Raw genomic sequence first — 72089 nt, 5'->3', positions numbered from 1 at the left:
GTACTTAATAAATATTTGGCAACTAAATAAAATTCACCTACCAAGTCAATTATCTAAATTGTCATTAGACCATATTCTCTTTTCAGAACTAATAATAATAATAATTTGAGTATTGAGCGCAAAGAAAGAATAGCATCAATCTACCTGTGATAGATATCATTTGCTGATCCTCAGCGCCGTCCTCACCCTTCAAAGATCTCCCAAAGAAAGCCAAGAGCCACATTTCCCAGACCTCTTCATCAACCGGGAGGTGGAGAAGGCGAGAAAAAGAAGGAGTATTTACCACTGCAGGTGGGTGTATGGGTATCAGTAGGCAAGTAGCAGATGAAGACTACTTTTAGCAGTCATTGGATTTTTTCCTGTTACCAAATTCAGTGTTCTATACCTTTAGGATCATTAATGGAAGCCCCAGAGTCTTCCTGGAGTCCTCCTGAAAATAACCCACACTCATACTGCAGGCAACTGAGGTCACTGGTGATGATTTCCCTGTTCTACCATTATTTTTCCATTTCCTGAAAGTTCTTTTCCTGACACTCACATCCTCAGGGGCTCGGAAAGCCTCTAGTTATCCATTTAAATGTATTTTCTGTATCACATTAATCTAGAATGACCACTGAATGATACACTGTTCTATCCCACACTTTTTCCTTATAAACCATGTGATCAAGATGGATGAAGCACAAAGAGGCAAAAAAGAAGGCAGCAGAGATCAATATTTGTTGATTAGTCTTTGAAATTCATGCGTATTTCCTGGTACCGGGATCCTTAGAGAAGGATCAGATGAACATTTGTCAGAAAACACTGAAATAAAGTATTGTTTTAGTGGTCACTTCTAAAATCACTTTTAATGCTACCATATTGTAATTCAATGAATCATCAGCTAGCAACTAAGGAGTGGGTGTTCTTAACCATCCTGGAATTATTATTACATTATATAAATGTCATAGAATGATGGTGGCAATCATACTGATAGCTTGCATTAGTACTTAAATTTTTTCAAGGTAAAAAGTCCACATAATCTCTTCATAAAACATTCACCATAGAGGCATTATTCTATAATTTTGTCTGCCCTTCCAATTATTTTCAAATGAGATAAAATTGTCAGTTAGCAGGGGCACCTGGGTGACTCAGTCAGTTGAGCCTCCGACTCTTGATTGCAGCTCAGGTCCTAACCTCAGGGTGGTAAAAATTGAGTCCCACATCAGGCTCTGTGCTGGGCCTGGGGCATGCTTGAGACTCTTTCTCTTCCTCTCCCTCTGCCCCACTCCTGCTCACATGCACACAAGCTCTCTGTCTCTTAAAAAAAATTATCAGTAAATAGATATAAAACACACAGGAATATTTCCTATATGCAAGGTCCTACACTATGCATGTAGCTTGGGACATACCAAAGAGCATAATTTACATGTTCCCTATTTCACAGAAAACCTCAGAGTCATTATTAATCCCTTCATTCAATAGATCAGCCTATAGCTGCAGGTTCTAACTCCAAAATACACCTAAAATCGACTCCTTTTCATCTACCTTACAGTCACACTGGGTAAGTTAGCATCATCTCTCACAGACTTGCCTCCTTACCACAGCTTCTATACTCCTCACTCCGGCATCAACAACCCAGTTCACACTCAGCACACACAGTATGGTTTTAAAATGGAGATCAGATCATGTCAATTGCCTGTTATACAACTTTCAGGGCTTCTTCTTTCTTTTATGATGAAACCCAAATGCGTCTGTCCAGCCTAGTCTTGCACAATAAAGCTTCGGCATAATTCCCAAGCTTCAGCTGGTACTCACCACACACCTTTCCTCGCCATGCTCAGCTACCCTGCCCTTCCGTCTTTACCTTCCTTCTCTGCTCTAGCATCTTGCATTTGATGGTCTTTCACCCTGGTAAACTCTTCCCTAGTCCTTTTTTTTTTTTTACTTTTTATTTTGAAGAAATTTCAAATTTATATAAAAGTATCCGGATAGTATTAAGAGCTCCCATATACCTTTTTTTTTTTTTTTTTTTTTTTTTTTTCAGATTAGGACACTTGCTTTCATAAGCACGGTAAAATCATTACAATCAGGAAATTACCATTGATTAAAACTGATTAGATATTCCCATCTAATTCACAAACCGCATTTGAATTTTACTGATTGTCCTAATAATATGCTATAAAGGCCTAAGATCCAATCTAGAATTTTATGATATACTTAATGGACATGTCTCATTAACCTTTTAAAATCTGGAACAGTTCCTGGGGCTCCCTCATATTTCATGTCTTTGACAGGTCTAATGAATACAGGCCAGTTACTTTGTAGAATGTTTCATATTGATTTGTGTTCTCCTTAATACATTGTATTAGAAAGTACACCAAGGCTAATTGTATTCCTGGTGATGCTGACTTTTACTGTTTAAGATAGTCCCAGATTTCTTCACTATAGAGTTCATTACTTAATATATCTATTAAAAATAACTTCAAAGTATTTTGTTGAAAAATACTTTGAGATTCTGAAAATATTCTGTTCTTCATTAATGTTCGCATCTATTTATGATTTTATATGAATTACTTGCATGATGGTTGCCAAATGCTGATGTTTCAATTCCAGCATTCCTTTTGCACATATTGGTTGGAATTCTACTGAAAGAACTTGCTGTCTCTTCAGTTTAACATATAATTATATACTTCTGTATATATGCATTTTGAATTTCTGTTTTACCCAAAATGTTGACAATTGTTACTGTTGTTATTTAGATGCTCGAATTCTCCCCTAGTTGGTCACTGGAAGCCTCTTCAAAGTTGTTGCTTTATCCTTTTGACCCATTGATATCATTCTCAGAGCACTTCCTTTCTCCTAGACCAATGAGTTTTCCTGAGCTCATCTTGCTTTTTCCCTGTCCAATCCCTGGAGTCAGCCACTTCTTCAAGAACCTCTGGTTCCTTTTAGTGGAGAATAGTATTTATAAACCAAGGTCTGGGTGCTAGTTGTGCTCCTTTCAATTGGGACATCATTACCCATTGGCTGGCCAGTGGATAGAATTGGGAAATACATATGCACACACACACACACACACACACACACACACCTAAAGCTATTTCTACACCTCCTTATCTACCATTTATTGTTAAAAGTCATTTCACACTGTTACCTACAATTCTACCCTCCCCTTTCTATGTTGGTAACTCCATTTTTAACATCTTGGAATTTTATTCCCATTATCCTCAATTTATTTGCTTATTTTCTCCACACCACCCCCCCCCCCCCCCCCCCCGTATTGTATCTACAAATCTTTCAGCACTCTTGGCAAAAGCTCACTACTGATGGAGGGGGAAAAGGGAGGGGGAATGGGAAAGGAAGAAAGGAGGAGGAAACCTCACTATGTCTTTTAACCATTTCAGTCTCATTCTTAGGTCTTAGCTCAAATGCAACCACCCTTTACACTGGATTCTTTTCACACAGGGACACACAGGTCATAAGTAAAAATATAAAAAGATTGCTTATCTAGTTTTTATAATCTCCTATTTTAAAAAAAAAAGTGTCAAACGTTTAGTGCTTTATTCTTGCAAACTGGTTGAAGTCTCGGGCTCCTTGAGACCTGATTCTGCAAATTACTAGCATTGTGATTTGGGCAACAGGTTTTAATCTTTATAAAAAGACGATCATAGTATTAAGATGGCTAACTGAAAGAGAAGCAGTGAAGAATAAATGAGATCAGAACCATAAAATTCTGCCATGAGCTTTACCTGGCATGTAACAAGCACTTAGCTAAAAAATGTTACCTGTTGCTGTTGAAATATATTTTGGGTAGTATTATTGATATCAGGTTCAATTCATGTCAATATTAACATTAACACTCCTCAGATTTATATTCTTCAAGAATGTGTGTATCCCCCAAATCATACCTTAAACAACTACCATTAAACTGTCTGTACATTTTTAAAGAAACATTACAAATCTACATCAATGGAAAATATTATATACTTGTCAGCATATTATACAAAATAATGTGAATAAATTTATTTTGGTAAACTATCTATTACAAAGAGGTACTATTTATTTTCAAAGATGATTCCGGCATTCTACACACTAATACACACATACACACAATAAATATCTAAACAATTATGGAAACTTATGTAATATTATTTAACTACTTATATTTTAATTTAAAGTGTTTTAAAAATATTTTCTTAATGTCCAGAAATGTTATTGGAATATCAATATATTATGTCAATTTTCTTGATGGTTGCCTTCATTTAAGAAGACAAGATTTTTAATGATTATTTGTATTTTGTTTTTAAGAATCAATTATGTTGGTCTTGTAATTTTATAAAGGTTTATTTCAGCATAGAAATAAAAGCATTTTTCTTTAAATTTATAAGGTAATAGAGATGTAAAACATAAAACTTCAAGCCTTAGAAAACAAGATCTGTTACATAAACATACACTTTCTAAAGCCCTGTCAATTTACTTGGACATAATGGGAATGAAAATATTTGAAAACCTTCTATTGATATGGAAATGTGCTACTGCCCTCTTATGGAACATACTTGAATGACAGTCAGTGATTTTACACCTCTCTTGAAGTAAAGGAATAAAAAAATGTTTTTAAAATATGATTCAATTCATTATACTCAATTCTGTCCATTTAGCATTTTCTTTTGTTAATTTCCTGACCACAACACAACACTTTTAAAAAACTTATTTGTATATACCTTTTTCCCTTGAGCTAATCAGTATAAAATTTCTACAGATTTCCTTCTCACATGGTAACCTTGAATTTGTATCAAAATTATAATAGTATATTTAATGGAAAACTGAAATATAATATTTGACCATTAAGTTTTGAGGGTGGCTGAAAATACTCATTTTAATGTTTAAATACTGGCTGGTTAACATGTCTAGTTAATCCAGATGGAAAAGCTAGATAAAATAAGAAAATTATGAAAATATTAATTATCATTATATAATGTACTGTTTGATATGCATTGATCTAGGTGCATAGCATTCTACATATATTAACTCACTGTATTCTCACATCAACCTTATGAGTTAGGTGCTGTTATCATCCATAACTTACAGGTGAAGAAAAGGAGGCAAGGAGATGTGAATTATTCAAGGTCACTTGGATACTAAGTAGCAGATCTGGCATTTAAACCCAGGCAACTTGATTCCCTGTGTTGAATTCCAAAACTCTTCTGGTTCTCTATGATCAAGGTAATTTATTTTTTATTTTATTTTATTTTATTGTATATAATTTATTGTCAAATTGGCTTACATGCAACACCCAGTGTTCATCCCAAGTGCCTTCCTCAATGCCCATCACCCACTTTCCTCTCTCCCCCATCCCCCATCAACCCTCAGTTTATTGTCTGTATTTAAGAGTCTCTTATGGTTTGCCTCTCTCCCTCTCTGTTTGTAACTATTTTTTTCCCATTCCTTTCCCCCATGTTCTTCCATTCAGTTTCTCAAATTCCACATATGAGTGAAAACATATGACATCTGTCTTTGACTGACTTATTTCACTTAGCATATTACCCTCCAATTCCATCCACATTGCTGCAATGGCATGATTTTATTCTTTCTCATTGCCACGTAGTATTCCATTGTGTATATAAACCACAATTTCTTTATCCATTCATCAGTTGATGGACACTTAGGCTCTTTCCATAATTTGGCTATTGTTAAAAGCGCTGCTATAAACATAAGGGTACAAATGCCCCTATGCATCAGCACTCCTGTATCCCTTGGGTAAATTCCTAGCAGTGCTATTTTTTTTTTAACGTTTATTTACTTTTGAGACAGAGAGAGAGACAGAGTATGAACGGGGGAGGGTCAGAGAGAAAGGGAGACACAGAATCTGAAACAGGCTCCAGGCTCTGAGCTGTCAGCACAGAGCCCAACGCGGGGCTTGAACTCATGGACCACGAGATCATGACTGAGCCTAAGTCGGACACTCAACCGACTGAGCCACCCAGGTGCCCCAGGTAGTTCTATTTTCAATTTTTTGAGGAACCTCCACACTGTTTCCCAGAGTGGCTGCACCAGTTTGCATTCCTACCAACAGTTCAAGAGGGTTCCTATTTCTGTACATCCTCTCCAGCATCTATAGTGCCCTGATTTGTTCACTTTAGCCCCTCTGACCCATGTGAGATGGGTCTTTGACCCATCAGAGTGGCTTTGACTTGTATTTCCATGAGGATGAGTGACATTGAGCATTGCTTAATGTGTCTGTTGGCCACCTGGATGTCTTCTTTGGAAAAAGTGTCTATTCATGTCTTCTGCCCATTTTTTCACTGCATTATTTGTCTTTCAGGTGTGGAGTTTGATGAGTTCTTTATAGATTTTTGGATACTAGCCCTTTGTCTGATATGTCATTTGCAAATATCTTTTCCCATTCTGTAGGTTGCCTTTTAGTTTTGTTGATTGTTTCCATTGCAGTGCAGAAGCTTTTTATCTAGATGAGGTCCCAATAGTTCATTTTTGCTTTTAATTCCCTTGCCTTTTGATACTATCAAGGTAATTTATATAAAGATCTGATATATTTATCAATGATCCTGAAAAGAACCTAGAAATTGTCAGCTCATCTCTATATAGATAATTTTCATAAGTTTAAAAAAATTGAATAGGTAGACTAGTTGATTCTATTTAATAAGAGTGTGGGCATTCAGATATATGTTTATTCTCTTCTGATGCTTCTTCCTCCTTCATTACCTCCTCCTCTCCTATTCCTGTTTCATTAAAAAAAAAAGTTGCAGGTCTATTCTGTGCCAAGAATACATAACTTCAGGAAATATAATTCTGAATAATATAAAACATCTAACCTTTGGGAATTTATAAACTAATGTGGGAAACAGAGGACTTGAATATAATGTGATGAGTGTTGTTCCAAAGGTAAGTAGAACATATAAATAGGGCAAACAAATCCACAAAGGAAACTACCTTCTAAACTGAGAACTGAAAGATGTGTTGATTCTAGCCAAAGACAAAAGGAGGAATGGGGAAGAATGGAGAACAGTCTGAATCCGTAAAACAATATGTACAAAGAAATGGGTTAGAAGGAATTTAGAACATTCAAATAGCAATAATATATGGCTGGGGTGTAAAATATGCTAGGAAAAATATGAGCCAGGGGTAAGGCAGAAACTTATGAAGAACCAGGTCTACCATCTTAAGTAGTTTCTAATTTATCCAAAGGAAATGCAGAGCCTTAGAAGGATTTTTAAGAGAAGGATCAGATCAGGATTACACTTTTACATGCTCTTGTTATCTGCATTTTTTTCCAGAAATATGAAGGAAATAGTGAAGTCTATTCTTTTATTGTTACTCATAGCAGTATCAGATTTATATTTCATCAGGAAAACTGGACATAAATGAACACAGCCTCAACCTTCTCTGCTGTCAGTTGAACGTGTCTCGCAAAAAGAAATGTTGAAGTACTAACCCCTGCTCCTGATGAATGTGACCTTATTTGGAAATAGGGTTGTTGAAGACCAAATCAAGATGAAGTCTTACTGAATCAGGATGGGCCCTAATCTAAAAGCACTGGTGTCCTTATAAGAATAGAAGATATACAGACACATGAAGGGAGAACATCATGTGATGAAGAAAGTAGAGATTGCACTGATACATCTTCAAGTTAAGGAGCACCAAGCATTGCTCAAAACCACCACAACTAAGAAAAAGGCGTGGGGTAGACTTTCCTCTAGAACTTTCAGAGTTGAAGTTTCCACAACTTCGAGAGAATATGTTTCTGTTTTTTAAGCCACCCAATGTGGTACTTTGTTTTGGCAGCCATAGAAAATGAATACACACTCTCTCTTAGTTCTGCCTTTATATTGACTTCATATACAGAATTTGCCAAGGGATAGTCAGTTAGTTGACTTATGTGAAAAGGCCATCATTATATTTTGCAAGGCATTTTTATATAGTATTTTCCCCTCTCTGAATTTTCAATGTGACTATCTATTTAGGTGAATGCTATTATCTAATCACTCAAAAGTTTTTATAAGTTAAGTCTAGTGTCTTCTCATTTGCCTGCCAAGACAATAGTGTATGAAGAAATATTCCTTGGCCATGTGATTCCCAAGACTTTATACAGAGACAGATGAGGTATTGTGCATGGATGTGGTTGTAAGCCGGCAGCCTGTTAGCACAGTCTGGCCTTCAGATATGTGTTATTCCCTTAGCACACGTGAATCTTCGTTACTTTCCTTTTTAAAAATCATTTTGAATGATTTAGACATGTAATCCAGTCCCTAACATTCCCTCCTGCTCTGTAGATTATCAAATATGTTTAACTTGAAGTGTCTGAGTTTATCACTATCCAGCATCCACCTTGCTTCCCGTAGATGTACCTGTCATCCAGCTATATTATGCCAATAGAAGGCAAGGAGGGTTGTCACCGATCTGGTTTTTAAGCCAATACAACAAACCATTGCTATTCCCATAGGAAGGGGATCTTGGTATCTCCATTCACAAAGCTCTGATCCCTCAGACCTTATTCTCTCTTCTGACTCTTAGCTCCCATTTCTTCCTTGGGGCTCTGACTCTTGACTTTTAGGCCACATCTTTAATCTTCAACCCTGCACTCATTGGTTGGATATTATAACTTATTCTGTATCTCTAATTTGACTATAATTTACATGTGGCATGGGCTTGGGAAATGTATTTGTAATGTAACAGAATAGAAGTATGTAATGCCTTGGCCATTTCCAAATAAAGAAGCCTAATGTGTCTTGGCATCTCAAGACTAGTATTACACATAGGAAAAATAGGAAAATTTAATATATGGTTTGATTTTTAGGGATTCTGAAAAGCCTCAAGCTTGCAAAGGATAATCTTCAGCCTTTGATGAATGCCTAAATATAATGATCATTTCATATGGGCCAGCAACTGTGCTGAATATTGTATCTCATTATCTTCTTTAATTTTCAAAATAGCTCTCTGTGGTAGACACTATTATCAATCCCACTTTACAGATAAGGAAACTGAGGTGTAGATTGGCTTGGTAAGTTGTCCAGAGTTACATCATAGTAAGCGGTAGAGCTTGTAATAAGAAAAAAAAAATCCGACTCCAGAACCATAGTGTTATTGTATATGTGTGTAGTTTGCATATAGCCTCTTGTAAACTTGGAATTCATTTCTTTAATGAAATGTCGTCCAACTTAAAAACAAAAAAAAAAAAGTGAAGCTGCTTTAGTTGAATAAAAGAGGGGAGGTAGAGTTGAGTAGAAGCCCTATCCATTGCCTCCCTAGGCACTAGGGGCTCTACAGATTAAAGGTGGAACTGATTTGGGGCACCTGGGTGGCTCAGTTGATTAAGTGTCCAACTTCGGCTCAGGTCATGATCTTGCAATTTGTGGGTTCCAGCCCTGCGTCGGGCTCTGTGCTGACAGTTCAGAGCCTGGAACCTGCTTCAGACTCTGTGCCTCCCTCTCTCTCTACCCCTCCCCCACTCGTGTTCTGTCTCTCTGTCTCTCAAAGATAAATAAAATGTTAAAAAAAATAAAATAAAAATAAAGGTGGAACTGATTTAAGACTGTACTTGCTAGCAAACAGTCGGTGCCTATCAGAGTGGAGCTAAAACCTAAAATTTTTCTAGTTACTTATTCCCTGACTGATGGATAAGAGTTAAGGAAAAGAGGAGAGGAAAGAGCAGAGAACACTACCCTGGAAGTGGGCAAAGTAGGAGGAAAAAGCTGAGGGAAATTTGGTTAGCTTTGAGCTTAGGACTACCCAGCTAAACTATACAGATAAACCCAACGATGGTTTGACTTACGAGGGTTCAACTTTATGATGGTGCAAAACCATATGCATTCAGTAGAAACCATATTTCTCCTTTTGAGTTTTTTCCAAGCTGGCAATATGTAGTATGATACTCTCTCTTGAGATGCTGGGCAGTGGCTGTGTGCCACAGCTCCCCATCAGCCATGTGATCATCAGGGTAAACTAATCAACACATGACCACTCTGTGCCCCTACAACCATGCTCTTTCTCCTGTTCTGTACAGTATTCAATAAACCACATGAGATATTCCAGTTTATTATAAAATGGACTTTGTTAGGTGATTTTGCCCAACTGTAGGCTAATGGAAGTGTTCTGAACAGCTTAAGATGGGCTAGGCTGAGCTATGATGTTCAGTAGGTTAGATGTATTGAATGTACTTTCGACATATTTTCAACTTACAATGGGTTTATCAGGATGTAACCCCTTCATAAGTCAATGAATATCTGTAAATACCCATTTGAAGTGGTGTTCATAAAGTCTAGGGATGCGATAGGTAAGTTCTCTATACTTAGCTGCCCAGGTCTCAATATTAGAGCTCTTACGTGGAATGTTTACACTTCACTGTTTCAAATATTTGGACGGTAATTTTCAGTAGCTGAGTCTCCAGCCTTTCAAATCCCTATTACCTAAAACATATTGTGCTTCTTAAAATGTGAGTAACTTGTGGAGCTACTTTTCCAGAATTTCCATAGGTTATGCTAAGCAATGACCCTGATCTCAGTTAGTTCCTATGTGCTTTTTAAGATGCGGCTGCTGTTAGGGCTACATTCCTAGTATTCCCTTTGTGTGAAACCAGCTGGACAAATCTGAAACCTGGACAGCAGAAGCCTCTGAGTTAGCCCTGAGAGTTAATCAATAAAAGCAGACAAAGCTGCCATGCCTGGCTGATCAGTGAAAGGTATCACGGCATGGGAAAGGAAAGCCAAGTCCCACAGTCTGTTCATCCATCTAGTGCGCACCAGGAAGCTCTTCAGCCGGAAACATCTCCCTATTTTCTCTGAACGGACCAGAGCCAATGTCTTTCTTTAATGATATCACATCGGCAATCGTTTTTTTTTTCCCCCTATTAAAAGACAAAGACTCATTCATAGATAAATTGCTTTCCCCTCTGATGACTGGAACAATGATGTAAAGACAGAGATTCAGAATTCATTTCAGACTATTGTCAAATAATAATCAGCATTATTTTTATTCGGAAATGGGACTGTTTAATGCCAAAAATATTTTCTCCCTATTATAAGAGCTTCCTTTATGCCCTTGACATTACCTGAAATTATTTGATTATAGTAAAGAAATACTTGTGTCTTAATCATAAACAGCTATTAAATTCCTATGAGACAAGCTACTTATGAAATTCTGGGTACTTTTTCATTTAATCATCGCAAAATCAAGACAAATTCTCTGGACTAGTGCTTGTCAGCACTGTATGCATTATGAAGTTTACTTTTGTAATAAGAATACCAAAAAAAAAAAAAAATGATGCCTCTGTCACTCCTATTCCAGAGGTATTTTGCTTACTCTGCCTAAAATAGAGAACCAGTTTTAAAAGCCTTATTTGAAAAACTCTGAAATGCAAAAGCTTAAAACTTTGAAAAATTCAAGTTTAGGGTACGGACCTAAAATAAAAAGAAGGTAAAAATGTGTGTGCTGTTTTGCTATTGTAATTCATCTGTAAAATTCAAGAGGAAGGCAGCTTAATCTATTGTTTGGGTTGGGATTTGTTTGAGTATAAATATTTTATGAAGAGGTGGGAAAAAACTAAAAATGAAAGAGTTTTGGATGGGAAAATGCTATTTTTAATGGATATGAGTCATGACTACAAGTTAAAAAGTGAAAATAAAATAGATAAGAAATTCCATATCATGATAAAGGGTGCATTATATCAATAATTAGATTTATTCTATTGAATCTAAGTCTCAGAATGAGTTTATCAGTGACCTCACTTGGACAAGGAAATGGGGAGAAGACATACGTATTTAGAACGGCTGGTTGGATATTTGTCTGGTTGTCTACACTAATACTGCGTTACTTCATACGGTAACCCAGAAGAAAAGGATTGAGATGTTTAAATCTCATATGATTTTTTATAAAAGGCTGAATTGAATGATTCTACCCAAAATTGTATTTAAAAAGTACATAATGAAGAAACTTTTATTTGATTAGCTAAGCAGAGAGATTGGGCCATCCGGTTCCCTCTTGCTCGGAGGGGGTATCTTCCTTGTTTAATTCTGCCAGATATTGACTTAACTGACCCTGAATGTTCTCGGATTGATCCTTTTAATAATTATTCAAATTGCAGCAAAGCTTTAACATGAAGGGGGGAGGGGAAACATAATCTTGATAAGAGAGATACTACGCTAGGGAAAATGAATATAAGCCAGGCACCTGCATCTATGAATTCTGTTGACCTGGTCAACAATGTGGGTGAGTGCCAGTGATGAGCAGATCAAATGAATGCCACCTTGCTACCACGCTTGAAAACTTTAAGCTTTACTCAATCTTTTCAGATTGGTCCTGCTTTTTTGCTTTTTATAAGCATCCCTTTAAATAACAGTAAAATTGGGGTGCCTATGTAGCTCGGTCGGTAAAGCACATGACTTGGGCTCAGGTCATGATATCTTGGTTTGGTTCAGGAGTTTGAGTCCCACTTTGGGCTCTGCACTGACAGCACACAGATACTGCTTCAGACCTCTGTCTCCCTCTCTCTCCGCCTGTCCCCTACTTGCTCTCTCACTCTGTCTCAAAATAATAAACATTAAAAAAAAAAGAAAGAACAGTAAAATGATGTTTTTGCCACTCTTTTAATGGATTTTTCTTAAGAAAATTGTATTTTCAGAAACATTAATGCCACTCTTCTCTAAAAACCTTTATCTTCCTTACTGTGCAACTGAATATAGCCTGAAAAGGCAAATAGGGGGAAAGAAAAGCAGCAGGGATACCACCATTAATTCATCTATGCGGCATGGTTCTTTATAGGTACATGGTACCTCACGTGGCACTACCTGGGTACCACAGGACATGTTTTTGCCCAGTCATATAAATCAGGTGTTTTGATTGTGTTATTTATTATTGGTGGTTGCAGTGGTGGTATGTGTGTGTGTATTCTTTTTAAACGTTTATTTATTTTTGAGACAGAGAGAGGCAGAGCATGAACAGGGGAGGGGCAGAGAGAGAGGGAGACACAGAATCCGAAACAGGCTCCAGGCTCTGAGCTGTCAGCACAGAGCCCGACGCGGGGCTCGGACTCACGGACCGTGAGATCATGACCTGAGCCGAAGTCGGACGCTTAACCAACAAAGCCACCCAGGCACCCCTGTGTGTGTGTATTCTAATGGGAGTGCTAGGAGTGACTGGTGTGTTAAAGAAATAGCAGAGCCCAAAGGGCACTGAATTTAGGACAAGATAATGTCCCAGGCTTTTTTCTCCTTTAAAGAAAACCTCCACATGATAGGCATCCTTTAGGCAATGTTTCAGATGGGGACATATGTCCAGTAACTAGACACAATGAGCCAATTTGGGAGTCAGTCATTTGAGGCAAAACAACATATGAAACCTTTTACTTCAGTGGTAGTTATAAAGGTAAAGTATGCTATACTCAGTAATGACTAGCTTATGGAAAGTTTTATCTTTAATATTTCCAATAGTTTTCTAGAGTTTTACATTTTTTTTTCTTTTTATCAAAACTTTATGGCCCCAAAAATTTATAAGTAAAATTTAGGGGAAAAATCCATAAAATTGATATAATCAGTATTGATTTTATTCATATTCAATTGACATAGATATCGATCATTTCTGGGGAGTGTTCAGGCAACAGTGACTGGAATAAACTCAAAAGGAGAAAGATATTTTACTTTTCAAATTATTTTTCAAATTATGAATTCAACTTCTATCCACCTAAATTATTTTTCTCCCCAGTTATCACAGCTATAGCATCTTCATTTTTATTCTGTTTGAGTGAAGACAATTAGAATTCACATTTACTTGTCCTTCTTCTCATCTTCTTCATATCCACGGTTCCTAACCAAGAATGCACACTGGAATAAGTTTAAAAACGAAAACCAAAAAAAGTCATTGTCCTGCATCCAATCCCGAAAGAATTCACATTCAGTAGGTTGGAAATAATGTCTTTAGTAACTGTAAGGCATAATTACAGTTAAGAAGCACTACATCTTACTCTTAAACTTTCTGGGATCACTTGCCCATTTGAAGATTCTATAATGTATCTTCCTCTTTTAAAAAATGCACATAGACATAACCACATGGAAATGCAAATATACTTTCAGAAAATTACATCCCAAGACTTTGTCGCATCAAACTATTAGACTCCCTCCTTATGATTCCAACACCTAACAGTGAGTACATCTTCTCCCCTTCTTTTTGCCCCACATTGAACGTTCTATTAGCCTTATTGTTCCACTCCCCAGCCTCCTTTCCATTTAAAACTAGACAACCTTGACTATGTTACATCCGAGTACAATTCAGGCCAGAGCTTACAGACATAGTGAAAGTGATACGAAAACAAGTAAACCTCAAATTTTAGAGCACAGAGAAGGATAACTCATACACACTACCGCTTATTGATTAAATACCGTGCTGTCCGGGAAAGCGTGGGAAAGGGGTCCCCCAGACAAACAGGAGAAAATAGGATCAAGATAAACAGTTCACATTAATTAGGGTAGTGCCTTGGCTTAGTACTAAAAACAAATTAGATGCTTGAAGAGATGCTCAAGAAAAAGTGGGCAAATGAGTAAATGAACGAACAGCTGAAGAACTGACGGAATAAAAGCAGCAGAAATGAGAGAAGACCTTGCTCTCTTCACTGTCTAGTTGCCTCATTTGCTAAGTGGGGGCATTAGAAACAGTTCAGATTCTCTTCCGTTCTACAGTATTCCTGCATTCTTCACATTACTGGGTGAATAGAAGAGATCTATTCGCCAGCGGAAGGCAGGAATCCAAACTGTAGATAAATGGCCTATGGCAAGAGGGGGAGGAGCAAAGGGGGATGGTGCTATTTGACAATCTATAGTCACGACAAAGTAAAGGCCAGCAGGTAAAGTAAGTATTTGGTACAAATTCTTTAATATTGGGGAAGCTTATAAAAACTATTGCTTCAACATAAAAATAAACAAAATTTATTACTTCAGCTTCTGAAATAATCAGTCAGATCTATGTGCTTTCACATGAAACACTGTCCAGAATAAATTATTCACTGAAATAAGATCCAGAAAACAGAACACAGAATGCTGTTATTTATGCTCTACATAGAAACTGGTAATGGTGGTGCCTTGAAGAATGGAATCGGGTGACTAGGAGAACTGTTGGAAAGGAAATTTACACTAAACTGGTATCAATTTTGAGTTCTTTATAATGTGCATACATTGCCTATCTATAAAATGTTCCTAAATTTTAAAGTGATACAAAATATAATATTTACGAAAATGTAAAAACAAAACCAAAAGTTTTGGTCACCGGCGGAATTGTATTTTAAATGCTACGACGTAGTCTGATAACATAGTCTATAGCAGACCAAAAATATTTCGCCACAAATAATAGATATGGTATGTGCCCTACCTCTCCTATTTTGCTGTTGTATTCATCGTTATTTTATAAATGCGACTAATCTAGTGGTAGGACAGCTATAAATAAAAGCCTTTTAGTGAGATGGTACTCAGTGGAGGTCTGCTTCATCGAAATTCATATATGCAACAGTCTCATTAAAAAAAGTCACAATTAGGGGCGCCTGGGTGGCTCAGTATGTTGAGTGTCTGACTTCGGATCAGGTCATGATCTCACAGTCCGTGAGTTCGAGCCCCGCGTCGGGCTCTGTGCTGACAGCTCAGAGCCTGGAGCCTGTTTCAGATTCTGTGTCTCCCTCTCTCTGCCCCTTCCCCACTCATGCTCTGTCTCTGTCTCTCAAAGATGAATAAACGTTAAAAAAAATTTTTTTTTAAGTCACAATTTCTTACACTTCAGACACAATACTGACCCTGCAAGTGGTCAAGTGTACACATGGTTTCCTAGGAGACTACTTTTTCAAGAATTGTGAGACTGCATCAGAACACCGTTTAACCATAGCATTCTATTTCTCCCTAGTCTCTAAAGTGGTGGTAGCTGTATTAATCAATTTATTAATCCCTCTTGGAATGTGATGATTACTTATTATGAAATGCCTAAATCCTGACTGAAATGCAAGATAATCCAGTATAGGTGATACAAGAAAAATCAATGTGGAAAACAAACATCATTTTTAACTTCATTTATTTGTAGCTTAAAATGTAATGCCATACAATCTTAACAATCACTTAAAAAAGGATTTATATTTGCATAAAACAGAAGCAAAACAGAAAGATATGAAATAAAATGCCATCTTGCTTCAAGTTTTCAAATCAGTACTTAGAGTACTAATATACATATATACATTGCAAGTATATATAAATATACTATGAGTAATCTTGAAACCACAATAAATATCAAGTAGGTTTTTAGGCACACGGCATAGGAAAATGCAGAATCTGCATAATTCTTGAGAGCGCTGAGTGACTCATTCTTAGATCACTTTCACACATATATTTTACACAAAATATACAGCCATCGAGCACATGATCCCCAGTCACCTCTGAATCTAAACTGTCATCCAGCATTAGTGCCTTCTTATTCTTTGATACTATTGCTCTATACAGCTATTACATAAGAAAATATTTGCAGTCTTCTTCAGTTAATTGTCTAAGAAGGTATCAATGCTACCAAAATAAGTACAGCCTATCTACACAATATGTTCATGGAAATGTGCTTAGAGGCACCAACTTACAGAAATGTTTTTGTAATACTGGGATTTACCCTGAAGGCAAACTTATACATTTTAAATTATACCATTTTTGAATTGCCAATACTATTAAACCAGAAATCATTACAAACTGAGGTAACACCTGTTTTTTTTTTTTTTTTGAGATAGAAATGCTTGAAAAAACACCAAAAGTATTTTTAAAAATTCTGACACACATGGACCTCAGTCACTATAAGCTTTATCTGTAACTCTTTCTGCGCAAATGTAAACCAAAGAATCTGAAGGAATGCTCTAGTTGAATTTACATGTACTTAGGATTAAAGATCACAGCCAAGGAACACCTGAGATCGCCCTCTGATAAGTGAAGCCCAATGCTTCTCTTAGTAGAGCCCATGTTCATTCATACAAATGAACCAAATAGAACCCGCTGACATTTTCCCCCTGGCTACAAATCGGATTCTGGCATATCCGGCATATCTGCCATTAAGTACCCTATTCCATATCGTCCATTGGGAGCAGTATCCAGAGTTGGTGATCCACTCTGTTTTCGATAAATATTTTTACCAAAATTTGGAGATGACATCTCGCTGGGTATCTTTCCATGAATGAGGCTTGCATCATCTCCCTCTAAGTTTACAGGCTCTTTCAGGACCCTTCCTCTCTTATAGGTCACAGATGCTAAATTGCCAGAGCTATTGTCTATCAGGTTGCAGCGACGAATGACGAAGACAGCTGGGACAGGGAGTATTGCCAGGACCATCAGCAAGATACAGACAACCATTCCCCAGGTTGGATAGCTCAGAAATTCTTCAGATGCCTGTGAAAGTCAAAAAACCCATTATTGGTTATCTTGCTCTAAAAGTATGTGGAAGAAAAAAAAAAAAACCTGTATTTATCTTGGGTTTGTAAGCAAAGAGTCTTCGGATGTGCTTTGACCAACAAAAGTGACATCAATCAACTTTCAAGGCTAGGCATTACAAGCCTTGCAGTTTCTGCCTCTGTTTCTTAGAATGCTGTCCTCAGTCAATAATGCTAGGAAGAAGGCAAGAATGAAAGATTACATGGACAGAGACCAACCCTACAAGTTTAATCAACTGTATGAGTTAGCTCAGGAAAAACCTAAAGAAGAATTGCCCAGCTCAACTGCAGAACCCTGAGAAATAATAAATCAGCATTGCTCTTGGTCATTAAGTTTGGGGATAGTTACATGTTACATGTGCCATCTGTCTTTCTAAAAACTGAAAATCTAAATTTTGTGGGTTTTTTTTTCTTTTCAAAAGTTTATTTATTTATTTTGAGAGAGAGAAAGCATGAGCAGAGGAGGGGCAGACAGAGAAGGAGAGAGAGAAGCCCAATCAGGCTCCACGCTCACCGTGGAACCCAACACGGGGCTGGATCTCACAACCGTGAGACTATGACATAAGCTGAAATCAAGAGTCAGACACTTAACCGACCAAGCCACCCAGGCACCCCTAAAAATCTAAATTTTGGCCCCAAGATTTTTGTAAGAGTTAACAGACTTGTTTATGCCCCAGTCATGAATTTAATTGTTACTATATAATTACTGACAATAGAAGAGTTAAAGGTCAGAAATATCTCTGAAAAATAAGGATTTTGGTTTTATAACAGCTAATATGTACCTTTATTATTATGTAGCTAATTTGCACCTTGAAAACAGAAATTGAAATAGTCTTTGCTAATATAAAGCAATTATAACAAAACTTTCCTTCAGTATTTACTTAAATTATGTGTACACGGCCACTGCATATTCTCTTATTATATAGTATCTGGGATATGATTTAATAAATTTATGTAGGAAAAAATATTCCTGGTGGTTTAGGCAGTATGTTTTCTAGAGTCAAAGGCCCCATAATTATTGGTTCATCTGTGGTGTCATAAACACAGTTACTTTAATGAGGACCAAATCAGTGTTTCTCATGTATTAAAAAAACAAACAAACTACAATGTACAGCAAAATCATACATGTTTGGGGTCAAACAAAATATAAATCTCAAGATCCCTGCATAAAAACAACACCATTTATTAAACAGCAAAATATACTGTGAAGAAAGCAAAAGATAAAAACCCCTAAAATAATATTTTATGTATATTTTTCATAGCTTCCTTATTTTGTATTTTACCTTATCTTCAATCCATGCATTATAGCCAGGAGGACTTAATCCCATATTCACAACACTAGCTATTAGCAGTGATAATAGCATTAGAGGAGAAATATATTTCCACATATAGTAGTAATATCTGTTGGGAGCAAAGCCCAGCATATCTTTCAGGTCTTCCATAAACCTAAATAAAAAGAAAGTATTTAATTATGCCTCAGGTAATTATTTCTATGCCTTAAAAATGTGCATTATCAATAGTTTGACAGAGGTTTAATCGATGATACCCTGTGACATTTTATACTGAATCAAAATATCATATTGGAAGATTACTTACAAATTAAGAACATTTATAAAGTAAAATGGAACCAGTTAAGTACTGTGATTTTCATTTAGCAAAAGCCTTCTTAAACCAATTACTGAAAAGTCTCCTACTGGTGACTTTCTACTCTATAAATACAATATTTGCAATACATTAAAAATTCCTAGTCTCTTTTTTTACTTAGCAATAATAAATTAATATAATTCAATATTCAGTCAGTCTTTATATAATCTAAACTTTCACTTCTTTTCATAGTCTGTTTGTTTGAATTGAAAGAAGGTCCACACACTGTGACTGACTGATGTATTTCTCAAGTCCATTTTTCATCTCTAGGTTCCTCCTACTTCTCTTTTTTGTTTCTTCCAATCTATTTGTTAAATCAACTAGGCACTTTATCTCATAGTACTCCTACAGTCTGGATTTTTCTGATCACATCCCCAAGTGTTGCTTCACAACTACATTTGATCCTCCTGTTTCCTGTAAATTAGCACTTAGACCTAGTAATGATCAGGCTTATGTTGTTTTAAGTAAGGTTGTTGTGGTATCACTTACATGAAATGAAGTTCACCCTTTTAGGTAAATGATGTTACCATTGTCAAAGCATATAATCATTACATACTAGTCCATATCCCCTAGTATTTATCTAGAGATATTTACTGCCCACCCACCAGTCCTTGTAGCAATGTTTCTGCAGACTTTTTGATTTTGTAAAGATAGTTCTCTATTAGATTCTTCAAAGAGAGATCATAGTAGCTATATTCCCCAATTTCTTGTAAGTTCACAACTGTCTGTGGTCACTACATTTGAATGTGAGTTTTGCAGGATTTAAAATCTTTGGCTTATGTTTTCTTTCCTTGAGAACTGTAAATATTTCTTAACTATATAATATTGTTACAAAAAAGTTTGTTGATTTTTCTCTTATACATAATTTTGATTGTTTTGTTTATTTGTTTGTTTTAAAGGAGAAAGTGTGAACACAGTCCCCTATTACTACAAATTGTGCAGTTGAGTTTCCCACGTTTGGGGAAATCACAGCGGTCAGCGCATCCAGAGTGCACTAAGCCTCTCCCTGGAAAAACGACCTTCATGATCATGGTATCTCCCCACCCAGGTTAAGTATGATCATTTTGTTTCTTTATTGTTTTTGCCTGGATAGCCCTTTATTTTTTTCCCTTCTTTCTATCTTTGTGGGTTTTTTTTTTTTTTTTCTTTTGTCTTGAAGTAATAGCCTAGACTACGTCCTAGTGTTGGCTATTATGGGCATTTTTCCAAGTATATCATGTGCCTTTTCAACATTCAAGTTGTCGCTTATTTCAGGCAAGTTTCTTGAATTACAGAGTTTGATACGTTCCAGCCACTGCATTTAGAGGACTTCATTGTACACATGTTGAGTCATCTTTGTATAACTCCTGTCTCTATTCCTTCGCTTTGCTCCTTTGTTATTTCTTCTTGTTTAAAAAAATAAACATTTACTCCTTTCTGGCTTCTAATTCTTGTGGAACTAGTCACTGTGCTTATTGTTTTTGTGTTCATTTTAATTTGATCATCACTTTGGAAGTGTTTTTTTATTGTTATTATTCACAATTATTTCCTGAGTTCTATCACCTTGTTTTCAAATCTCCCTTTTCTCTAATTGCCATATTCTTTATTTTTAAAATATTTTGTAGCTTCTATCACTTAAAACAATTTATTTCAACTCATTTTGAAATATGGTTAGTTTTCCATCTATTTTGCTTGTGTGTTTTTGTTGTCTGCAGGGATTTATTCTCCTCCTTTCCTCTTTAAAAAAAAAAAAAAAGTATTTTTTCCTAAGATTTTACACCACAATCAAGTGAAGTGAATTTTCCTGCGTTTTCATACACGAAGATATACACTAAAAGATGGCAGAGCATTTTTTTTTCGGCATTTTTTTCGGCACGATAGAAAAAGAATTTCTATCGTGAGGTTATTGTTAGCCTCATAGGCAATGCGTGCAGAGCACACTGCCTCACATACAGTAGGAATTTCGTAGATACAAGTTTAATAACTACTATTAATAGGAGTATCATTTCTCCTTCTGTTGTTAACCATTATTATTTAGGGACACTACTAAAACGAGATATTTTGTACTATGCCTATTGTAAATGACATACTGTGTAAATGGAAATCTACATTATGATCTTAATTGATCCACAGATCAGTCCAATAATAATATCAAATGCCAACACAATGCAAGTTAGGAGTTGAGGGTAGCTTGGTAGAGATACCTAGTTTTGAAATTAAGGTCTAAATTAAAGTCCTGGCTCTATAACCAACATACTGTGTTCTCCTGTATAAATAAGGCCAATTTTCCATTTGTAATATGGATATTAGTTACTACAGGGTATTTTTATGAGGATTCAGATTTTAATGCATGTTAGACAGCTATTACTACTATCGCTATATAGTACATGACTACTAAAAGTCCCTCCCCATGCTTGCCTGGAGCTTTTGACAATAATAAAAATATTTTCCAACCTTTGTCACAAAACTCCTTCAATACTGATAATATCCTCAACGTTGTTTGAGAGAACTCTGGTCTTCATGCAACACACTCATTCTTACTTTACATATACTTCCAATAACCTAATGATCTTAGTGCCTTAGTCCATATATGTTAACTAGAGGCAACAACTTTAAAAAATATCGTACAAAGCCTCTAGTAACCCTTTTCTTCTGCAATTACTCTAATGCCTCATTTCACGCCAAGTATATATACTTTTGGCATTAAGCAGGTATATAATTTAGAGGTAATTAGGAAGTAATTAGGAAGATAGGATTTAAAGTTAAGCAGAAATAGCTATGAATCCCAGATGTGCTTCTGTCCAGGTGTGTGATGAGTTAGTCACTTGGCGTCTCATAAGCCTGAGAAATGTGAAATGTGGACAACAATAATAACTTCAAACAACTTAAAGTTGTTGGTTCTTGGACCATAGCCATTACTCATTAATCTTGGAGGTTACTATTTGATAACTAGAATTAAATCAAAGCTCCGGAATCCTAGACTATATTACTATCTACACAATTCTATCTAATCACCTAATAGGGGAATATACTGTATTCAAGGGATTGAATGAAAAAAGAGCCTGCAAAAGATCTGATGTTGTTGCAAAGCATTTTCCCCTCTAATCATTCCCCTCCTCTTCTAAATGAAATGGGTATTGACAATTGGTCTTTCCAAAATAGAGATGAAAAATGAATGCATAGATACTTACTTATCTATGCCATAAACAAAGGATACAGCAATATTCTCCAAAATGACTACAATTAGCAGAGGCAGTGTAGCAGAATAATCATCAAACATTGTAACGAAGTAATTTCCAGAACGTTGCACAAATATCAGGCCAATACAAAATGCCAGAAGACAACAGATAACTGTACAAAAGAAATAGATGAAAAAAATTAAGCTTTTATTCACGGGCATCTTTTAAACTTAATTATGAATTACCATGTTCAAACAGTTTTGTTTTCACTTTTATAACTTGTCAATCATATAAACAGGCAACACCTTTCTTGATACTATGGAATATAATACATTGGGAGTTAGTTAGCTGGAGCTACGCCCAGATTTAATAGGAATCCATGGTAAGACTCAATTCATTGCCCTGACTCTGCAGAAATTTACTTACAAGCACAAATAAAAAAGACAGAAAAACTGAGAAGATTTTAAAAGCATAAATCTCTGTAATATACTTCTCTTTATTAATAACAAAGTGACCTTTTCAGGGCTCCTGGGTAGCTCAGTCGGTTAAGCGCCCTGCTTCAGTTCAGGTCATGATCTCAGGGTTCATGAGTTTGAGCCCCGTGTCAGGCTCTGTGCTGACAGCTCAGAGCTTGGAGCCTGCTTCAGATACAGTGTCTCCTTCTCTCTCTGCTCCTCCCCCACTCATGCTCTGTCTCTCTCTGTCTCTCAAAAATAAATGTTAAAAAAAATTATATATAAAAAAATAACACAGTGACCTTTTCAGGCAGCAAATGTTCATAGGTCTTTTCTGCTTTTAATAATGTTTTATAGTTTTGGAAGCTCTGTGGAAGTCTTAAATTAATAATGAGACTAATATAGCTCATAATAAGATTGTGATAACATATATTTTTATATTTGACTGAAATACAGTTATTTTTAAAGCATAACTGAAGAAATCCGATCAGATCTTGCCTGAGCACCAACCCAAATCTCTATCTTGATATTGCATGAATAGATAAGTTGAGAATACAATTATGACAGGGTTGGGCAATCTCATTATCCAAGTAACAGAGAAAAACCTTCAAAAAGGAGTTTCTGGAGTAGTATCTAAGAAAGAGGCAAAAACTTCTGAGCACCTACAGTTAATATAAAAACTTAGAGAGGGGTGCCTGGGTGGCTCAGTCGGTTAAGCATCTGACTCTGGATTTCGGCTCAGGTCATGATCTCACGGTTTGCAAGTTTGAGCCCCGAACTGGACTCCATGCTGGCAGTGTGGAGCCTGCTTGGGATTCTCTCTCCCTTTCTCTGTCTCTCCCCAGTTTGCTCTCTCTCTCTCTCTCTCTCTGTCTTAAGTAAACAATAAAAAAAAAAAAAACTTTATAAAATTTAAAAAAAAAACTTAGATTTCTGTAATCTATATAATATTCCCATATTTTCATTAGACTATTCTCTCACACACTCAGCAAAGGACCTGTCAAAAATAAAAGATGACTATGTTCTACTTCTCAACCACCTTTTAGCAGAAGTGAGTGCAAATAATTGAGCAGGTAATGGCAGTTTGGGAGGGGAGAAAACAGACATCCTTGGGTTCAATCAGATGAGGGTTTTCTAACAATCCCAGTAAGTATGAATTTCCAATTTAACTTCCAATTTAACTTCCATCGCTTTACTGATAGTCCCATCATATATTTAGATGACTTTTGTTGCTTCCTTATTCTTACAGCATGTTAAATCACTGTTACGCTATCTATCAGTATATTACCTGGTGTAAGTCTTATCTACCCAAACTTGGTTTTAGTTATCAGTACTATTATTTTTGGAGACAAGGCTCTCCTATATCTCTGTATCTCTTTTCTAATTTCTCTTATATCCTTTACATTCTTCAAATGCAAGGATGATGCAGTACATAACTGGTATTTAATAACTGCTTGCAGACTGGACTTATGAATAACTATAAATATTGATAAACTGTTTTATTATCTTTCTTACTTAGAAGTATTAACTACTAGTAGGCTATAAGGGCTATTTTATATGAGAACTGAATTTAGATTTATCAATTTCAACTATGCATTTTTTGGAACAGGAATATCAGATATGAACCTTTAAAAACATTTGTCTTGTTGGGGCACCTGGGTGGCTCAGTCAATTAAGCGTCCGACTTCGGTTCAGGTCATGATTTCACAGTTCGTGAGTTCGAGTCCCACATGGAGATTTTTGCTAACAGCTCAGCGCCTGGAGCCTGGTTCAGATTCTGTGTCTCCCCCTCTCTCTGCCCCTCCTCTGCTTGCACTCTCTCTCTCTCTCTCTCTCTCTCAAAAATAATAAGCATTAAAAAAAGAATATTTGTCTTCTTTACAAAGTTATGCATAAACATTCTATGACTTTATTCTAATACCAGTAATTCATGGTAGTGACATTACTATTAATAAAGAGTGATATAATAAGTAATCATTAACAATCAATTCAACCTATGTTAAATCTATAATTTGCATAGTATATAAATACATAAATAACAAATAATAATATACATATTAATAGATAGGAATGAATAAAAAACTTTCCTAAAATGGCCTGTATCAGTTCAATGAAAAGTCAAATGCATAAAAACTCACCAGTAAGAATTTCTTTCCTCACTTTGAAAGTGTCCACAACAGGTGTGATGATCCCTTCAATGGTTCCAAACATGCTGCCAAGCCCTAGATTGACGAGCATGAGGAAGAACATCACTGACCAGAAGGGAGATGCAGGGAAATGTGTCATTGCTTCCGTAAAGGCAATAAAAGCTAAACCAGTCCCCTGAACAGCCTGTAAAATATATGTAAAATAGTGACATTAGTACCAAATAATATTAAGAGATAGCCATATATATATATATATATATATATATATATATATATATCAGTTACAAAGAGGAGGGAAACACTGAATAATGTTTGGAAATACTGGAAATAAATAGGCTGATATCGTGTTGTTGTCTCCTAAGTAACTGTGTCTCCAACCAAACTTAAAGTCAATTGTGTTATCTCATAAAAACAATATACCAGGATTAAAAAAAAAAAAATAACGTTTAAAAGTAAGTTGGTAATTAAATCTTTCTTTACAGAATTTAAGATTTTTATATAAATGATGGCTCCATCCATAATTTCCTGCACATGATTCTTTATGCTTAGTCTCATGTATGGTTAACTGTCTTATGGCAAAGGATTAGTAGCCAAGCTCTCTGTTATATTTTCCTTTTTGGCAATACAGGGAAAAGGCAACAACCAATACAATGATATTTATTAATGTTCACCTATTTCGTGTTTATTAAAATAAACGACAGTGGCTGAAGAAAAGGACTTAATCAGGACTTGTTAAACATAAATACTAAAATGGCCAAGTATTGGGGCGCCTGGGTGGCGCAGTCGGTTAAGCGTCCGACTTCATCCAGGTCACGATCTCGCGGTCAGTGAGTTCGAGCCCCGCGTCGGGCTCTGGGCTGATGGCTCAGAGCCTGGAGCCTGTTTCCGATTCTGTGTCTCCCTCTCTCTCTGCCCCTCCCCCATTCATGCTCTGTCTCTCTCTGTCCCAAAAATGAATAAACGTTGGAAAAAAAAAAAAAATTAAAAAAAAAAAATAAATAAAATAAAAAAAATAAATAAAATAAAATGGCCAAGTATTCATGTGTCAAAGCAATTATGCAATATATAAATGATAGTCAAAATTCAAATTTTGTATTAAAATATTATACCAGGAAAAGTATCAGACTAATTTCATTTTCTATGATGAAAGTTTATATTTTATTTTAAATTATTATGGCTTAATCAATGGGATTGCTTTTTAAAGTAAAGCAATCCTTCATGATTTAAGAAAGTATGTTCTTTTGATTTCTCTCTTGTTTTTTCCCACTTTATTTGTCTTCTTTCTTAAATTCCACATGTTAACTGGTAGTAAAATAAAAACTTAAACAAAAAAATAAGAAAATATCATCTCTGAAATGAAAAATGTCAGTTTTGAAACAGCATAATCTTCCACAGGCATTTTAAAGGTCATTTTCCTAAAAGACATTTTGTGGATAATGCATTAATTAAATGATTGATGACTATCGTATTGCTTAAATATAACCTACTAACTTTATTTAGCTCATCCTCAATTTGACAGGAATTGAGATGAAGAGCAGGAAACTCTTCTTCTTTCACTTTTTGAATGATGTCATAAACTAAATGATAATCTTCTGCAGTAACAGCTGACAGGTTGATATGATGAGGAATAATATCCTGACTAATGTTGCCCATTCTCAAAAATTTTACGATCATTTTCGAATTTCTGGAAAACAGAAAAAACGTATTAATGAACATTTATGGGCTTGGGAGGTTATACTTTTCATATGCTTATGCCATCAAAAGCTAAAGGAAATGAATATCCATACTCTGCGATGCATTTCTCATTTATGACATTTGCTTTGAAGCCCAGAACTGCAAACACCACCAGTGTTGCCAGGACAGATGTAAAAAAATTAATGAAGGACACCAGGACAGCATCGAAGTGGCAATTGTTGTCTCTTTTGTTGTAGCTTGAAAAGGCGATGACGCCACCAAACCCCAGCCCTAAGGCAAAGAACACCTGGGTGGCAGCTTCTCTCCAGACCTTGGGCTCCAGCATCATTTCAAGCTGTTTAAAATTAAACATAACAGAAGTCAGCTGCAAAATAGTATTTAAGAATGCTCTACATGGAATCAGTTCTACTATTTAAATATATCATAATGATACTTATGATATATTTAAAGTTATTTAAACTGGGGTGATAATCTGTTCGTAAGTAGAAATAATAAATTTTTCACTTAGTAACGAAACAAGAAATATGAAGAAAGACTACACACAAACATGTAGATGGAAATTTTACTTACGTGGAGGTTTTCTACCTATAAGGGAATTTTTAAATATCTTTAAGACAAATAAATCAAAAGGACTATTTCAAATTAACTATCTTCAATCATTTCTTACTTATGCCTTTGTTTTCTTTCCAAAGCAAAATAACTTATCAATAAAATCTAATTACTTAACTAATACCCTACGTTTTGTGTTTTCTGGTGGAAGTCTAATAGTCAAAGCAGATAATAAGCAGATTATGAGCTTGGTTAGAGCTGTTTGTACTTTGCATGTTCATATATGTATTGTTGATTCATTTCAACAGTTGCCTGAAAATGGAAGAAGTGTAACTATATCATCTCTAAGACACTTTCATATCCAAAGTTTTAAAGTTCTAAACCTGTGCTGAATATATACTTCAAGTAACTCAGCTTCACTTCTTAGGCAATTATAACTGTATATAACAATCAAACCTTTCAAATGGAACAATTAATATTACCCATATCTGACACAGATGTTAATAAAGTTAAGTTTGATTTCAGTAACAATAGTGTTTAAATTGGTATTGTATCTCTTTTTACCATTGCAGTGAAATTGCTCTCATTGGGAGCAATGTCAAACATGGCTAAGAACATGAGTTCCAGTTTCAGATCCTGATTCTGCCATTTCATTATCTAAAAACAGTGCAATCTACCGTAAGTGGCTGCTCTCTCTGAGTTTCAGCTTCCTCAACTGCAGACGGGGTAGCAAGGCATATACCACTCTGTCACATTCCTGACCTACCACACTCTAAGTGCTCAATCATTTTGGACAACTATGGACTGTACTGGTAGGCACACTGATAAGCACTTTATATGGATTATCTCATTTAATCTTCAGAACAATTCATGAAATTTGTTGCTACTATTATCTGAATGATAGAAAGATTAAGGAATCTGCCTGAGGTTACACAGCAGTTCTGGAGCAGAGCTGAAATACGAACTCAAGTAGATTCCAAAATGCCTATTTTCTCAAATATTAGGATTTATTGTTCAATTAATTTTAGTGATTACTATTGAAATATAATGTAAATATAATATTCTAATGAAACATAATCATGATCATAGGTATAATTTATGAAGACTTAACTAAAATATTCATATTGCTTATTGATTGTTGCTACATTACTATTCTATCATGAATACTGATCTAAAACACACTTAACAATCTATCTCTACTCTTCCCACTAGATGGCAGGCAATACCTATTTACTAAAGATATTATTCAGCTTACTTGTGTCCTTTACTTTCTCCCTTGGACAAACAATGTAAACTAAATAGTAATTGACAACTTATCATTATCAGAGTAACTATCACACCCACATCTATCCACAGTCAATGGAAAATGAACTGAAGAAAGAACTAACTATATTTTAATAGTGATTCCCCAGTCCTGGTTTAAAATGTTAATAATGCTACAGTTTTAAATATGGAGGCATGTAAAAGTGTCCTATCAAAGTATTTGCACTCTAAGATATTTATTTAAATCAAATATTCAGAATTATGTCACAAGCAATAGCCAACTTATAAAAAGTGATATTCCAGAAGTTTACACCAAAGTTTGTTGTTTTAAACTCAAAAAGCTTTCTTTTTTTTAACATTACACTATAAATGTTTTTAGATATTAAGTATGGCCCATTTGAAGCCGATTTAAATTATAATACAGCTGAAATCTATAAATCTTCAGTAGTTACTCACTGAGGAGTTCCAAAAACTCTAAATGCTAACCAGGACTTTTGAATTAGTCAAGAAAATCAGATATCAATGGCAGCATTTTTGCTACTAGAGAATGAATTCCAGGTTCCAGCTTGGGAACCTGATACCCAAAGAACACAGCCTCTTTTACATAGTATCAAGGCAGCTGCTAGGACTGACAAAGAATTCCAGGGAAGCTAATTTCTGCCCAAATCCCACAGCATGATGCTGGCTGCACATTCACCATTCAGATAACTTCCAATTTCTGAACTAATTTTGAAACGGTATTTTTGTAACTCAGTGTCTGCCAATAAAAGTGTTAGCAAACTAATAGTGAGGTATAACTTCATTACTAAAATTATGTACATCTCAAAACTTGTTTTTGTTTCCTGCCAAATCAATATATTTAATCCACAAGGATTCATTAAACAGATTCAAACGGCCCAGCATTGGGTTCAGCTCTAACATGAATAAAAGAACATAAGTTCTGAGCCATTTATGGAGCCTAATGAGAATTCTTCTGAAATGTATATTCAGAAAACTTCCCAAACTTGCCACTATAAGTATTATTCTAGGAAGTACAAAACCTCAAAACAAGAACACTGATTTTCTTGAGACAGGATTTACAGCACAGAAACATCCTCAGCCCCCATTCATGGATTTTAGGTAATCTGTCAATCTTCTAGATATTAAGCAAATCATTATGTTCCTTATGTTTTTCTGGTAAGAAGATCTTATTATCGGTTTTTTTCAAAGCAGTCAATTCCAAAAGGTTAAAAACCACAGACTTAGAGAAGGAAGAAGAGTAAAGATGGAAAAGTCCTAAAATGTCTCAGTGTAAAAAACTGGAAGTTAATTTACTATAAAAGAGGAATTTTTGAAGTTCACATAGCGAGTCTTACTCTAGAACTAAAATGGGACATATAAAATTGGAAATAGATGGATATAATTATAGATATATAAAAGCCCTGTTTTTTTCTAGGCTGGTTAACATAACAGCTATAATTTAAAAGGCTAATGTACATATGTTAGAACAATTGTCCCTTAAGTCTAACTGTGGGAACATTTTAACAATGGACATAATGCTTTTATGATCATAAGCCTTGAATAGAAATGCAGTACATACCTTAGGGGTAAACATGTGGCGGATGCCATCAATTGAACCATTTAAAAGGAGTGCTCTGATTAGGAAGCATATAAGTACCACATATGGGAAAAGAGAACTAAAATACATGATCTACAAAGAAAAAAAAAATATAGGTGAGACACACTAACATCTACATTCCTTTCTATAGTTAAGATTATATGTCCTCTTCTATAATTTGGCAGTCTGTTTTTATAGCCAGATTAATAATACTATTAATACCTTGTATAGCCATCATATTAGAATGGCTTATTAGTCTTAATGCAATGCGACTTAAGATCCTATTTGAGATATAATGAGAAATAAGGACTCTCTCTTACTTACACTCCTTTAAAATAGTCCATAGTTATTGTTAACTTGATTTCTTATAGTTCACAAAACAAGCAAGATTTAAGAGAAATTAATGGCCACTGACACCCTAATAAATCCTTACTTATATTGTTTTAGGTAAAAGAAACAGCAAAAAAGTCTTTATTTTTTCATTAATCAAAATCCCATTATAAGTGTGTAAAGCTTTTGGAGTAAGGAGCGGCCCCTGTTAAGTCTCCCAAGACTGAATAATTAGCAATGCCAAGGTTGTACTTTCCGCTTCACAAGTTTTCACGTTTAAAGTTAAGCAAATGTTGGGGCGCCTGGGTGGCTTGGTCGGTTAAGCGTCCGACTTCGACTCAGGTCATGATCTCACGGTCCGTGAGTTCGAGCCCCGCGTCAGGCTCTGTGCTGACAGCTCAGAGCCTGGAGCCTGTTTCGGATTCTGTGCCTCCCTCTCTCTCTGCCCCTCCCCTGTTCATGCTCTGTCTCTCTCTGTCTCAAAAATAAATAAATGTTAAAAAAAAAATTAAAAAAAAATAAAGTTAAGCAAATGTTTAACCATAGAAAAGCAATTGTCCTAACCAGACATTTACAGCTTCCTTGACATCTCCATGTAGAAGCCTAACAGGTCTCTAAAACTTTTCAGGTCCAGAAAAGAACTTCTGAATTTTCCCCACAGATGTCCCCACCCGTCTCCGCCTCTACAAATAGCCCAACCATCCATCCAGGTGCAAAAGTCAAACACCCAGAAGTAGTCCTGCATCACTGGTAATATTCTCCTAGTTTTCAGGCTACCACTCAGGGTATCTTATTCCTGCTTAACACATTCCCAGGATTTCTAATACAACTGCAATACAATGTGAGTTCCTCCCTCTGACCTGCAAAGCCTCACATTACAGCACCTCCCTTCCCTGCCCCATCATTCTTCCTCCAGCTGAGCCCCACACGAGGCCCTTGCTAGCTGCCTCAGACCCCTCTCTGCAGCTTCAGGACAAAGCAGGGCTGCAACCGCAGTCTGCGGCACTCATCTCCTGAGCCTCATGACTCACTCTCCTGTTATCTATGTCTCACCTCCATCTTCGGTGAACTAAAACATGAGGGTCAAGTGAATGAATAGCAAAAGTAAAGATTGTTTAGTATTGACACAAATTTCAGGAAAGATCTTTGATGAAATAAGGAGAGATTACATAACTTCAGATTTCACTATCAAACACATTTTTATGGTCTTTCTTTAAACACATTTTTAAAAGCACCACTTTTTGCCAATCTGTATTTCCTAGAATGACATGGTACTTGTAGTTTGCCCAGACATTTACAGCAGAGCTTGAGGGGTGCGTGGAGGGCATGCAGGAGTGGTGATTAGCATAATCAGGAGGGGCTCTAATATACTAACTTTTCCAGAAGACTGAATGCCTTTGATCATAGCCAAGCAAACTACAACCCAGGCGGCCAGCAAGCAGACGGTCATCTTCCAGTTTAAGCCCCCACTTTCAGAAATGGAACTGGAAATATTCAGGGCTTCTCTATACCAGTAATAGGTGGTGGCAGAACTTTTTTCACATTCCGGCTCTACGACTGTAGAAAGAAAGGTAATACAGTCATTTCAGACTAGAAAGAGGAATGAGGCATTTCTTCCTCCAGTAAGCCTATAAATCAGTTCTTAACATTTCATAGAAAAGTACTACTACTCTCGAGAAGTATTTACATTCACAATGAAAACACAATGATGCAAAATTCACAGACATGTATCCTTGTTGAGGTTTCTTTAATTTTTTTTAACGTTTATTTATTATTGAGAGACAGAGAGACACAGAGCATGAGCAGGGGAGGGGGAGAGAGAGGGGGAGACACAGAATCCGAAGCAGGCTCTAGGCTCTGAGCAAGCTGTCAGCACGGAGCCTGATGTGGGGCTCAAACTCACAAACTGCGAGACCATGACCTGAGCCAAAGCTGGACACTCAACCAACTGAGCCTCCCAGGTGCCCCTTCCACATTATTTTAAAAGGAAAAAAATCTCAAAGTCTCACACTTCTAGCAACTTTATGATCTTTATATACAAAACAGTACATGGTACATGTCTTACAAGTGTGTGAAGCATTTTTCACCAAAGGACATTGATCCCAAGGTAGAGGTTGCTGAAAAGACTGAGAAAAATAAAACAAACTCCAGCCAATGATGACATTGTAGTAGAGAGCCACAAAAAAGCACACCTGCAAAACAAAACAGTGTAATTACATCTCTCATGCCCCTTTCTTTGAACAAGATGAAATGCATAAAACCCCATTCAACATTTTAAAAATCCTCATTTCATTTTTACTTGAAACACATCATCTTTTCTAAAAAGATGATTCCTATAGGTCTTAACAGGCATTATCAAGGTTGAACTGTATTAATATTTACAGCTTGGTTTGCATATTAGTGCAAACTCCAAAGATGTTTTTTAAAAACACGATTAAAGAGTTGAATAGAAATACACAAAGATTTCATATAAATGAAAACTGTACCATTACAAACCCTGTAAAAATTATATGGCATACACCATACCAGGAAACTTACTACACAACTTGCAAATCCAATGCCACCCAGTTTAGGGCTTATGTAATTCCATACACCAATGCTTCCTCGCCGAATTCTCTGACCCACAGAAAGTTCCAGGAAAAAAAGGGGAATACCTATTACCAGAAGCAGTACTAAATACGGCAAAAGATATGCACCTACAGAAACAAGGACAAATAAAATAGATTACATTTTTAATAGTCACAGTAGACAATGCACTAATTTTGAAAATCTCATAAAAGACAATATTTGAACTTCTATATAGTATAATTCTAAAGGACTTTGAAGAAAATGAAATTTCATCATTTTAAACTTTCTAGTATTTGAAACCCAAACTTGACTGCTACAAAGGGCGTCTGATAAAAAATAATTGTGATTAAAGTAAGAATACAGTTTTTAGTTTCATCTTACTGAAAGGGCATGACTTCATTTTCCATAAAAATAATTGATTTCTTAAAATTATTTTCTCAAGTAGGTTTCACAAACTCCAAGAAATCTTATTCACACATTGCTCATCAAGTGATTTATTAAATCTTATTCAAACTCATCTAAATCATGCATTCCAAATCATATAAATTAGAGTGAACGAGATATTCTAGTATTACAGCTGACTTTTCTCCCTAAATAACAACAGGGGAGAAGCGGCTGCCAAGATTGAAAAAGAAAAAAAAAATAGAAAAATAATAAGAACTTCTACCTCAGACAAATGTTATTTTTTCCCATATATACTTCATTTACAAGGTACATTTCAGGAATTTTTTTGTTTTCCAAAATTCTGTGAAGGGATGGTGACATTGACTGAAAAACTAAGATATTTAATATATATTGTAAAATACATGTGCAAATTTATATATTATCCTTGTAGTAAGGTTTTCATACTTAAAAATTATTTTATAGCAACATCTCAAATTAAGACATATGACTAGTTATTTTAAAATGTGAATAAGTTTGACAATGTTAATATTAGATCCTATTAATTGATAAAGTTAAATGTGAAACATATTCATTCCTACATAAGAATACACATGCAAATCATTCATTAAATAACCCCTAGGATGGACTTCCTACATTCAAATTTCTTATCTGAAGTTTTGTCCAACCAGATACTGTCAAGTAAATCATGCAATTGGGGGTGTCAATGCATCAAATGCATTAATAATAACATAAGAATCCATTTGTTGTATTTTCCCATTAAAAAAAAGACTATTTAGTGGAATTGAATAGATTTTGGAAGTTGTTCAAATTGTTCTGGTGGTTATTCTGCTGAAGAAGTAAACATTACTTTTTTTCAAATTATTTATCTTAGTATATATCTCTGAAATAATGACCACATACAAGAATTTCCCTAATATAGTGGTCCACAGAAAATCTCTACTTACTTATGATGGATTTTCAGTCTTTCTGACTTAAGTTGATTCTACAAATGGGTATGTAATGTAAAGCATGGATTCATGAGTTTATAAAACAGAATTATCAAAAATCTAATTCTTTAAAAATTTATTTATTTAAGTTCAAGTTAATTAACATACAGTGGAGTACTGGTTTCAGGAGTAGAAGCCAGTGATTCATCACTTACATATAACACCCAGTGCTCATCCTGACAAGTGCCCTTAAAAAATGAACAATAAAAAAAAAAAATCTAATTTTTAAAATGATTAGTTACATTGAGGTGCTAATGACCTGAAAATGTTTCCCAAAGGACTGAAAGAGCATTTTAATAATACATGCGCCTAGTCCTAGAATGTGAACACATTCACGTATGTGTGCATGACTAGAGAGGGAGAGAATGAATTAAAACTGGATTTGGCGATAGTGCCTCAATTATGTGTGCACGACATGCTATTAGATACTTAGCTTTATCTTCTAACTGAAATTACTCTAACACTAACCTCCATGTTAAAAATAGTCATAGCTAAGATATAAATGAGCATTTACTATTTGCCAGGCACATTTCTAAGCATGCTACATGTAGTTACTCATTTTTTCTTACAAGAATCCAATGTGGTAAGTACCCTTATTACCCTCATTTTACAAGTGTGGGAACTAAACCAGAAGTAAGTTAACTTGGAAAAAGTCATATGGCTACTCTGGGAAACAGCCAGGCTTCAAGGCCAAATTGACTTCAAAATGTGAGCTGGTAGCTTCTATATTACACTATTTACTAAGCTTACCCATTGTACTTTAAATTTAATATCTTCAAACAAATCAACTTATGCTGGGTTTACCACTTTTTAGTTCTATTATTCATAAAGTGCCTCAAATGACAAATGAATGAGATTCAACTAGTCTCAGGTTATCTGACTAAACAGCCAGAAAATACAACTCAAATACCTGTAAGGCTCAATACTATACTGCATGTTGGGTACAGCCTTTTGTATTGACAGCCCTTTTGAAATGAAAAAGTCCACTGGCATTTTATATCGCTGTCCAGTATTTTTTTTTATTTGAAGAGAGGAAACAATGGTAGGAAGAACGTTTTGACTCCTATTACATATGACAATAAGGAGGAGGAGCCATTCTGTCTAATAACTAATTTCTAAATATGAAATCCTTTGAGTTCTCCACCAAAACACAATTTGCATTAAATAGATGGCAACCTGACTTCAGGCAATACAGCCTTCTTCCTCAACAGTATGGCCAGTAAGGCTCATAAAGTGAAAGGCTTAAGATCAGAACACATCTTCTTCTAGTCTTGGCAAATGGGATGACTCAGGAGAAACAAAAAGCAGGGTAGTATACAGCTGCTTATAGCTGATTTGATAAATAATTCCTATGTGATGTTCATGACTGGCTAAGGAGCATATGGTTTCAGTGGAGTGATGTGTAGTGCATCACATCATTGACATCAAGAGGTATCAATTCTTACCTCTCAGGCAGATTTGTCTAACAGGCTACTATTTCCAAACCTGTTGTTTTGTGCCTGGTTGAATTAACTAAGTAAGATCTTACATATATTTTGTCATCAGAACACCTTAGCTTTTTATCTTTTAATCCAAAAAGAAATTTCACAAATGAATGGTTATATTATCTCATTTGATTTGTACAGAAAGTATAAAACCATATTTTTGTCCAGTCAACTAAACTATCACAAATTGGGATCAAATACCAAAATAATCTTTCTACATTTTGTACAATGAAATTTAGTTAATATTTAGTTTTTAACCACATTTATTTTCACAGCTTCCATGTACGTATATAGATAATAAAGTTTCAACTCAAATGTTAGTTAACTTAGTATTACTTGACTTTGGTAACCTATAGAGCTTGTGTCCTACATGAACAAGCCATTCCCTTGAATATGTTTTTTACTGATTTTTAAGACAATTTTTGCTAAGTAACCCTTATTATTATATGCACAAATACAAAAAGCTAGACCATTACGTTGATGGATTTATTTTTGTTTAAAGTTATGGATCCTGATTTCCTTTTTAATTTAAATTCAAGTTAGTTAACATACAGTGTAGTCTTGGCTTCAGGAGTAGAACCCAGCAAGGATGCTAATTTCTTTAAAGTTTTTTTTTGAAACTAAACATTGTCCCCAAATACTATAGAATTAGGAATCAAATATATATGGTATCTAAGGATGAAGAATGCCTAGCAATACATTAATTATCTGGTTAAATCCCTTCCACTGGGATCTACAAAGTTTTGGTCAGCATTTGAACACTATAATTACTCTAAAATAAACACAATTTTTGTGTGGTAAAATGAAATTATTTCAAATTCAGAGTTCATAAATTGTGTAGAAAAAATTCTTTGTGACTTGTTTTACCAGTATTGTCTTATATCAGAAACTTTAGGTTTTTCTCCAAAGAGAATAACTGACAGGCATAAGGAATGCCTGTAACATTTGTTAGAAAGTTCAGTAATTTAGAGATGTTTAATAACATCCACAGAAAGAATTTGAGAATGTATTACCCTTAAGAAATCTTTCTTTGAGTATTCATAACAAGCCATCTGCCTCTATGGAAACCTAATCTGAAAACAGAGGTGAGCTCACTTCCAACAAAGGAGTCTCCCTGGCTTTACAATGGAATTCATACTTTCTGAAATAATGAGACTGCAGCAACAACAGGAGCTATTTCAAACAGTCAATTACAATTTACTTAGCAACGTATCACTGAACAACAAAACAAAACCCCCCAAAACTTACCACCTCCGTTCTTCTGACATAGGTATGGGAATCTCCACACATTTCCTAAACCCACAGAAAATCCAACTTGGGCCAGGATGTATTGTAGTTTACTGTTCCAAGCTGGTCTTTCATCTTCAACTTCTGATTCCTCTTCAACATCTATATCTTTTTCCTCCTGAACATCAACAATTAGTTCACTCTTCTTAAAAGCATCATCAGCTGAGTCTTCATTGGAAAGAAGGTCTTTGACAGACTCAATAACTTCATCATCTAATTCTCTTTTTACCACCTTGCTATTCTTCGGCATTTGAAAACGTGGGTAGTATTATTTTTTAAAAATTCCCTTATGGTGAATTTGTCAATTTTTTTTGAAAAATGTTAATTGATATGAATAAAAGATGGAGGAGGGTATCAGTTAAATCCTTGATTCAAGGTGATAGAGTCTTAATGGATCCTGGATCTGAATGTCCAATATTCTACAGGTACCTGTAAAATTTTAAGTTGAAAAACAATAATATTTAATGAGAAAAAATATTTAAAGTACTGAAAACTCTTATTAGTTTCTATGATGAAAACTCTCTCTACCAAGTATAAGACATACGATTGTCCTTGGCCCTTCATAGTTTAATGTTGCCAGAAGTATAAAAATTGTAAAGTACACATGTGCTTCAGGCACATTTTATTTTAATGTTTATTTTATTTATTTTTTGAGACAGAAAGAGAGAGAAAGAGAGAGAGAGAGAAAGAGCGAGCACAAGCAGGGGAGGCACAGAGAGAAAGGGAGACACAGAACCTGAAGCAGGTTCCAGGCTCTGAGCTGTCAGTACAGAGCCTGATGTGGAGCTCAAACTCACAAACCATGAGATCATGCCCTGAGCTGAAGTCGGATGTCTAAGCAACTGAGCCACCCAGGTATCTCTGGACACATTTTCTTTTAACTCACTTCTTCCTTCTTACATAAATCTACTTTGATTTCAGATATACTCCAATGCATAATGTATATGGGATTCATTAGTACTTAAAATTTTTTGACTTTTTTTTTTAATTCTTCCTTTTCTCCTGACTAAAGTACATCCTTTACTTTATTCCTCAAAGAATTACATACATAATTACATGTCATCCCTATAAATTTGTCTTATATAGAATCTCTTCTGTTCATGTATTCATCTGTTCACCCACTTGATATTAATTATAATAGGGCTACAATTAAGGGATACAAACATTCACAAATTACACAATATCTGCTTTAAAGGAGCTTATATTTGATAGAGCGAAAGGTACATTCCAAATAATTACACTACATTGCATAATTTATATGACCCAACATCATTACTATAGGAGAGATCAGAAACGTTGCATAAAAGCAGCATTATAGTTGGGCAGAAATGGAGTTGAGGACACACCAAACATAAGGAATAGGATAAAAAGATGCAGGAAGCGGTAAAAATTATTATTTGTGTAAACATTCTCTCCAATGACCCCAAAAACATACTACCACCACTTTGGCATTTTCCCTTTATTTCATTTTAGGTTATATCTCATTTCCTTTTCTCTGTTCAAATATAGACCAAGTAAGTCTATAGGGTATGTCTGAAGACCAATCAGATTGTCTATTTCAAAAATTGCTTAAACATATGAATGCTTCTTTTCAGAATTAGGTCAGAAGACTTAGAAATAATATCCCAAGAAGTCTGCCATTTGTTGCTACAAAAAAACAATTCTTTGATGGAACTGTATTAGATTTACATTCAAAGTCAGAGAAATAGCCCATCATACTTTAATTTATAATCTTCATGAACAAGACAGGGGGCTAGGTAACTCAATGAAAAAGAAAAAAAAAAAAAAAGGAATTCATTAACTTGACCATGTAACTTTTCCTGGTTGCCTTTAGGTAAACAACTTTTACTGGAGGTGTTCAGTTGTTTCCCAATTAAAATATATACCCTAAGAGCAAAACTCATTTAGGATTTGGTGAAGATTAAGAGTTAGACTGTGAAGAAAGCTCTGAAAAACAGCATTCCCAAAATACTTTAAATAATAGATACATCTCTAGAATAAGTGAAAAACTTCTCATGGTAACTATCGTAAAGAGACCAACAAATTTTTGATGTGGAAATAGCTTTAAGAGGTTAGAGATTATGTTTGTTTAATTTGCTTTATTTTTCCCGAGAGTTCAGTAAATATTAGTTGAGTAAATGAATAAATACAGCCAGTGAAAAATTGAAATAAGCTAATTATCCAAATAATTTTTGCTGAAGAAACAATGTGAGGTATAGGAAATTGTGAGACAAGAATTATGTAAAGATCTACATTTGTTGAATTACCTAAAGATAAATTGTTGGCCCAGTGATTTAACTGACACATAGATAAGAGTATTGGCTTTAATCTGACAAACTGGGAGTTGTGTCCTAGTTCTTTTATTTCTTAGTTGTATAACTTCTTGTAGTTATCCCACTCAGCCTTAGTTTCCTCAATAAACTAAGGTTATCAGCTATTCTTTTCGCTTTTTCCACACAAATAAAAAGGTAAGGAATGTATCAAAGTTTAGAAATACTACTACAGTAAAAACAGCCACCATATCAGAAAGAAAAATTTAAGACAGTGTTACTCATGAACCTCTCCCAAATTAATTATCTCGGAAATTGTAGTATTTATTCTATGTATTTCCAAGTCTTTGTGGAAAAAAATACACAAACAAAATGAAATGAAAAATAACAATGTTGGACACTGCTGAATTTTTAAAAAATACTAAATGAATAATCATATCAACGTACAAACAATATCCTTTGGCAAAGTTTACATTTAAAAGTTTCTATCAGAGGAGCGCCTGGGTGGCTCAATTGGTTGAGCGTCCAGCTTAGGCTCAGATCATGAACTCACAGCTTGTGAGTTCGAGCCCAGAATCAGGCTCTGTGCTGACAACTCAGAGCCTGCAGCCTGCTTCGGATTCTGTGTCTCCCTCTCTTCCTGCCCCTTCCTCACTCGTGCTCTGTCTCTCTCTCAAAAATAAATAAACATTAAAAAAAAAAATGTTTTTAACGTTTCTATCAGAGTACCCAGAGTTCATATTTTCTACGAAAAACAATCGTCAAATATAAACAAAATTTAAATACAATGGTATATTATAAATGCCTAAAATATATCTAATATATGAAACCTATCTAACTATATATACAGATTATATAGTACATTAGTCCTAGGCAACATTTATAATATTAAACATACTAAAAAGGATGTTAAATAGGTTGTTTCACTTATTTAGAGCTCTCTTCACTAGGTCATAAGCTCTGCCTGGAGAATGGCTTTATCTTACTCATCTCACATTCTTAAGGTTTAAACTTGTCTGTGAAGTGAATGAACTCTAAGAAGTAGGACAGAATTATATTGTTATGATAACTACAAGTATTCTGCACTATTACACATTTGGTTGTTTTGGGGGGGGGGGGGGTTGATTTTTTACTCCAAGGACCTATACTCATTGAGTCAGAGACATTCCTTTCAGAGGCTGCATAAAACCAAATGTAAAGATATAAATTGAATTTCTGAATGGATTTGTAAAAACTCAGTATGTAAGACAACAATTTGGAAAGTAAATTAACTTCATATTTTCAAGACCTAACTTTTCTAAATTATATCATTTTTTATGATGCTCAAAGCTTACCTGAAGATCCTAGTTAATAAAAGTAGGCCATATATATAGATTAAAAAGAGAATAAAAAGCCAGGTTGACTACTGCCAAAAGTATATTGGTCATTGCTACATCTGGGAAAAGAAGAAATGAAGCCAGAATGTCCAGGAAGGAAGTGAGGTAGAAAGTAATAAAGTATCACTACTCTACAGGTCACACAGGAAGTAGGATAATCAGTTTCAAGGAACTGCACAGCTTCTGCCAAGCTAGCACCAACCATTCCTGTGACAGAATCAAGCTATCATTTACTGCACTTCACTGCACCTATGAGTTGCATTATCAGTCTACATCACTACTGGCAAAAGGCCTCCCCTCTACCCCTGAGCAACAGATATTCAAGATCCAACATCAATAAAATATTGCCCATGGGTCAAATACAACACACTGTCTGATTTTATAAATAAAATTCTAATGGAACATAGATAGCCATGCCCACACATTTACATCTTTTCCATAGGTAATTTTGTGCTGCAACAGCAGAGTCACTTTGTATGTACTGCAAAGCCTAAAATATTTCTCACTATCTTGAAAAAAATTGACAACCACTGTTCCAGAGAATAAATCTGAATTGAAGATGTGGAGTTTCCTAGACCACTCAATCCAGGCTCCATTTGAATGACATGAATTTCTTTATAAAATAGTGTGACAAGATAGAACTCTACACATTCAAAGATAAGCAATTACTAAGAATGAAAGGGTTTTATATGGAACCAGGGAGATGGAGTGGTAGTATTTGAGAGGGGAAGAAATATAAGCAAAGACAAAGGTGGAAAATATATGTCAGGAAACAGAATGCTCAAGAGTTTCAAGTAGATTACTTATTAAAAAAAAAACAAACTCAGAGATTCAATAAATTAAAGATTAAAAAGTTCCCCTTTAAAAAAATCAAAGAAAAGATATTAAAGATGAATAGAAATAAAAAGTTAGGTGGATGAATACTAAATATAGAAATTGGAATATTCATTATAGGAATAAAAGGCATATTCAGAACAAATAAAGGCTGCTACAAGTACATCCACAGACATCAGAATGGACTTAAGGAAACTTCTCAAAAAGAATGAAAAGAGTCAAATATTTTAAAGTAATTCAGAGAAAAAGCTAATGGAAATGGAAGTCAGATAAAGGTGATACAACAAACATAAAATTGGTGTACCCAGGAAAGAAAATAGAATTAATATAACATAAAATACTAACAGAAGTTTTGCTTATACTCATATTTTCAAATAATAATAATACAGAAGGGTCAACACTGAAAAATACTGGCATAAAGATTCCTAGGGACTTCAAGCAGAGTAGAAAGGGGAAATAAAAAGACTTCCCAGTATACTTAATAACCTCTAAAACAAAACAAAACTAAACAAAACTAAGAGGAAAAAATACTTACTTTCTAATTTTTGTAATCAATTATTTTGTATTCTAATTAAAAAGGCCACAGGCAAATATTCTTATCTAAAAGAGATCCGATGATCCCTATTGGGGAGGGAGAGAAACAGGTTACATGATCGTGAACTTTGGCCAACCAAGAGAGAAAACAAAGTAAGTATCTCAGTAATAGAGAAGGCATGTTAAAGGATAGCAGTGAACATTAATTTAAACAAGAAATAAACTTTAAAATCTATATGAATTATGTTTAGGGGAAAATATAAATTAAAATTTAAAAAATAACTGACAAAAATTGGGAATTAAATGGGAGAAGACAGAAAGAAATAAAAGTATGAGGATGTTCTCATCTTTCATATCAGGAAGCAACTCAGGGTACCTTCTAAATATGAAACCCATAGTTGAAAAAAATGATAATGCCCAACCTCTTCACATTTTCATATAGTCCTCCTGATTTACTTTTAATGGGATCTTGCAGAAATTAATATTTCTTGCTGTGAAGAGACATGTATTGATGCCAAACACTTATATCTAGTTTCTAGAATCAGATTGAGTTCAAATCCTATTTCTATCACTTATGGTTCTATGAGCTTGGCTAAGTTACCCTGTTACCTAAAAATAAAGTGCTTGGGTACATGCCAGCACGTTGAGAGAACTCAATATATGTCTTCTTTCATTACTATGATTATCATTCCTCTTACAGTTGTATTATGTTACAACTGGCTTGTTGCAAATTATTCTATTAAGAATAATGGTGGAGGAGAGGGAAGATGGCAGCGTAGGAGGACGCTGGGCTCACCGCGCATCCTGCTGATCACTTAGATTCCACCTACACCTGCCTAAATAACCCAGAAAACCGCCAGAGGATTAGCAGAACAGAGTCGCCAGAGCCAAGCGCAGACGAGGGGCCCACGGAAGAGGGTAGGAAGGGCGGCGAGGCGGTGCGCGCTCCACGGACTGGCGGGAGGGAGCCGGGGCGGAGGGGCGGCTCGCCGGCCAGCAGAGCCCCCGAGTCTGGCTTGCAAAAGCTGAGGGGCCTGACGGACTGTGTTCTGACAGCAAGCGCGACTTAGCGTCTGGGAGGTCATAAGTTAACAGCTCTGCTCAGAAAGCGGGAAGGCTGGAGGACAAAGGGAAGGAGAGCTGCTGAGCCCCCTGACGACAGAGCTCAGTTTGGTGGGGAACAAAGGCGCTCGCCAGCGCCATCTCCCCCGCCCATCCCCCAGCCAAAATCCCAAAGAGAACCAGTTCCTGCCAGGGAACTTGCTGGCTCCACGCAAACACCCAACTCTGCGCTTCTGCGGAGCCAAACCTCCGGCAGCGGATCTGACTCCCTCCTGCTGCCACAGGGCCCCTCCTGAAGTGGATCACCTAAGGAGAAGCAAGCTAAGCCTGCCCCTCCTGCCCCTGTGCACCTTGCTAACCCACCCCAGCTAAGACGCCAGATCCCCAGCATCACAAGCCTGGCAGTGTGCAAGTAGCCCAGACAGACCACCCCACCCCACAGTGAATCCCGCCCCTAGGAGAGGGGAAGAGAAGGCACGCACCAGTCTGACTGTGGCCCCAGCGGTGGGCTGGGGGCAGACATCAGGTCTGACTGCGGCTCCGCCCACCAACTCCAGTTATACACCACAGCACACGGGAAGTGCCCTGCAGGTCCCCACCACGCCAGGGACTATCCAAAATGACCAAGTGGAAGAATTCCCCTCAGAAGAATCTCCAGGAAATAACAACAGCTAATGAGCTGATCAAAAAGGATTTAAATAATATAACAGAAAGTGTATTTAGAATAATAGTCATAAAATTAATCGCTGGGCTTGAAAACAGTATAGCTGACAGCAGAGAATCTCTTGCTACAGAGATCAAGGGACTAAGGAACAGTCACGAGGAGCTGAAAAACGCTTTAAACGAAATGCATAACAAAATGGAAACCACCACGGCTCAGATTGAAGAGGCAGAGGAGAGAATAGGTGAACTAGAAGATAAAGTTATGGAAAAAAGGAAGCTGAGAAAAAGATAAAAAAATCCAGGAGTATGAGGGGAAAATTAGAGAACTAAGTGATACACTAAAAAGAAATAATATACGCATAATTGGTATCCCAGAGGAGGAAGAGAGAGGGAAAGGTGCTGAAGGGGTACTTGAAGAAATAATAGCTGAGAACTTCCCTGAACTGGGGAAGGAAAAAGGCATTGAAATCCAAGAGGCACAGAGAGCTCCCTTCAGACGTAACTTGAATCGATCTTCTGCATGACATATCATAGTGAAACTGGCAAAATACAAGGATAAAGAGAAAATTCTGAAAGCAGCAAGGGGTAAACGTGCCCTCACATATAAAGGGAGACCTATAAGACTCGTGACTGATCTCTCTTTTGAAACTTGGCAGGCCAGAAAGAATTGGCACGAGATTTTCAGTGTGCTAGACAGAAAAAATATGCAGCCGAGAATCCTTTATCCAGCAAGTCTGTCATTTAGAATAGAAGGAGAGATAAAGGTCTTCCCAAACAAACAAAAACTGAAGGAATTCGTCACCACTAAACCAGCCCTACAAGAGATCCTAAGGGGGACCCTGTGAGACAAAGTACCAGAGACATCACTACAAGCATAAAACATACAGACATCACAATGACTCTAAACCCATATCTTTCTATAAAAACACTGAATGTAAATGGATTAAATGTGCCAACCAAAAGACATAGGGTATCAGAATGGATAAAAAAACAAGACCCATCTATTTGCTGTCTACAAGAGACTCATTTTAGACCTGAGGACACCTGTAGATTGAGAGTGAGGGGATGGAGAACTATTTATCATGCTACTGGAAGCCAAAAGAAAGCTGGAGTAGCCATACTTATATCAGACAAACTAGACTTTAAATTAAAGGCTGTAACAAGAGATGAAGAAGGACATTATATAATAGTGACAGGGTCTATCCATCACGAAGAGCTAACAATTATAAATGGCTATGCGCCGAATACCGGAGCGCCCAAATATATAAAACAATTACTCATAAACATAAGCAACCTTATTGATAAGAATGTGGTAATTGCAGGGGACTTTAACACCCCACTTACAGAAATGGATAGATCATCTTGACACACGGTCAATAAAGAAACAAGGGCCCTGAATGAGACATTGGATCAGATGGACTTGACAAATATATTTAGAACCCTGCATCCCAAAGCTACAGAATATACTTTCTTCTCGAGTGCACATGGAACATTCTCCAAGATAGATCATATACTGGGTCACAAAACAGCCCGTCATAAGTTTACAAGAATTGAAATCATACCATGAATACTTTCAGACCACAATGCTATGAAGCTTGAAATCAACCACAGAAAAAAGTCTGGAAAACCTCCAAAAGCATGGAGGTTAAAGAACACCCTACTAACGAATGAGTGGGTCAACCAGGCAATTAGAGAAGAAATTAAAAAATATATGGAAACAAACGAAAATGAAAATACAACAATCCAAACGCTTTGGGACGCAGCAAAGGCAGTCCTGAGAGGAAAATACATTGCAATCCAGGCCTATCTCAAGAAACAAGAAAAATCCCAAATACAAAATCTAACAGCACACCTAAAGGAAATAGAAGCAGAACAGCAAAGGCAGCCTAAACCCAGCAGAAGAAGAGAAATAATAAAGATCAGAGCAGAAATAAACAATATAGAATCTAAAAAAACTGTAGAGCAGATCAACGAAACCAAGAGTTGGTTTTTTGAAAAAATAAACAAAATTGACAAACCTCTAGCCAGGCTTCTCAAAAAGAAAAGGGAGATGACCCAAATAGATAAAATCATGAATGAAAATGGAATTATTACAACCAATCCCTCAGAGATACAAACATTTATCAGGGAATACTATGAAAAATTATATGCCAACAAACTGGAAACCTGGAAGAAATGGACAAATTCCTGAACACCCACACTCTTCCAAAACTCAATCAGGAGGAAATAGAAAGCTTGAACAGACCCATAACCAGCGAAGAAATTGAATCGGTTATCAAAAATCTCCCAACAAATAAGAGTCCAGGACCAGATGGCTTCCCAGGGGAGTTCTACCAGACGTTTAAAGCAGAGATAATACCTATCCTTCTCAAGCTATTCCAAGAAATAGAAAGGGAAGGAAAACTTCCAGACTCATTCTATGAAGCCAGTATTACTTTGATTCCTAAACCAGACAGAGACCCAGTAAAAAAAGAGAACTACAGGCCAATATCCCTGATGAATATGGATGCAAAAATTCTCAATAAGATACTAGCAAATCGAATTCAACGGCATATAAAAAGAATTATTCACCATGATCAAGTGGGATTCATTCCTGGGATGCAGGGCTGGTTCAACATTCGCAAATCAATCAACGTGATACATCACATTAACAAAAAAAAAGAGAAGAATCATATGATCCTGTCAATCGATGCAGAAAAGGCCTTTGACAAAATCCAGCACCCTTTCTTAATAAAAACCCTTGAGAAAGTCGGGATAGAAGGAACATACTTAAAGATCATAAAAGCCATTTATGAAAAGCCCACAGCTAACATCATCCTCAACGGGGAAAAACTGAGAGCTTTTTCCCTGAGATCAGGAACACGACAGGGATGCCCACTCTCACCGCTGTTGTTTAACATAGTGCTGGAAGTTCTAGCATCAGCAATCAGACAACAAAAGGAAATCAAAGGCGTCAAAATTGGCAAAGATGAAGTCAAGCTTTCGCTTTTTGCAGATGACATGATATTATACATGGAAAATCCGATAGACTCCACCAAAAGTCTGCTAGAACTGATACATGAATTCAGCAAAGTGGCAGGATACAAAATCAATGTACAGAAATCAGTTGCATTCTTATACACTAACAACGAAGCAACAGAAAGACAAATAAAGAAACTGATCCCATTCACAATTGCACCAAGAAGCATAAAATACCTAGGAATAAATCTAACCAAAGATGTAAAGGATCTGTATGCTGAAAACTATACAAAGCTTATGAAGGTAATTGAAGATTTAAAGAAATGGAAAGACATTCCCTGCTCATGGATTGGAAGAATAAATATTGTCAAAATGTCAATACTACCCAAAGCTATCTACACATTCAAGGCAATCCCAATCAAAATTGCACCAGCATTCTTCTCGAAACTAGAACAAGCAATCCTAAAATTCATATGGAACCACAAAAGGCCCCGAATAGCCAAAGTAATTTTGAAGAAGAAGACCAAAGCAGGAGGCATCACAATCCCAGACTTTAGCCTCTACTACAAAGCTGTCATCATCAAGACAGCATGGTATTGGCAGAAAAACAGACACATAGACCAATGGAATAGAATAGAAACCCCAGAACTAGACCCACAAACGTATGGCCAACTCATCTTTGACAAAGCAGGAAAGAACATCCAATGGAAAAAAGACAGTCTCTTTAACAAATGGTGCTGGGAGAACTGGACAGCAACATGCAGAAGGTTGAAACTAGACCACTTTCTCACACCATTCACAAAAATAAACTCAAAATGGATAAAGGACCTGAATGTGAGACAGGAAACCATCAAAACCTTAGAGGAGAAAGCAGGAAAAGACCTCTCTGACCTCAGCCGTAGCAATCTCTTACTTGACACATCCCCAAAGGCAAGGGAATTAAAAGCAAAAGTGAATTACTGGGACCTTATGAAGATAAAAAGCTTCTGCACAGCAAAGGAAACAACCAACAAAACTAAAAGGCAACCAACGGAATGGGAAAAGATATTTGCAAATGACATATCGGACAAAGGGCTAGTATCCAAAATCTATAAAGAGCTCACCAAACTCCACACCCGAAAAGCAAATAACCCAGTGAAGAAATGGGCAGAAAACATGAATAGACACTTCTCTAAAGAAGACATCCGGATGGCCAACAGACACATGAAAAGATGTTCAGCGTCGCTCCTTATCAGGGAAATACAAATCAAAACCACACTCAGATATCACCTCACGCCAGTCAGAGTGGCCAAAATGAACAAATCAGGAGACTATAGATGCTGGAGAGGATGTGGAGAAACGGGAACCCTCTTGCACTGTTGGTGGGAATGCAAATTGGTGCAGCCGCTCTGGAAAGCAGTGTGGAGGTTCCTCAGAAAATTAAAACTAGACCTACCCTATGACCCAGCAATAGCACTGCTAGGAATTTATCCAAGGGACACAGGAGTACTGATGCATAGGGGCACTTGTACCCCAATGTTCATAGCAGCACTCTCAACAATAGCCAAATTATGGAAAGAGCCTAAATGTCCATCAACTGATGAATGGATAAAGAAATTGTGGTTTATATACACAATGGAATACTACGTGGCAATGAGAAAAAATGAAATATGGCCTTTTGTGGCAACGTGGATGGAACTGGAGAGTGTGATGCTAAGTGAAATAAGCCATACAGAGAAAGACAGATACCATATGGTTTCACTCTTATGTGGATCCTGAGAAACTTAACAGGAACCCATGGGTGAGGGGAAGGAAAAAAAAAAAAAAAAAGAGGTTAGAGTGGGAGAGAGCCAAAGCATAAGAGACTGTTGAGAACTGAGAACAAACTAAGGGCTGATGGGGGGTGGGAGGGAGGAGAGGGTGGGTGATGGGTATTGAGGAGGGCACCTTTTGGGATGAGCACTGGGTGTTGTATGAAAACCAATTTGACAATAAATTTCATATATTAAAAAAAAAAACAATGGTAAGTCCAGATCCAATGCTATATGTTTAAATTGTTGTAACATCACTTTGTTGTCTAGTAACAGTTTTCTATTGCTGCATAACAAATTACCTCAAAACTTAATAAACAAATGTTTTAGTTGCTTATGATTCTGTGTGTTTGCAATTTGAACTAGGCTTAGATGAACAGTTCTTTCATTCGTCTTGACTCAGGTCATTTCTCCACTACAGTCATCTATCAACTGAAGTGGGGAAGGATGGTCTAAGATGGCCTCACTCACATTCTGACAGGAGGCAGTCTATAAGCCAGAGCACTTTGGTTCTCCTATATGTAGTCTCTACAAAATGCTAGCTCCAACTTGTTCACATTATAAGCTCAGACTTCCAACTCTAGCCAAAAGAAGTAAGCCCAACCTGTGGGTGCTAGTAAAGCCTTTGTTTGTTTAGCATTTGCTAATGTTTCACTGGCCAAAGCAAGTCACATATCTAAGTCCAGATTGATTACAGAATGGATAAACACCACTTTTTGATGGCATGAGCAACAAAGTCAGATTGCAAAAGTACAAGTAGAGAGAAGAGAAAAATATTGCCACCATCTTTGAAAATAATCTACACTTGTCCAGTTAGAATTCCTCTCTTTGGATTTTGATTCTTGAGGAGAGGAACAAAGAGATCAAAAGGTTGGCATCTCACTCAATTCCAAAGGCATTATGCCCAGGCTGTAACTACTACTGTAGTCATGGATTCTGGTTCCTATTTTTAAGAACTGCTTTCATTCTTGCCCTTTTCCATCTCATTGCCAAGCACCCCATTGTTCCTTTGAGCCCCTGAGCTCCTGAGCCTTGCCAGTATTTCTTCCTTATTTTACTTTATTTTTGCCTCTTAGCCAGCATCAGTTTCTGCAACTTTCAAACAAAGAACTCTGAATAATACAACACTATAAATGTAAAACAACTGGTGTCTTTCTATTCATCACAATAAATGTTGGGGATGTTACATTACTTAAATTTGGACTTATATTTACATTTTTCTCATTCTCCTATCTTTGTATTGCTTTAATTATCTTTGTATGTAATTTTTCAGAAAAAAAAAGACTAAAGCACTTAAAACAAGATTGAAAACATTTTTATATCAACATAATAAATTTCTAACTCAGTGCTTCTCAACCCTAAGCATTCTTAATGTCTTTTTTGAGATTATTTCCTTGCCTTTCCACATAAAATTTGAAGTCAGCTGGTTAATTCTACAACCCTCCACCAAAAAAAAAAAAAAAAAAAAAAACAAAAAACAAAAAACAAAACAAAAAAAAACCCAAAAAAAACAACCAAAAAAACCAGCTTGCTATAATTCTGACCGGGATTTCATTGATTCTATAAACCCATTTGGGGAGCACTGACATCTTAAAACATAGAATTTTCCAATCTACGAACTTGGTATATCTCTTCATTTATTTATATCTTCTTTAATTTCTCTCTGGAAAAAGTTCATTTTAAATACAAGTTTCCTATCCTGCAACAATGCTGAAATTGAGCTGATGTTGTTTTAAGATCCCTTAGAATTTTTATATACACACTATGTTAAAGGTAAATAAAGACAGTTTGGGTCTCTCATTGTTTACCTTTAATTTCTTTTTCTTGACTTACCATACTGGCTGTGACATCCACTAAAATTTTGAACAGAAGTATTAAGAACAGACATCTTCATCTATGCCCTGATGCTAATTGGAAAGTACTCAATATTTTACTAAGTACAATGTTAGTTATGGATTTTTTTTTTTTCATAGATGCCTTTTGTCAGTTTAGGACAGTTTCTTTTTATTCCTAGTTCAGTGAGGGTCATTATTATTTTTTTTAATCCTGAGTCACTATTTAATTTTGGTGCATAATTTTTTACCTGTATTAGGATAATCATATAACTTCTTAATCTATCAATATAATAACATCAATTGTTTTTGTATTTTAGACCAATTTTTCATTATGAAACAAACCCACTGGTCAAGATGTATTACCTTTTTAATATGTTACTGGAATCAGTTTGCAAATATTTTGGTAAGGATTTTTTCAACTTTATGGGAACATGGATCAATAATTTTTTCTCTTGGATTTTGCTTTTATGATTTTGGTAGACTTATAAATGGAGTTTTAAAATGGCCTCTCATTTATTTTCTGAGAGAATATACGTAGAATTAGTTTTATTTCTTCCTTATGTGCTTGGCAGCACTCACCCATAAAGCCATCTGGGCCTGGAGTTTTCTTTCAGAGAATATTTTTAATTAAAAATTCGATTTATTTCATTGATATACAGCTACCGAGACTTTCTTTTTCATGTGTTATTTTTGGTGACTTATATTTTTCAAAGAATTTGTCCATCTCATTTAAATTGTCAAATTTGTTTGCAGAAAGTGATTCATAATATTCTGCAGTTTTTTAATAGCTGTAGGCTTTGTAATCATACCACATTTTTAATTCCTGATATTGTTAATATAATAGACAATATTCTCAGCATTTGTCTTAATTAGTCTTACTAATATTTTCACTTCACTATATAATTAACTCAAAGTATTGTGCAATTCTTACCCTATCTTTCAAGACTTTTTAGCTCCTATTGTTACAACCTCTTTTGTAACTTAATTAAACTCTAATTAACATTTCCAGTGAAAATATGCAGACTTAAAATAACAGGCAGGCACTTGCATCTTAGAGACAAGAGAGGACTCAAACAGACATGTGTGCACTGGCTAATTACTGGTACTTGCCACAAGCTTAATATTCTATTAATAAAGAACTAGAACAACAGCAAACTATCTCCCCGACTTGGGCAATTACAAATTTTACTGAATAAAATTTTCTTTAAATACGAACCAATTATGAACACCGAGTCTGACATTTACTGTGGATCCAAATGAAATTTACTTTTCTAATTCTTAATATATAGGATAAAAAGTAAAGACTATTCGAATAAAAACAAAATGTGAAACCAATTGCAACACCCAAGAAAAAAATGACACATCTTGAGACGTTTATAGTTATGGAATAATTGTGAGAGAAAAAAAATAAGAGATTCTACAACACACAGAATTAATGATCTTCATAAGTAATACAGAAAATTTCAACAATACAGAAATCAACCTAAGCATTTCTTTTCCAAATTATATCCCCTTTACATAAAATGTTTGCACTAAGCAAAAAGATGACAAAAATCACAGAGCCAATCAAAAGAAGAGAAACAATTTTTTGCAAATGACAATACAAAATCGAACTTAAACTTTATATATTTTGCCCCCAAAAAGGTGGACTATAACACACCAATCAGGATGGCTAAAATTGAAAACAAATTTTAAAAAGTAAAGAAACCAAAAGTTGGTAGGCATGAAAAGAGGCTAGATCAATCATATGTAGCTGATAGAAACATAAAATAGGACAGCCACTCTAAAAAATAGCTGGCAGTTTCTTTTAGCACTAATAATAGAGTTATCACACTGACCAGCAATTTGCACTCTTAGACATATATCCCAGAGAAATAAAAACTTATTTTCAAGCAATAACTTGCACATAAATGTTCTTATCAACTTTATTTATAATAGCTCCAAACTGAAAACTACCTAAATGTCCATCAATGAGTGAGTGGTTAAACAAGTTGTAGTACATCCGTGTCATCCAATATCAGCAATAAAAAGGAAAGAATTATTGATACATGCGATAACTTGGATGAACCTCAAGGAAATGATGCTGCATGGGGGAAAAGCCAATATTAAAAGGATACATATTGCATAATTATTCACTTATATAACATTTGTAAGATAACATAATTACGTAGATGAACCACAGAACAGTGGTTGCTAGCAGTCAGGGGAGAGAAGGGCCAGTGGGTGTGCTATAAAGGACAAAGGAATCTTGTGAGATGGTACAGTTTAGTGTCTTCATTGTGGTTAAGGATCACAGGAAGCTACACATTTGATAAAACTGCAAAAAACCATACACATATATACACACACAGGCAGGGACCCTGACAAACTCTCCGGCTATCCTAATATCAATACACTGGTTTTGATATTGTACTGTACATTTATACAAGATTGTAAAATGAGAGAGCCCAGGTGAAGGGTACACAAGGACCTCCTTTTGTAACTTCCTGTGACCTGGCAATTATTGCAAAATTATAAGGTAATTTCGATAAATTGAAATATATTTTTTGTTGATTTCTATGAATCAAGGACAGAGTTTAAATCTCACTTAAGTATTTTAATAAATCTCTTAAACATTTTAAAAATAGACAAAAGTACTTCTAAACACTTAAATTACATATTGAAAACACCTCAGATTTAGACACTATATTCATTTCCTAAGAATGCTGTAACAAATTACTTCAAATTTAGTGGCTTCAAATAGCATAAATGAATTCTTCAAAGATCTGGAAATCAGAGATACAAAGTAATTTCAATAAACCAAAATCAAGGTATGGGAAGGTCCCTCCCTCTCTAGGGAATAGTCTGTTCCTTGCCTTTTCTAGCTTCTGGAGACTGCCAGCATGCCTTAACTTATAGCCACATCCCTCCTATTACTACCTCCATCCTCACACTGTCTCCTCCTCTTCTGTGTGTATCTAATCCCCTTTGACTCTTTCATGTAAGAGGACATTGTGGTGACATGTAGCACCCATCTGTACATATCAGGATAATCTCTTCATTAGAGGATTATGTCTGCCAAGACTCTTTTTCCATATATGGTGACATTCACAAGTACCAAGAATTAGTAGGTAGACATATTTTTTAGCTGACTACAGGCATAGAATATTATATCACACTTATTTGTATAGTTGTATTGTCCTATCATGAAAAATGAATTTGGAGGCAAATGTTTTATTCATCACCATGTTTTACTCATGACCATCATAAAATATCAAGTATGATCTTTCTTAGTTATTTCCCATAGTAGATTGTTTGCAAAAAGAATGTTTTTAGTTCCTCTCAATGCTGCGCATGTCTGCCTGCTACTCCTCCCATTAGGAAACGGAGCCTATTTCCTCTTCTCTTAATTCTGGGCTGTACCTGAACTTGAGTTTGAATTCTGGAAGTAACTGAACCTGCTTGGACCAGTAGAAGGCAGAAGTGACACTGAAAGTTCCAAGGCTAGGCCTGAAGAAGCTTGAAAGTTTCTGCTTTCACTCTTCTGGAATTCAGACACTATATATAAAAGTCCATATGCCCTGCTAGAAATCTCACATGGAAAGAGAGAGAGAAAGTCTCAGTCAGCCACCAATTGTTCAGCCATTTAAGCTGAAGCCCTAGGCACAAGAACAAAGGCACTGACATTCTAGCCCCAGTCCAGCTGCCAGCACATACCAAATGGAACAGATGAAGTACTCAGCTGAGCCCAGACAACACACAAAATAATAAGAAATAATAATTCATTATTGTTTTAAGTTATTATAATACCAGAAAGGTAACAGACGCTAAAGAGGCTAAATAAATCATTGTTTCAAATCTATTGGAAAAAAAAAAAAAATGGTGTGTGTGGGGGGGTGCAGTTTGCGATGTAGCAACAGATAATTTAAACATTTGCCTATGGGGGAGATAAACTGAATATTCACTGAATTTAACTGGAAGTATAAATATTTAACTCTACTGAAATTTAAAATATTGTCCAAGGAACTGTTCACAAAGGGGCTAGACCCATGCAAAAGGGATGTAACTCATGTTAACATGAGTTTAAACCCATGCAGTGATTTTCTGTTAACCGTAAGATAAATATTAATCTTAAAAGACACATTTAGTTATTCTCATGTAAAGTTCCATGTGGTCAGCCTTATGTTTAAGGCAGTTATATATCAGAAATGAAACAGGAATTATAATAACAAAACCTGCAGACATCAAACTGATCATAAGGGAAGAGTAGCAAAACACTCTATACACGTAAGTTAACAACTTAGATAAAGTGGACAAATTCCTTGAAAAACACGAACCACCACAACTTACCCAATATCAAACAGATCATGTAATAGCTCTATATCTATTAATGAACTTAAATGCATTATTTTTAAACTCTCACAAAAGCAATCTCTAGACCTACCTGGATTCAATGGGGAACCCTATCAGACATTTAAAGAAGAATTAACACCAACTCTGCACAATCTCTTCTAGACGATAGAAGTAATGGAACACTTCAGAATTCATTTTATGAAGCTAGTGAAGCTAGTATTACTCTGATACTAAAACTATAAGCAGATAATGCCAGAAAAAAATGTTTAAATGTAAAATATAAAACTATAAAGATGTCTTAAATAAATCATTGGAGAAAATCTTTGCAATCTAGAGCTAAGCAAAGAGCTCTTAGATATGTCATCAATAGCAAAATCCATCAGAGCAAAATTTGGTAAACTGGACTTCAAAACATAAAACTTTTACTCTGTGAAAGAACCCATTAAGAGGACAAAAAAATAAGCTAAAGACTGGAAGAAAAATATTTGCAGACCACATATCTGGGAAAGGGTCTGTATTTAGGACCTATAAGAAATTCATAAAACTCAACAATTAAAAATATGGGTAAAAGACATACAGGGGCATTTCACTGAATACAATGCGTGGATGGCAAATGAGCACATGAAATGAGGTTCAACATTAGCCATTAGGGAAATGCTAATTAAAACTACAATAAGATGTCATTGCATACCTCTCAAAACAACTAAAATATAGGGATGACAAAATTCTGGCAAGCATACAGAGAAATTGGATCATTCATACTTTGCTGGTGAGAATAAACTAAACAAGCAACGATCATATAACCCAGAAATTGCACTCCTGGGCATTTATGCTGGAGAAATGAGAATTTATCTTCCATAAAACTTGTAAATGAGTATCCATAGCAGCTTTATTCATAATAACCCTAACCTGGAAACAACCCAGATGTCATTTAATGGGTGAATGGTTAAACAAACTTTGGTAAATCCATACCATGGAGTACTACTCAAAAATAAAAATAAACAAACTAGTGACATACACAACTTGGATGAATCTATAGACAATTATGCTGAGTGGAAAAAGCCAACTTCAAAATGTTGCATATTATATGATTCCATTTTGGTAACATTCTTGAAATGCAAAATAATAAATATGAAGAACAGAGTGATGTGGTTGTAGTTATAAAGGGTAACACAGGGATCCTTACAGTGATGGAACTGTTCCATAACTTGACTTTATCAATGTCAATATTCTGATTATGATGTTGTAAAACAGTTTTTCAAGATGTTACATTTTCAGGAAATTGGGTGAAGAGCACATAGAGCTCTCTGTATTATCTTTGAGCAACTACATGTGAATCTATAACCATCTAAAATAAAAATTGTTTTAAAACCCTACTCAACTCACTAAAAACAATTTTCTTTGTATTTTTATGCTAATAAAACTGGATAAATTTAATGATTCCACTAAATCTCATCTGCTGCTCTGATATAATTTTACTATTAATAATGTTCAAAGTAGAGACTTTCTTGTAAATTCAGATACTAAAAAAATCATGGAGCCAAAATACTCATTGGCTTTTATACCTTACTCATTTGGCAGCATCTGATGCCTGGATAGGCTCCACACCCAGCGCCATGGGGCTTGAACTCACGACATGTTCTACCAACTGAGACAGCCAGGCACCCCAACTATTGTTTTCACCTTAGAATATATTTTAATCTATCCTTGGAATAAGTAATACAGTTATATAGTATCAAATGGCATAAAGTGAAAAGTATTCCCATTCTTTCCCTCAGCATATCAGTTTCACCCCCATCTCCTTGTAAGTCACCAAAGTCCTCCACAGGTATTGGTATATATTCAAGCTAATAGGTGTGTTCTTCCACCCACCCAACCTGGTTTTTTTTACACAACTGTCACTATATGTATAACTCTGCCTTTTCATTTTTCAGTTAAAAATTCTTCAAAAACTTTTGCTCTCATTACAATTGCTCGTTTTTGCCTTTTGTTTGTTTTGTTTTGTCTTAATAATTATATGATAGACCATGGCATGAGTATACATTTAGGTTATTTCTGATAATCTGAATCAATGTTCAAGCAACTGACTTTGTATATCTGGCATTTGCATATCTACAGAATACGTTGTTAGAAGAGGAACTACTTGATAAGAGGTTATGTGCTTCTATAATTTAGGTAAATACTGACAAGTGGCTCTTTATAAAAGTTGTCTCAACGTGTACTACAACTAGCATGTATGAGACTGCCTGTTTCCCTCTGCCCTCTTGAACAGTGAGTCATTTTTTTTTTTATCTTTGTCAATCTGACCAGTGAAACAACTCCCAGTGTAAGCATTTCATTCAAAGATAACAATCAATGAATCTTATGTGAAAGGATACCTTAGTGCATTAATCACAAGGAAATAATGTGACCTTCAAGACTGAAAACAGTTCTCCAACAAGTGATACCGTTCATTCAAAACCACCCTGTAGCCCAGTCTCTGGGGCTTGTTATTCACAGAGAAATATAAGTAAATCACTATTGGTCAAAGTTAATATTTAAGTCAATAAATTCATTAAAAGTTTACCATATGCATCCAGAAGAGTAGTTAGGGTTTATTTTAAGTTATAAGGGAAACTGGAAATAAATATAAAGAGTCCTGCCGTGTAACTTTAAATGTTTTCATGTATCAGACTACGCCCATGGAATTCTGTTAATGGCATCTGCTCAGAAACCATTTTAATATTACTCTGCATAGAATATATTAATATATCCAATCATGCATATGTATGTAGTAATAAAGAGTTAACACATTACCCAAAAGAAGTGGAGAAGTAAATTGAGAAGCAAAAGTTTTCAGAGCTTTTGATAATCAGCAAGGTCTCTTTCAGGTCTATCATTCTAAGTCATTGTCTTTTTAATTACCTGGGAAATAAACCCAGAGTTCAACACAATACAAATTTCTTACCTATTTATACACAAGTTTTATTTTATGACAGGACAACGGTATTTTCTAACATGCACACAGCAAAATTTGAACACTGATCACTGGGTAAATTAATGATTATAAACATAGAGTTTAGGTTTTAGTAATTATTCTAACTTAAGTTGACAATTGACCAGTAAGGCATTTCATTTGATTATTAGTATCTCAAATAGCTATTAGCCAATTTAAAAATTCTTCTACTATTTGCTATGATTTGAATGTTTGTGTCCTCCATTCCAAATTCATATGTTGAAATTCTAACACCAGGATGATTGTATTAGGAGATGAGGCTTTTTGGGGTAATAAAAGTAACTTCAGAGAGCTAACTAGCTCCTTCCAACATGTGAGGACACAGTGAAAGTTGCCATCTATGAACCAGAGAGCAGGCTCTCACCAGACACCAAATCTGCTGGTACCTTGAATTCTAAGGCTCCAAAACCATGAGAAATAAATTTCTATTGTTTATAAAGCTCCCAGGGTATGGTATTTTGCTATTGGCAGCCTCAACAGACCAAGACGGTATTTCTTACTTATGTTATTATTTGGATGACATAGCACTTATTTTCTAGAAACACATATAAATAGCTTTCTTAATGCCATTAAAATACTATCTCTTGAGTTAACATATATTGGAGGTACACAGTAATTCTGGAATCAAGAAACAACATACGATCAAAGAAAAGAAAACTTGTCAACATAAGAGACTGTCTTCCTTTCAGAATAGTGTTAATTGCTGCCTTCCTGGAAAAAAAGAACACATTACATGTTTCATTTCGATGAAAATGTCCAATGAATTCAATAATATATTTTACTCCAATAAATCAACACGGATCATTGATCATGTGGATACAAAGGGTACGCACACAAAAATAAAGTATGATTCTGATGATCGAATATGCCGAATATAATGAGACACTCTTCAAGGAAAATTCATTGCATCAAGTACTTATTAAGCACTTACTACATAAGTCAAAACTAGTAGGAGGCGTCAAAGACAAAAGTAGGTCTGCATGTCAACACTGTTGTTGCGGAAAAGAAATGCGGCGGGGGAGGGGGGGTAAGAACCTCTACAAGGTTGCTTCGTCAGAGAATGATACTTCCTAAAGCAAACAGTTTGTTTCCTGTATCCCCGGAAAGCAACCAGGCATAAACAGTTTTTAAAACTGGGTGATGAGGCTCTTAAACGCAGTACACAAAGCGAACCCTCCAGTCCTCTTGGTGCTTTCGGGCAGTGAACCGTACAAACGACGCAGGCTAAGAAAGGCTGGGTCTACCTTTAAGACCTGGAAGGGAACGACCCGACTGGGAGCAACGAACGCAGCCTCATTTGCATAAGCACCCAAACACTGCTGACGTCACCGCGCCGGAGTGCGGACCCCGCCCCGTCTTACTCCAGCCTTTCCCTGGGAAGGAAGAGGATGGAAGGAGGGAAGGGAGCGAGACGCCACGGAGCGCGAGCCTGGGGGCTTCCCTCTCCCACGCGCGGCAAACGCCGCTCCTCGGCTTAACGGAAAAGAATTCCCGTTCTTGCGGCCTCTGCGACAGGGTGGGTCCACGCCTGTCCCCGGGATGTCTCGGCTCGGCGTTGCGATTCGTTCGCTTTTACGAGGCTGGTATGCCTGCATGTTTTGATCCGGAAGCCCCTCCCTGTACTCCAAACCGTCCTCTGCCCAGGCCACGCACACACGAGCCGAGCGAATGGTGTAGAAATGGTCTGGGTTTCCCGTTCCGCCCATCCTCTCCTTCACATCCCCGCACCACCATCTCACCGCCACACGCTCAAATTCCTGGATGCGCAGAAAAACACACAGGCTGTGCTTTCTTCTGGAGCCACGTGCCCTGTGCGGCGAAAGGCCCGCTTTAGGACCCTTAATCCAGGATGCCTCAGGCTAGGGGGAACGGGAGTCACGTGAAAACACACAGCCTCGGGGGATCGCGTTCGGCGGTGGCCAAAAGCAACGAGAAGCGAATGACAAATGAGCCTGGCTCCTCTCCCCGCCCCGCCGCCCACCCGCACGGGGATCGGCTGCTAACTCCCCTAGAACCTCGGAAGCGCCTCGCTCCGTCCAGACCCTACCAACTTTCCTCTCGGGCTTGCCCCAGTCGGACCCCCCGCCCCCACGTCCAGCCCTCACTGGACTTGGAAGCCACTAGTTTCTCGGGGATGCTGTAGGCGATTTCCACCACGAGAAGGAAGGATGGCGGAACGTTTCAACCCATGTGCTTCCCCTACTCGCGGCTCTCGCCTCCTCCCCCCATTGTGCACAGGTGCAAGACACAGCCTGGAGGGTCGCGCGCCGAGCCCAACTTCACCCTCAAAAGCTTTAGAGCCGCCCGCCCCCCCCCCCCCTCACCCCAGGACCCAGCTCGAGTCCTTCCCGGGGTCCATCCATCAAGTCCGCTCGCGCCCCTGTCCCCGGGCTCCGGGGTGGCTAACGGGGAGCCCCGCCCTGCCTAAAACCGTGCTCTTAGCTGTAGGAGCGTGTCATTACCGTTCCCGTGTCTCCACCGGGCGCCTCTCGCTTCTCCCACGTCCCGACAGCAGCGGCAGTGGCCAAAGGGTCGGGTCCAAGTGGCTGCGACAGAGGCCGCGAAGGAGCTGTCCAGAGAGAAGCAGCCGCTGGCCTCGGGCGGGCCCTGGGGCTGGGCTGGAGCGGGGGGGCGGTGGGGGTGTCGCTGCCCTGCGGGCTGGCTGCGAGGGACTCGCGAGCGCCGGTGTGTCGGCCAGGGAAGGAGCACGAGATGCAGGCGCGCGGGTGCGTGCGCGCGGGTGTGTGTGAGGGTGTGAGTGAGGGTGTGACGGAGGCGCCCACGTGCCCGGCCCGCCCGCGCTGCGGCCGCCGACCCGCTGCGGGGGAGAGGGGGAGGCTGCGGGCGCCGAGGGGGAAGGGAGCCGGGTCGTCCGGCTGGGCGCCGCACCTCCCCGCCCCGCCGCTCCTTGACGCAGAGGCCGCTGCGGCTGCCCAGCCGCGTCCACCCTGCGCCCCGGGATGGGCCGGCCGGGGCGGCACCGACCGAGCAAGTCCGCTCCGAAGCAAAACCGAACGGATCCCCCCCCACTCCTCCGCCCCCCTGCCATCCCAGCCTCCCTTAACCCATCCAACGCAAAGGACAGGCACCAGTTGCCCGCCCCGCGCCTTTGTCTCAAAGAGGATAACAATAGAAATGGTCCTGTCTCACACCCTCCAATGTTCTCTTAGAGTCACTGACGGGACTAGAAGAAGTGGGTGACCCAAAGAACCCTTTTCCCTAGCTGTGTCCCCCAAGCCGGTCATTTACATCTCTCGCAAAAGAAAAGCAACCTGGGCATTTGCTTCTCCACCCAACGTTGGCCTGATAGCGCTCAGGGATTCTGGCCAGGTTAGGAAAGCTGTTTTAGGGAGCTGGTCCTCACCCTGTGTTGGTCCCTTAGCATCCGACTCTTCCTCTAGGGGGTCTCATTACAACACGAAGGCTGACTCACTTCTTGTAGCAAACAAGACGTACTCATAATTAAGCCACGTGGAGAATCTCTAAAATATACCTCAATGAGCACAAAGCTTAGCTTTCTTTTGAAAATGGCTGAACCTTCCCCTAAACAGGGCATATGCTCTAGAGATTAAATTTTATGTCCTTGAAACTTTCAAAATTGAAAGAAATGCAAAATAAGCCTACAACCAATTATAGTGGAAAGGTTCAGTGACTTGATGAAGGACATTTTTTCACTTCCAAACGATTAATGTTACCATTAAAAAAATACCTTTGTGCACTTTGGGGGCTTTCAACAATCCCTCAGATTTTGACGGTTTTTATCCAATTAAGATTGAATTAAATAACAAGGCCATTTCAGACAGGTTTTTCATGCAGTGAGAAATCTCCTGGAAAGAAATCACAAGACCTAAATTTCAGGTCAAAACACTGCTACTAATCCTTAGCTTTTATTGCAGCCAAGAGAGCTTTTTCTCAGTCTCTTCCAATCCCACCTTTAAAATATTTTTAAATATTAAATTAGATCTGATTCCCTGGATGCCCCACTGCCATGGGTAAATAAATACTCTGATAGATGTCCCACTGGAAAAAAAATAAAACCAATTCCAATAAACCTCTTATGGAACATCTTGTATAATTTGCTTTTTACTTCACATACTGGTGACAGGCAAATATTTCTGTTGATATATATAATTTTTTTTATATTCTGAAATTGATACACAGTAGAAATAATACCAATAACAACTGAGAAGAATTTAAGAAAATAAGTAGGGCTATGTCCCCCATAATCAGGATTAGGCTTATCTGTGGGAAAGTTTTTGTATGCTTGCAAGAATGGTTTATATAAGTACAAAGAAGGCCCACTTGCCTACAAATATTCCCTCCTCACATTTTTTTTTTCACTGACAATTGACATCTACCTCAGATACATGTGCAAAGCTACGAGTCACAAAATATTTGTGGAGTGATACCCTCAAAAATGACTAATACTAATTCATGTCTTGAAGCCAATGAGAATAAGAGAAAGCAGGTATTAAGTTTCCCACTAAGTACCTGGAGTTTAAACTAGCTCATTTAATCTTCTCAATTAATTAATGAGGTGATTTTAGAGATTAGACAGAGGTGATACTCAAGAGAAAAAAAAATTGCAAAAAGCCACACAGCTATTTCAATGACAGAATGGAGATTTTAACCAAGATCTGGTTGGCTTCAGAGTTAATGTTTTTTAATGCTACCTTGTAAACCTTTAGTGAATGAATAAATTTTAACAGGAGGAAAATCTAGAATTAACACAAGAGCTAGGCACCTTTGAAAATAAGAAGTGGAGGGGTGCCTGGGTGGCTCAGTCGGTTAAGCATCTGACTCTTGTATTTTAGCTCAGGTCGTGATTTCACAGTTTGTGAGTTTTCACCCCTAGTCCGGCTCTGAGCTGACAGTGTGAAGCCTGCTTGGGATTCTCTCTCCTTCTCTCTCTGTCCCTCCTCTGCTCATGCTCTCCCTCTCTCTCTCAAAAAGAAATTAATTGATCAAAAAAAAATAAGAAGTGGAGTGAGAAGTGGAAAGATTCCAAAGGAGAACCTAGAAACTCTAGTCAAAGAGGTAAAAAGTATCTATTTCTAAATTTTAACAATAAAGACACTTCAGTGATCTAATACTCACTTGCTAATATCTTTTAGCTAACAATTATTGAATGCTTTCTTTGTCACACAGGAAGACAAATGACCACATGGTGTTTTGTGAGAGAAGAGGCAGAAGGGAAAGATTAGAAGATTTGAACCTACAAGTAAAGGGAGATTAGTCTTTTTGGCCACACTGTATTTAATATTAGCAAGTATTGATCTGAGGTTAAGTATGTACATTTGCAATGTACAGAATAATTTAAATGCCATATTTTTCTTAACTCTTATACCAACCCTAAGCAGTAGATATAGTTATTAGCCACACATTGCAAAAGAAAAAAAGACGAGACTTTGGTTGTCCATGTTTATAGTTAGAAGGCATCTGTTAGATACTGTAAATAAATACCCACCCCTATCTAGATCACTTTCTGAATTTGATATCTACTTATAAGCACCAAATCCTTCAAAATGACAATATTATATAAAACTCCCCAAAGATATGGGCACCTGGGTGGCTCAGTTGAGTAAGTATCCAACTCTTGATTTCAGCTCAGGTCATGATCTCACAGTTCACAAGATAGAGCCCCACATCTGGCTCTGAGCTGACAGCATGGAGCCTGCTTGGAATTCTCTCCCTCTTTCTCTCCCTCTCCCCTGTTCAAGGGCACGCACCCTCTCTCTCTCTCTCAGCCCCTCCCCTCTCCAAAAATAAACATAAAAAAAAAAAACTCTTGAAGATATAGCACCAGTGCTCAGAAATACACTGCAAATATTTACCAAAAAAAAAAAAGATTTAAAAATTACAGTACTAAAAGAAAATATTTAAATCAATTTACACTATAAGTTTATGTTAATTCATTTTCTTATTTGTTATATATGTAGTATATTGTGGAAATTATTTTTTATTCTGATAAAAATTTATTATATTATTTCCCATACTAAAAGTTATTTGATACATAGTTTCAAATATTCATGACACCAAAGTCTGCACAATCCCAAAATATCTGGTGAATATTCTAGTCCTCCTACATTTTCTTGGCTGATGAAGAGCTAAGAGGCACAAGCAAGGTTACTAGATTAACTGATTTCTCTATAGGTAGAGGATGGGGTAACTAAGTTGACAAATGTCAAAGCAATCAAATCAGTTGGTGTGGTTTACAAACTCACAACAATATTGTTTCAACAATTTCAACAATCATTTGAGGAAAACAGGACAAATAAAAAGTTTTTTTCTTTTGACTTTTATGAAAATAAATGCTTGCAATTTTTTTTCCTACATCTTTCATAACTCTATCCATCTTCTTTATATTCTCTTTCTAAATGTTAATGGCTTTGGGGCTCTGTCCTTGGTCCTTATGTCTTTTTTTTTTTTTTCTTTCTTTTCTCTCCGTACTCTCCTCAGGTGATTTCATTCAATTACCTTTTTTTTTCCCATGTTTTATTTTAAAAAATGGTGATCTTAAAAGTATTTAATTTTCTGTAACTAATAACTGTAATTGTCACTAACCAAAGGAAATTAAGCCTAGAGAGGACCAGTATCCCAGGAAGGGAGCCAGGGTGACTAAAGTAGCAGAAAGGAAGCACTTGGGGGACTTAGGCACAGCTATATTTCCAGCAGTATGAAAATATTTCAATATTTCTTCCACTGGTACAGCTGAGTAATGTGTGATAACTGAGAAATATTCTTCATATTGAAGTGTGTTTTGGCATATACCATTTCTGATAATAACATACTGAGTTCTCAAATCATGAACTATTTCATCCAATGAATATTTATTGGGTACTTATTATATAGCAGGCATAGTCCTAGGTGCTTGAAGTATATCAATCAACAAAAGAGACAAATATCTCTACCTTCATAAAATTTATAATCTAGTGGGGTGGGGCAAGGAAAGGCAAACAATTTACAGTAAACATAATAAATAAATTATATGTTTAAAAGAGCTAAGTGCTATAAAATTTTAAAAAAGGTAACATAGGCTAAGGGGGTTAGGAGATTCAGGGGGAGGAGGGTGAGCGTCAATTTTAAACTGAGTGATCAGGGTTAAGTCTCACTGAGATCTTATTAGAGCAGTGGTTTGAAGCACTCGCATAAGTTGGCCTTGCTTATGTTCAGGCAGAAGAGTCAGTCAGTGAAAAGGCCCTAAGAGGAGTTTACCTAGCATGTTTGAGGAACAGAGAGGAGACCCAGAGATAGCAAATTCTTGCCTTACTACTATTTTTTTTATTTAAATCGATAAATCCAACTTTTTCAAATTTAGAGTTTTTCATCTATATAAAAAATGAAGTTATTTGTGATTTGTTTATGTTCACCTTACATTTTTTTAAAATCAAGGTTATTCTAGCATTGTAAAACAAGATACAGAGTTTACACGCTTAGTCTCTCAAATACTCTTACATAAGATAGAAATTGTTTATTACTCATCTGGGAAATTGAGGAGAGTAGGAAGAAGATGGTAAATAGAGACACTTTATTGTTAACTGAATTTTTCTGTTGGTTCATTTCAGTTAACTCTTCCATAATTGAGTAAATTTTGGTAACTCCTTTCTTTTAAATTGTTCATTTCACCTAGTTTTTTAGTGTGTTTCAATAAATTTGTTAGTACTATTTTATTTTATTTTTTTTAAATTTTTTTTTCAATGTTTATTTATTTTTGGGACAGAGAGAGACAGAGCATGAACGGGGGAGGGGCAGAGAGAGAGGGAGACACAGAATCGGAAACAGGCTCCAGGCTCTGAGCCATCAGCCCAGAGCCCGACGCGGGGCTCGAACTCACGGACCGCGAGATCGTGACCTGGCTGAAGTCGGACGCTTAACCGACTGCCACCCAGGCGCCCCAGTACTATTTTATTTTAAATCCTACATTATACATGCATTGTAAATACATGCACTTCTCCATAGCACTATTTTTACTTTATCTCTTTCTTTTCTATCAATCTTGCTAAACTTTTATCTCTTTTTTCAAATAATCAACTTTTGATATTGTTAGGAATGTACTTTTTGCTTTCTTGTGAATTCTTTTCTCATTGTATTTATATATTTCTTCTAGTTGTCTTCTCTAGTTTTTGGATTTGAACAACTACTATTACATTGCTTCAACATTATAATTTACTCCATATGTACAACATTAGTTACAAACTACAAATTAATTAAGTGATCTTTTTAAGTAATTTCAATTCTTACCTGCATAATTTATAAGCATATCTTTAAAATTAATTTTACTACTAATCATTTATGTGGAAACTGTAGTGAGATACCTTGATCTCTGTATTGTCAATTCTTTTGGAATTTTTGAGATGTCTTTTGTAGTCTAGTATTTGTTCATTTTTTAAAAAATACTTTATATTGAACTCAAAAGAGTATATATTTTATTTATTAGAGTAAGCTTATTAATTATGGATTTTAAGTGTTCAAATATGTAGCATAAACGTTAATGTCCATATGATTGTATAATTCTACTCCAAATAGATTTTTAAGAAACTGTGTGTTTTGTTTATTTTTGTTTAGTTATTCTGGATCATGTTCTTATATCTGAACCAACTAACATAGCTCTGGGAATGAGATTCATAGTTCCATAATGATCATATTGAGCAGATAAGACTTCTTCCAGTGAAAGAAGACACTATTAACAGAAAAGGGGTATGAATGAATAAAAACATTCTAAGTAGCCAAAAATATGGGCTAATAGAAGAAGCCCTATAAAGCATAGAATGAAAATAACTTCTCTAGGCAACATGGTTATTGGATTCTAGAAAGTAGGTGTTAAAAGAGGTCATTGAGAGTGTGTGACTGCTGGTTGACCCATGAACTGGACCCAGGCAATCAGAGTCTCCTTACCTACAACCCTGTCCTTGGAATGTGTTCCCATAGCTGGAGACATCTCAAGAATTCAACCTTGAGAGAATAGTGTGTTGTTGAGACCATCTGGAGCATATATGTGACTGAACCCCAGTAAAGCCTCTATAGAAACTTTTAAAATTCTGGTGGGCAGGGGCACCTGAGTGCCTCAGTCAGTTAAGCTTCTGATTTGGCTCGGGTTGTGATCTCACGGTTCCTGAATTTGAGCCACGCATTGGGCTCTGCAGTGGTGGTGCGGAGCCTGCTTGGGATTCTCTCTCTCTCCTTCTTTCTCTGCCCCTTCCCCACTTGTGCTCGCTCTCTTGCTCTCTCTCTCAAAATAAGTAAATAAACTTAAAAAAATATGGAAATTCTTTTTAAAAAATTCTGGTGGGCAACTTAAAGATTTACTTATCTTGTCGCAGTCTTAGGCAAGCCTCATATGTAAGCTTCCTTGCTTATTAAACTTGCCCCCCTACCAATCTGGAATAGTCTGCCTGTTTCTTGGGTCTCTCCTTGTACTCTGTGTATGGCAGCCTAGTTTCAGATTTCACCTGGGGAGCTCCTGAAGTTTCAAACCAACAATTGGTGACCTAGCCAGGGTCTGACATATGGGCCACCCCTCCTCACAGAGAGGCCAATGGCTAACCCAGCATTTTCCCCACAATACCTGTTTCCCAACCTGCAGGAAGGGTAAGTACAGTTGCATTGTAACAATCTTCTGTGGAGAATTTTCCAGGCCTTTCAATGGTAACTTTGTAAAATAAAAACATGATTATGACAGTCTCTGTTGTGTGAAGAACCCCAAGACAAACACAGGAAAAATTACTCACTATATGGTAATGAGAGATAAAGGGAGAAGCTTGTATTTAGAAAGGAGCCACATCATTCATGGGCAACTAAGTACGGAGCAAAAACAGTTGAAATCTAAATCAAATACCGAATATTTGAGGTTCAAATATTGTAAATTTGTAACCCCTATAGCTTGAGTCCATACTAAGACTTCTCAGACTCAGTTTTGTCGCTGTTTTTTAGTCTCTTTCCTAATATTAGAGAGTATCAGAATCCCTTCTACCCATTGCAGGGGGTTTTGCAAAGCCCTTAAACAGAAGCAAATTCTAGAATCAATTCCAGACTACCCTCCATACGATTCCGTTCCCTTAGAACGACTCTGGTATGAACATTTTTATTAGTCTTATTTTGGTCAGCAGAGCAGAGCCGTTATAAACGTGCAAGGCATTGGGGCAGGGGAGTAAAGGTCTAGATCACTAGAGCCAGAGAATTAGAGAAACACTCACTAACAATTCAGCCTGAAGCAATGTAGCTGCTGGAGGTTTCCAAACTCACAAGGAATTCCAAGAAGCCGCAGCATCCGGCTGAGCGACCTGAGAGTGGGGATTGCCACTTCACTTCTGTTTTCCAAATTACACATGTGTTTCTCCTACTTGAAAACCCTCAGAGTCTTGAAAGAAGGAAATTCTTAGAAATGTAGTGCCCACCTTAGGGAAGTGATGATGGGGTCAAATTGAAAACAGCCAATCTACCATATAACATTTCTAACCATAAATGAGGTGTGTGTGTGCGTGTGTGTGTGTGATATTTTTGGTGTTTTTTGCTGTGCCGACTTTACAAAATGAATTGGGTAGATTTTACATTTTACTCATGTGTATATACCTTCTTGGAAGTATCTCTTCTTTAAAAGACTGAAATGAATTAGCTTGTGAAACCATCTGGGCCTCGTAATCTTTCAGAGGTAATTCATGGTTTTTTCCAAGGGCTTCTAAAAAATCTGCCTATTTAGGTTGCCTTCTTCCTTTTTCGTCATTTTGGAAAAGAAATTTTTCAGAGCCTATTCTTTATTTCAACCAAATTTCAAATCGAGAGTTGGGCATAACATTATTTTATACTTTAAAAATATGTTTCCTAGCTATGCTGGTATTAGTAACCTTGTTGTATAACTAACCACCCAAGAATTGCAGTTGCTTACAATAAGTTATTTCTTTTTTACTCATATTACTTTTCGACAACTGCAGTTAGCTCAGATTTTACTTCCCTAAAGCTTCATATAAATGAAATCATACAGTAGTAATATTTTATTATGTCTTCATTCAGAAATATACTTTTAAAATGCACCCATGTTGTGGGAGTAGTTCATTCGTTTTTATTACTCAGTAGCATTCTTTCGTATGAATATAAATATACAGTGTTTATCCATACGTCTATTGATGGATACCTGGCCTACTTCCAGTCTTGGCTATTAGGAATACGTTTGCTATAAATATCCTTTCACACTTGTTTTCATTGATATATATTTTCATTTCTCTTAGGTAAATTCCTAGGAGTGAAATTCCTATGCCTTACAGCAGATATATGTTTAGTCTCTTAATTATTATGAAATAGAGTGAAAATGAGATGTGCAAGAAAAATGGGATTTTTCCAGATAGGAAATTTAGGGAAACCTATTTCAGATTAAGAGAATGATATTAACAAAAGCACACAGTTGTGAGAATGAAGTTTATTCCTGAGAGGAAAATGAAATATGTGTCTGATATGGTTAAGAGATGAGATTGCAAAGGTAATTAAGTTATGTCCTGGTGATCTATTTGATCGTAGTACTAAAGATGTATGGCCTAAGGACATAAAAAAAGGGGGAGCGAATCATAACAGATTTTTGGAGAAAGAATAATTCATTCGTTCATTCACCCTCTCCAGTAAACATTTGCTAAGTGCTAAGTCTGTGCAAGCATCACAATGGTCTTTGCAGTGTTTTAAGAAGTGCTAAAGGTCTTCTAGAACAATGCCAGGAAAGGGAAAAACATCGCTGAGAAACACTGAAAAGAACAATTCCAAGGCATTTTGTGGTTAATAGACTTAGTTTCCCAAAGGAGAGTAAGGGCTTACTATGAGCCACAACTTGAATAATTGGAAAGTTGATATTGTGCTTCACCACAATAAAGAATTTAAAAGACAATCACGTTAGGTCTAAGAAGCTGAACGTGGAATATGTTTTTGAAGACATGCCTTCCAGAGAACACAGTAATTCTGTTACAATACCGAGTACTTTATCATAAAAAGTTCTAAATGTAACAGAGTTTACCTAGCCCAGGTTTTTACATGGAAAAAAAAAAAAAAAAACTTGTGTAAACTACTCTGCAATAAACAGAGGGCAATTTTAATTCTAAGCTAGTATACCACAGTCCAATTACATTTACAAGTTCTGTCAAATAATTTCTTAGAATAGTTTTGTTTGTTGTAGGAAATAAAGCCAAGAAGATCATATTTCCTTTGAAAATAACAATATTTGAGGATTAAAAATTGATTTCAGGGCTTTTAAATTAAATAATGCATAAGTATTGGTGCTGCTTTGGACTTAAGCCAAACTAATTTGCAGAACTTAAAAGTAGAGGGAGGTATAATAGCATATCTTTCAAGGAACAGCAGTGTGCAATCATATTTAATAATATGTTAGTTTAATGTTATGCCTATAAGGATCAGGGAAAATGTATAAAACATGAGTGAGTCAGATGAGACTCTATAGTCTAATAAAAATTCTTAACAGCAATTTTTCTCTTCTATTATTTTCACACACCCTTACTCTAAGTCTAATTGTCATATTTTAATCTCTTAGTTATTTTCACATACTTCTCTTATGAGGAATACTTGAAAATTACATTTCACACCCAGCAAAGTAGATTCTTACGTTAAATTAAATTCTTCTTTTTTCTCAACTTCGGATTCTCTCTGTATTTGATAATGCTGGGGACCACCATTTGATGATCTCTCCCTACCTATTTGTACAGCTCTGTCAACTTCTGATTATGAAAAGAAGACTAATGGTCATAATTCAAAATAATAGCATGACAGGAGTAAATGAGAGAGGCTGGACCAATTCACTTGAAAGACAGTGCTAATTCAAGAATAAGTGAGAAGCACTGAGGAAGACAGTTATTGCCACATTAATATTGCAAAAAGAAAATCGTTCCCAAACTCGGTGGCTTAAAACTACAATCACTATCCTCATCACATATCTTTGGGGAGGTTACGTTACCTAGACTGATTTGGCAGCATTGGTTCTAAGCTTTATTCAAGGCTGACCCACATGTCTCACACCTACCTTAGACCATTAACTTCCAAGGCATGGTCTTCTCATGGTAGAAATGCAGAAGTGCAAAAAAGTTCCAATAGAAACTGGATTCCTCTTAAAGCCAGCATTAGAAACGGAACACTCTCAAAACTTCCCACATTCTATCAGCCAAAGCAAATCACTTGGCCAAAGCCATATAATGGGACAGAGAGGTGTATTTCTCCCATAAGGTTAAGGAAAGGAGTGAAGATTATGAGCAATTAATCTAATAAAACCCAAGCACTTAAGTAATCTAAAGAATTTTCTGTAGTTAAACTTCTCTCTGGTTTTGCACCCATATATTGCCCTATCTAGCTGTCCCCCAGGTAGTTCCACTTCTCTGTCCTTGGCAATTCCAATCTTGCCCAATGGTATGCCTTAAAGACCTTCCATCTGTAGGTGGAGCCTTGCCCAGCCCAGTCCTTGAGTCATTATAATGAAGAAGGCAGTTTATTAGTCATTCCATTTCTATTAAGTCTTGCTATAGAAAGTATATATCATTTTGCCTGAGTTGGGACCTATAGGCTTTCTGAGCATTGACCTCTCTTTCTCTAAAAAAATGCTTGCAGGTGTGCACTAAAACTGCGTAGGTGACTGATGTCAGTCTTCTGTGACCATCTCAACTGACCTCAGGGAGATATTGAAAACAGGAAGAACTGGAAAATCAGTTAAGTGGAGGCATGCAAGCAATGTTTTGGACAATCAGATACGATAGAAACATAACGTATTAAGATGACCTAAGGGTCTTTCACGTGTCTATGTAGAAATCAGTAAACCTTAATTGTTAAAACTGAACAAATTATACCTTGTGACATCCAAATATTTGGAGAACTGCTTGTGAGCACGTACACTTACTTCTTTTCCTTACAGCTACTGAGCTTCAGAGAAGTTCTGCAGAGCGATCTGAAAGACTGTATCTGGGCTATACTCCTTAGTAAGACAACAAATGAAGCATTTACTAGCTTACTTTGAGGTTGACTTTCTTTTTGTCAACACAGGGAAGTGAGTGGCTTTTAAACTCTGACTCTGCATCAGTTTTCTTAACTTCCAAGAAGGAGGTAACAGTAATTCATCTTAAAGAATGCATTGTATAGTGTCAACATTTTAACACTATTAATTCCAATTCCAATCCATGATCATGGAATATCTTTTCATTTATGTATGCTTCTTTAATTTCTTTCATCAATGTTTCACAGTTTTCATTGAACAGATTGTTCTCTTCCTTGGTTAAATTGATTCCTAAATATTTTAATGCTATTGTAAATGGGATTGTTTTCTTAATTACTTTTTTGTATAGTTTGTTACTAGTTTATATAAGTGCAACTGATTTTTGTATGTTGATTTTGTATCCCATAACTTTACTGAATATATTTATTAATTCTAATAGTTCTTTGGTGGAATCTTTAGGGTTTTCTTTATATAAGATCATTTAAAAATA

The 72089-nt window shown here is 36.5% G+C and overlaps 1 protein-coding gene, 1 non-coding gene and 1 pseudogene across 4 annotated transcripts; 1 reads left to right on the top strand and 2 right to left on the bottom strand.

Moving 5' to 3' along the window:
• Positions 1-16015: 16015 nt before the first annotated feature.
• On the bottom strand, positions 16016-60605 carry SLC6A15 (solute carrier family 6 member 15). Of its 3 annotated transcripts, none has more exons than XM_086712714.1 (12): positions 60096-60605; positions 36946-37413; positions 32793-32950; positions 32320-32446; positions 31630-31811; positions 29907-30017; positions 26608-26849; positions 26312-26504; positions 24812-25004; positions 22231-22390; positions 18700-18862; positions 16016-17375 (listed from the first exon to the last, which is right to left on the bottom strand). In XM_086712714.1, the coding sequence occupies exons 2-12, from the start codon at positions 37232-37234 to the stop codon at positions 17004-17006; spliced, it is 2190 nt and encodes a 729-aa protein (XP_086568840.1). In that variant the 5' UTR covers positions 37235-37413; positions 60096-60605; the 3' UTR covers positions 16016-17003. The 3 variants fall into 3 exon arrangements, with proteins under 3 accessions (XP_086568840.1, XP_086568841.1, XP_086568842.1); XM_086712715.1 differs by lacking the exon at positions 60096-60605 and adding an exon at positions 59373-59525; XM_086712716.1 differs by lacking the exon at positions 60096-60605 and adding an exon at positions 58565-58970.
• LOC112863975 (U1 spliceosomal RNA) lies at positions 19957-20117 on the bottom strand. Its single transcript, XR_003223921.2, has one exon. It is a non-coding gene; the product is annotated as a U1 spliceosomal RNA (small nuclear RNA).
• LOC147579012 (uncharacterized) lies at positions 59026-60919 on the top strand (annotated as a pseudogene).
• The last annotated feature ends 11170 nt before the right edge of the window (positions 60920-72089 follow it).

The sequence above is a fragment of the Puma concolor genome, chromosome B4 (assembly GCF_028749965.1).
Source record: "Puma concolor isolate L17-30 chromosome B4, mPumCon1.1.hap2, whole genome shotgun sequence".
In the NCBI taxonomy this organism is placed as follows: Eukaryota; Metazoa; Chordata; class Mammalia; order Carnivora; family Felidae; genus Puma; species Puma concolor.
The sequence above is the reverse complement of the archived record's forward strand: the minus strand, read 5'-3'. Positions and strand labels throughout refer to the sequence as shown.

Coding starts and splice junctions, on each gene's coding strand:
- SLC6A15 (XM_086712714.1), bottom strand. CDS start 37,234: ATGCCGAAGAATAGCAAGGTGGTAAAAAGAGAATTAGATGATGAAGTT. Junction 26,505..26,607: donor AATGAGAAATGCATCGCAGA/GTATGGATATTC, acceptor TCTGTTTTCCAG/AAATTCGAAAATGATCGTAA. Junction 22,391..24,811: donor GAGGAAAGAAATTCTTACTG/GTGAGTTTTTAT, acceptor TCTTTTGTACAG/TTATCTGTTGTCTTCTGGCA.